The 72,089-nt window shown below is 44.1% G+C and overlaps 1 protein-coding gene across 1 annotated transcript; it reads left to right on the top strand.

Moving 5' to 3' along the window:
* The first annotated feature begins 35,227 nt into the window (after positions 1–35,227).
* Positions 35,228–53,528, top strand: LOC123154027 (glutamate receptor 2.8-like). The gene is made up of 5 exons (XM_044572840.1): positions 35,228–35,501; positions 41,436–41,947; positions 52,083–52,400; positions 52,521–52,928; positions 53,037–53,528. Exons 1-5 carry the CDS (start codon positions 35,228–35,230, stop codon positions 53,526–53,528), a joined length of 2,004 nt encoding a protein of 667 aa, XP_044428775.1.
* Positions 53,529–72,089: the final 18,561 nt, after the last annotated feature.

Raw genomic sequence — 72,089 nt, 5'->3', positions numbered from 1 at the left:
ATTAGTGAGGAAGCTAATGATGATGATCATGAAGCTTCAGATCAAGTTACTGCCGAACCTCGTAGGACAACCAGAGTATGTTCCGCACCAGAACAGTGCGGTAATCCTTTCTGGAAGTTACTGCCGAACCTCATAGGACACTTTATGTGCTACCAAACGTCACAACGTAACTGGGTGATTATAAAGGTGCTCTACAGGTGTCTCCGAAGGTAATTGTTGGGTTGGCGTATTTCGAGATTAGGATTTGTCACTCCGATTGTCGGAGAGGTATCTCTAGGCCCACTTAGTAATGCACATCACTATAAGCCTTGCAAGCATTGTAACTAATGAGTTAGTTGCGGGATGATGTATTATGGAACGAGTAAAGAGACTTGCCAGTAACAAGATTGAACTAGGTATTGAGATACCGACGATCGAATCTCGGGCAAGTAACATACCGATGACAAAAGGAACAACGTATGTTGTTATGCGGTTTGACCGATAAAGATCTTCGTAGAATATGTAGGAGCCAATATGAGCATCCAAGTTCCGCTATTGGTTATTGACCGGAGACGTGTCTCGGTCATGTCTACATAGTTCTCGAACCCGTAGGGTCCGCACGCTTAAAGTTTGATGACGATTATATTATGAGTTTATGGTTTTTGATGTACCGAAGGTAGTTCGGAGTCCCGGATGTGATCATGGACATGACTAGGAGTCTCGAAATGTTCAAGACGTAAAGATCGATATATTGGACGACTATATTTGGATACCGGAATGGTTCCGGGTGAGATCGGTATAATACCGGAGCACCAGAAGGTTATCGAAACCTCCCGGGAGGTATATGGGCCTTAATGGGCTTTAGTGGAAAGGAGCAAGGGAGGGGGTACCCCCCCAAGCCCAATCCGAATTGGGAGGGAGGCCGCCCCCCTTTCCTTCCTCTTCCTTCCCTCTCCCTCTCCAAATAGGAAAAGGAGGAGTCCTACTCCCGGTGGGAGTAGGACTCCCCCCTTGGGCGCGCCTCCTCCCCTTGGCCAGCCCTCTCCTCCCATCCTTTATATACGGAGGAGAGGGGCACCCCATAGACACAACAATTGATCTCTTGGATCTTTTAGCCGTGTGCGGTGCCCCTCTCCACCATAGTCCACCTCGATAATATCATAGCGGTGCTTATGCGAAGCCCTGCGACGGTAGAACATCAACATCGTCACCACGCCGTCGTGCTGATGGAACTCTCCCTCAAAGCTCGGCTGGACCGGAGTTTGAGGGACGTCATCAAGTTGAACGTGTGCAGAACTCGGAGGTGTCGTGCGTTCGGTACTTGATCGGTCGGATCGTGAAGACATGCGACTACATCAACCGCGTTGTGCTAACGCTTCCGCTTTCGGTCTACGAGGGTACGTGGACACACTCTCCCCTCTCGTTGCTATGCATCACCATGATCTTGCGTGTGTGTAGGAATTTTTTAAAATTACTACGTTCCCCAACAGTGGCATCCGAGCCAGGTTATTGCGTAGATGTTATATGCACGAGTAGAACACAAGTGAGTTGTGGGCGAGACAAGTCATACTGCTTACCAGCATGTCATACTTTGTTTCTGTGGTATTGTTGGATGAAGCGTCCCGGACCGACATTACACATACGCTTACACGAGACTGGTTCTACCGACGTGCTTCGCACACAGGTGGCTGGCGGGTATCAGTTTCTCCAACTTTAGTTGAACCGAGTGTGGCTACACCTAGTCCTTGAGAAGGTTAAAACAACACTAACTTGACGAACTATCGTTGTGGTTTTGATGCGTAGGTAAGAACGGTTCTTGCCCAGCTCGTAGCAGCCACGTAAAACTTGCAACAACAAAGTAGAGGACGTCTAACTTGTTTTTGCAGGGCATGTTGTGATGTGATATGGTCAAGATGTGATGAGATATAAGTTGTTGTATGAGATGATCATGTTTTGTTGAAGTTAACGGCAATTGGCAGAAGCCTTATGGTTGTCTCTTTATTGCATAAGATGCAAGTGCCAAATAATTGCTTTACTTTATCGCTATGCGATAGCAATAGTTGCAAGAGCAATAGTTGGCGAGACGACCATGTGATGACACATTGATATAGATCAAGATGATGGAGATCATGGTGTCATGCCGGTGACGTTGGAGATCATGACGATGCTTCGGAGATGGAGATCAAAGGCACAAGATGATGATGGCCATATCATGTCACATATTTTTGATTGCATGTGATGTTTATCTTTTATACATCTTACTTTGCTTAGTTATGACGGTAGCATTATAAGATGATCTCTCACTAAATTTCAAGATAAAAGTGTTCTCCCTGTGTATGCACCGTTGCCAAAATGGGAGTTCTTAAGTAATTTGATTAATTGAACTTTAATTTATCATGAACTTAGTCCTGGTAGTATTAGCATATCTATGTTGTAGATCAATAGCTCGCGTTTAGCTCCCCTGTTTTATTTTTGATATGTTCTTAGAGAAAACTAAGTTGAAAGATGTTAGTAGAAATGATGCGGATTGGATCCGTGATCTGAGGATTATCCTCATTGCTGCACAGAAGAATTATGTCCTTGATGCACCTCTAGGTGACAGACCTATTGCAGGAGCAGATGCAAACATTATGAACGTTTAGCTAGCTCAATATGATGACTACTTGATAGTTTAGTGCACCATGCTTAACAGCTTAGAATCGCGGGACTTCAAAGACGTTTTGAACATCTTCGATCATATGAGATGTTCCAAGAGTTGAACTTAATATTTCAAGAAAATACCCGAGTTGAGGGAGATGAAGTCTCCAACAAGTTCTATAGCTAAAAGATGGAGGAGAATAGCTCAAGCAGTGAGCATGTGCTCAGATTGTCTGGGTACTACAATCGCTTGAATCAAGTGGGAGTTAATCTTCCAGATAAAATAGTGATTGACAGAATTCTCTAGTCATCATCACCAAGTTAGTAGAACTTCGTGATGAACTATAGTATGCAAGGGATGACGTAAATGATTCCCGAGCTTTTCATAATGATGAAATCGATGAAGGTAGAAATCAAAGAGCATCAAGTGTTGATGATTAACAAGACCACTAGTTTCAAGAAACGGGCAAAGGGAAAGAAAGAGGAACTTCAAGAAGAATGGCAAGCAAGTTGCTTCTCAAGTGAAGAAACCCAAGTCTGGACCTAAGCCTGAGACTAAGTGCTTCTACTGCAAAGGGACTGGTCACTGGAAGCGGAAATGCCCTGAATATTTAGTGGATAAGAAGGATGGCAAAGTGAACAAGGGTATATTTGATATACAGGTTATTGATGTGTACAATACTAGTATTTATAGTAGCCCCTGGGTATTTGATACTTGTTCAGTTGCTAAAAATTAGTAACTCGAACAGGAGCTACAGAATAAATAGAGACTAGTTAAGGGTGAAGTGACGATGTGTGTTGGAAGTGGTTCCAAGATTGATATGATCATCATCGCACACTCCCTATACTTTCAGGATTAATGTAAAACCTAAATAAATGTTATGTGGTGTTTGCATTGAGCATGAATATGATTTGATCATGTTTATTGCAATACGGTTATTCATTTAAAATCAGAGAATAATTGTTGTTCTGTTTACATGAATAAATCCTTCTATGGTTATACACCCAATAAAATTGGTTTGTTGCATCTCGACCGTAGTGATACACATATTCATAATATTGAAGCCAAAAGATGCAAAGTTAATAATGATAGTGCAACTGCCGTTTGGGTCATATTGGTATAAAGCGCATGCATGAAGAAACTCCATGCTGATGGGCTTTTGGAATCACTTGATTATGAATCAGTTGATGCTTGCAAACCATGCCTCATGGGCAAGATGACTAAGACTCCGTTCTCCGGAACAATGGAGCGAGCAACAAATTTGTTGGAAATAATACATACTGATGTATGCAGTCCAATGAGTGTTGAGGCTCGCGGTGGGTATCATTATTTTCTGACCTTCACAGATGGTATGAGCAGATATGAGTATATCTAATTGATGAAACATAAGTCTGAAACATTTGAAAAGTTCAAATAATTTCAGAGTGAAGTGGAAAATCATCATAACAAGAAAATAAAGTTTTTACGATCTGATCGCGGAGGCGAATATTTGAGTTACGAGTTTGGCCTTCAATTAAAACAAGGTGGAATAGTTTCACAAACTCATGCCACCTGGAACACCACAGCGTAATGGTGTGTCCGGACGTCATAACCGTACTTTATTTGATATAGTGCAATCTATGATGTCTCTTACCGATTTACCACTATCGTTTTGGGGTTATGCATTAGAGACAACTGCATTCACATTAAAAAGGGCACCATCTAAATCCGTTGAGACGACACCATATGAACCGTGGTTTGGCTAGAAACCTAAGCTGTCGTTTCTTAAATTTTGGGGCTGCGATGCTTATGTGAAAAAGTTTCAACCTGATAAGCTCGAACCCAAATCGGAGAAATGTGTCTTCATAGAATACCCAAAGAAAGCTGTTGGGTACACCTTGTATCAAAGATCCAAAGGCAAGATCTTTGTTGCTAAAAGTGGATCCTTTGTAGAGAAGGAGTTTCCCTCGAAAGAAGTGAGTGGGAAGAATGTAGAACTTGATGAGGTAATTTTACCTTCTCCCGAATTGGAAAGTAGTTAATCACAGAAATCAGTTCTAGTGATCTCTACACCAATTAGTGAGGAAGCTAATGATGATGATCATGAAGCTTCAGATCAAGTTACTGCCGAACCTCGTAGGACAACCAGAGTATGTTCCGCACCAGAACGGTGTGGTAATCCTTTCTAGAAGTTATGTTACTAGACCATGATGAACCTACGAACTATGAGGAAGCAATGATGAGCCCATATTCTGTGAAATGGCTTGAGGCCATGAAATCTGAGATGCGATCCATGTATGAGAACAAAGTGTGGACTTTGGTTGACTTGCTCGATAATCGGCAAGCCATAGAAAATAAATGGATCTTCAAGAGGAAGACAGACGCTGATAGTAGTGTTACTATCTACAAATCTAGAATTGTCGCAAAAGGTTTTCGACAAGTTCAAGGTGTTGACTACAATGAGAGTTTCTCACTCGTATCTATGCTTAAATCTGTCCGAATCATGTTAGCAATTGCCGTATTTTATGAAATCTGGCAAATGAATAAACAAAACTACATTCCTTAATGGATTTATTAAAGAAGAGTTGTATATGATGAAACCAGAAGGTTTTGTCAATCCTAAAGGTGCTAAAAAAATATGCAAGCTCCAGCGATCCATCTATGGAATGGTGCAAGCATCTCGGAGTTGGAATATACGCCTTGATAAGTTGATCAAGGCATATAGTTTTATACAGACTTGCGGTGAAGCCTGTATTTACAAGAAAGTGAGTGGGAGCACTACATCATTTCTGATAAGTATATGTGAATGACATATTGTTGGTCGGAAATAATGTAGAATTATTCTGCAAAGCATAATGGAGTGTTTGAAAGGAGTTTTTCAAAGAAATACCTCGGTGAAGCTGCTTACATATTGAGCATCAAGATCTATAGAGATCGATCAAGACACTTGATAAGTTTTTTTAATGAGTACATACCTTGACAAGATTTTCAAGTAGTTCAAAATGGAACAGTCAAAGAAAGAGTTCTTGCCTGTGTTACAAGGTGTGAAATTGAGTAAGACTCAAAGCCCGACCACGGCAGAAGATAGAAAGAGAATGAAAGTCTTTCCCTATGCCTCAGCCATAGGTTCTATAAAGTATGTCATGCTGTGTACTAGATCTATTGTATACCCTACACTGATTTTGGCAAGGGAGTACAATAGTGATCTAGGAGTAGATCACTAGACATCGGTCAAAATTATCCTTAATGGAATAAGGATATGTTTCTCGATTATGGAGGTGACAAAAAAGGTTCCTCGTAAAGGGTTACGTTGATGCAAGTTTTGACACTGATCTAGATGACTCTAAATATCAATCTGGATACATATTGAAAGTGGGAGCAATTAGCTAGAGTAGCTCTGTGCAGAGCATTGTTGACATAGAAATTTGCAAAATACATACGAATCTGAATGTGGTAGACCCGTTGACTAAACTTCTCTCACAAGCAAAACATGATCACAGCTTAGTACTCTTTGGGTGTTAATCACATAGCGATGTGAACTAGATTATTGACTCTAGTAAACCCTTTGGGTGTTGGTCACATGATGATGTGAACTATAGGTGTTAATCACATGGTGATGTGAACTATTGGTGTTAATCACATGGTGATGTGAACTAGATTATTGACTCTAGTGCAAGTGGGAGACCGAAGGAAATATGTCCTAGAGGCAATAATAAAGTTATTATTTATTTCCTTATATCATGATAAATGTTTATTATTCATGCTAGAATTGTATTAACCGGAAACATGATACATGTGTGGATACATAGACAAACAGAGTGTCACCAGTATGCCTCTACTTGACTAGCTCGTTGATCAAAGATGGTTATGTTTCCTAGCCATAGACAAAGAGTTGTCATTTGATTAACGGGATCACATCATTAGGAGAATGATGTGATTGACTTGACCCATTCCGTTAGCTTAGCACTTGATCGTTTAGTTTGTTGCTATTGTTTTCTTCATGACTTATACATGTTCCTATGACTATGAGATTATGCAACTCCCATTTACCGGAGGAACACTTTGTGTGCTACCAAACGTCACAACGTAACTGGGTGATTATAAAGGTGCTCTAGAAGGTACTTGTTGGGTTGGCGTATTTCGAGATTAGGATTTGTCACTCTGATTGTCGGAGAGGTATCTTTGGGCCCACTCAGTAATGCACATCACTATAAGCCTTGCAAGCATTGTAACTAATGAGTGAGTTGCGGGATGATGTATTACGGAACGAGTAAAGAGACTTGCCGGTAACGAGATTGAACTAGGTATTGAGATACCGACGATCGAATCTCGGGCAAGTAACATACCAATGACAAAAGGAACAATGTATGCTGTTATGCGGTTTGACCGATAAAGATCTTCGTAGAATATGTAGGAGCCAATATGAGCATCTAGGTTCCACTATTGGTTATTGATCAGAGATGTGTCTTGGTCATGTCTACATAGTTCTCGAACCCGTAGGGTCCACACGCTTAAAGTTCGATGACGGTTATATTATGAGTTTATGGTTTTTGATGTACCGAAGGTAGTTCAGAGTCCCGGATGTGATCATGGACATGACAAGGAGTCTCGAAATGTTCGAGACGTAAAGATTGATATATTGGACGACTATATTTGGATACCGGAATGGTTCCGGGTGAAATCGGGATAATACCGGAGCACCGGGAGGTATATGGGCCTTAATGGGCTTTAGTGGAAAGGAGGGGAAAGGAGCAAGGGAGGGGGCGCCCCCCAAGCCCAATCCGAATTGGGAGGGGGGCCGGCCCCCCTTTCCTTCCTCCCTCCTTCCTCTTCCTTCCCTCTCCCTCTCCAAATAGGAAAAGGAGGAGTCCTACTCCCGGTGGGAGTAGGACTCCCCCCTTGGGCGCGCCTCCTCCCCTTGGCCGGCCCTCTCCTCCCCTCCTTTATATACGGAGGAGAGGGGCACCCCATAGACACAACAATTGATCTCTTGGATCTTTTAGCCGTTTGAGGTGCCCCTCTCCACCATAGTCCACCTCGATAATATCATAGCGGTGCTTAGGCGAAGCCCTGCGACGATAGAACATCAACAGTCACCACGCTCATGCTGATGGAACTCTCCCTCAAAGCTCGGCTGGATCGTAGTTCGAGGGACGTCATCGAGTTGAACGTGTGCAGAACTCGGAGGTGCCGTGCGTTCGATACTTGATCGGTCGGATTGTGAAGACGTACGACTACATCAACCGCGTTGTGCTAACACTTCCGCTTTCGGTCTACGAGGGTACGTGGACACACTCTCCCCTCTCGTTGCTATGCGTCACCATGATCTTGCGTGTGCGTAGGATTTTTTTGAAATTACTGCGTTCCCCAACACTGGAAGCTATGTGTTTGATCTCTCTCTCTCTCTCTCTCTCTGGTGTTCTTGATTCGACACGATCTTGATGTATCGCGAGCTTTGCTATTATAGTTGGATCTTGTGATGTTTCTCCCCCTCTACTCTCTTGTAATGGATTGAGTTTTCCCTTTGAAGTTATCTTATTGGATTGAGTCTTTAAGGATTTGAGAACACTTGATGTATGTCTTTCATGTGCTTATTTGTGGTGACAATGGGATATTCACGTGATCCACTTGATGTATGTTTTGGTGATCAACTTGCGAGTTTCGTGACCTTGTGAACTTATGCATAGGGGTTGACACACGTTTTCGTCTTGACTCTCTAGTAGAAACTTTGGGGCACTCTTTAAAGTTCTTTGTGTTGGTTGAATAGATGAATCTGAGATTGTGTGATGCATATCATATAATTATACCCATGGATACTTGAGGTGACATTGGAGTATCTTGGTGACATTAGGGTTTTGGTTGATTTGTGTCTTAAGGTGTTATTCTAGTACGAACTCTGGGATAGATCGAACGGAAAGAATAGCTTCGTGTTATTTTACTACGGACTCTTGAATAGATCGATCAGAAAGAATAACTTTGAGGTGGTTTCGTACCCTACAATAATCTCTTCGTTTGTTCTCCGCTATTAGTGACTTTGGAGTGACTCTTTGTTGCATGTTGAGGGATTGTTATATGTTCCAATTATGTTATTATTGTTGAGAGAACTTGCACTAGTGAAAGTATGAACCCTAGGCCTTATTTCAACGCATTGCAATACCGTTTGTTCTCACTTTTATCATTAGTTACCTTGCTATTTTTATATTTTTATATTACAAAAACCTAAATATACCATCCATATTGCACTTGGATCACCATCTCTTCGCCGAACTAGTGCACCTATATAATTTACCATTGTATTGGGTGTTTCGGGGACATAAGAGACTCTTTGCTATCTAGTTGCAGGGTTGTTTGAGAGATACCATCTTCATCCTACGCCTCCCACGGATTGATAAACCTTAGGTCATCCACTTGAGGGAAATTTGCTACTGTCCTACAAACCTCTGCACTTGGAGGCCCAACAACGTCTACAAGAAGAAGGTTGTGTAGTAGAGATCAAGCTCTTTTCTGGCGCCGTTGCCAGGGAGGTTAGCGCTTGAAGGTATATCTTTAGATCTTGCAATCGAATCTTTTAGTTTCTTGTTTTATCATTAGTTTTGGCTATAAAAGAAAACTAGAAAAAATGGAATTAAGGTTGCCTCATATGCTTCATCTTTTTAATATCTTTCGTGAAAATAAGGATTCCGATAATTGTGCCAAAGTGTTAGAAGAAGAATGTATTAAAATGTTTGGCACTAAATCTTTGGATGATGAGCATGATTGCAATGATGTTAGTATGAATTCTTTGAATATCCATGATGCTAATGATATGCAAAGCCAGAAGCTTGGGGATGCTATGTTTGATGAAGATGATACTTTTTGTCCCCCAAGTTTTGATGAGCAAATTTACTATGATGAAAGAATGCCTCCTATCTATGATGATTATTGTGATGACACGTATGCTATAGAGAATAATGATAACAATGAAACTTGTCATCTTGATTTCAATTTTCAACCCCATGATAGTTATTTTGTTGAATTTGCTCCCACTATTCCAAATGAGAAGAATTTTGCTTATGTGGAGAGTAGTAAATCTTCTATGCTTATGAATCATGAAAATAATGCTTTATGTGATGGTTATATTGTTGAATTCATTCACGATGCCACTGAAAATTATTATGAGAGAGGAACATATGCTTTTACATATTGCAATAATATCAAGTTTCCTCTTTATGTGTTGAAAATCTTGAAGTTATCATTGTTTTACCTTCCTGTGCAAGTTGATTCTTGTTCCCACAAGTTGTTTTCTCACAAAATCCCTATGCACAAGAAGTGGGTTAGACTTAAATGTGCTTGTCATATGCTTCATGATGTTCCTGTTATGTTTCAATTCTTATCTTTTATGTGAGCATCATTGAAACCATCATGCCTGGCGAAAAAGGCATTAAAGAAAAGAGCTTGTTGGGAGACAACCCAATATTTACCTTTACTATTTTTGTGTGTTCACATGATTAAACTACTGTAGTAATCATGTTTTATAGCTTTTTGTTTCAATAAAGTGTCAAGTAATACCTTTGGGATGATCTATGGTGATAGTTGTTTGATCTTGCTGATAAAAACAGAAAGTATGCGCTCACGAAAATAATTATCAATATACTTTTTATCCTGGTCGTCCTAATGTTTCAGAATTTTTGGAGTTACAGAAGTATTCGAAACCTCCAAATTACTACAGTCTGTCCTGTTTTTGACTGATTCTGTTCTCGATGCATAGTTTGCTTGTTTTCTAGTTTCTATGGCTTATATTGCTTAATATAAATTGTAGAAATGATAGGGAACATTAGGAATCATGTGAGAAAAATTATGAATCTTGTCTTGACAGTACCTAAGTGGTGATTTGCTTTCTTATACTAGCGGAGCTTATGAGTTTTCTGTTGTAAAGTTTTCAAGTTTTGGATAAAGATTCGATGGACTATGGAATAAGGAGTGGCAAGAGCCTAAGCTTGGGGATGCCCAAGGCACCCGAAGGTAATATTAAAGGACAACCAAGAGCCTAAGCTTGGGGATGCCCCGGATGGCATCCCCTCTTTCGTCTTCGTTCATCGGTAACTTTACTTGGAGCTATATTTTTATTCACCACATGATATGAGTTTTGCTTGGAGCGTCATTTTGTTTTATTAGGATTTTATTGATGTTATTTAGAGTAATGTTTTGCATCTTTTAGTTCAATAAAAAGGTCAAGTATAGCCTTTACCATGCTTATTTTTCAAGTCTATATGTTGCTGTTTTAAAAACAGAAAGTTTGCTCCTATGTTTTGAATATTTGTGAATAGTCAGAACATGATAAAATCTTGAAATTTTTACACAATGAGAAAAAAAAATTATCTACAGTGTGGTAATTTTTTAGAATTTTTGGAGTTAAATAAGTATGATTCCTCTTGCATTCTTTACAGACTATCCTGTTTAGACAGATTGCTGTTATGATTGCATTGTTTGCATATGTTTGCTTGTTTAATGATTCTATTTGAGGATATGAGTGTTAAATATGCAGAGGCAATTAGTAGGCAATGTTGAATAATAATGTTAGTGATTTGCTAAAGTAGAGAATGATAATGTTTAGCATGGATTTAGACTAACTTATCTCACGAGTTCTTGTTGAGTTTTGTGTGGATGAAGTTTTTAATATTTAGGAAAACTGCGATATGAAAGGAATTAAGGAGACACAAAAGCTCAAGCTTGGGGATGCCCAAGGCATCCCTAATTAATATTTCAAGAAGTCTCAAGCATCTAAGCTTGGGGATGCCCCGGTTGGCATCTCACCTTTCTTCTTCAACAACTATCAGTCAGTTTTGGTTGAGCCTAAGTTTTTGCTTCTTTACATGATATGTGATATCCTTGCAATGTCATTTTATTTTGTTTTGCTTGCTGTTTGAATAAAATACCAAGATCTGAAATTCTTAAATGTTAGAGAGTCTTCACATAGTTGCATAATTATTCGACTACTCGTTGATCTTCACTTATATCCTTTGGAGTAGTTTGTCATTTGCTATAGTACTTCACTTATATATTTTTTAGAGCATGGCGGTAGTTTTATTTTGAAGAAATTGTTGAACTCTCATGCTTCACTTATATTATTTTTAGAGTCTTTAACGGCATGGTAATTTGCTTTGGTTATGAATTTAGTCCTAATATGATAGGCATCCAAGAGGGATATAATAAAAACTTTCATATAAAGTGCATTGAATACTATGAGAAGTCTAATTCCATATGATTGTTTTGAGATATGAAGATGCTGATATTAGAGTCATGATAGTTGAGTAGTTGTGAATTTGAGAAATACTTGTGTTGAAGTTTGCAAGTCCCGTAGAATGCATGTATGGTAATCGTTGTGTAACAAATTTAAAGCATGAGGTATTTCTTTGATTGTCTTCCTTATGAGTGGCGGTCGGGGACGAGCGATGGTCTTTTCCTACCAATCTATCGCCCTAGGAGCATGCGCATAGTGCGTGGTTTTGATGACTTGTAGATTTTTGCAATAAGTATGTGAGTTCTTTATGACTAATGTTGAGTCCATGGATTATACACACTCTCACCCTTCCACCGTTGCTAGCCTCTCTAAAACCGCACAACTTTCACCGGTATCATAAACCCACCATTTACCTTCCTCAAAACAGCCACCATACCTACCTATTATGACATTTCCATAGCCATTGCGAGATATATTGCCATGCAACTTTTCACCGTTTCATTTATTATGACACGCTTCATCATTGTCATATTGCTTTGCATGATCATGTAGTTGACATTGTATTTGTGGCAAAGCCACCGATCATAATTCTTTCATACATGTCACTCTTGATTCATTACACATCCCGATACACCGCCGGAGGCATTCATATAGAGTCATATTTTGTTCTAAGTATCGAGTTGTAATCCTTGAGCTGTAAATAAATAGAAGTGTGATGATCATCATTATTAGAGCATTGTCCCGTGTGAGAAAATAAAAAAAGGAGAAAGGTCAAAAAAAGAGAAGGCCCAAAAAAACCAAAAAAAATGAGAGAAGGGGAAATGCTACTATTCTTTTACCACACGTGTGCTTCAAAGTAGCACTATGATCTTCATGATAGAGAGTCTCCTATGTTGTCACTTTCATATACTAGTGAGAATTTTTCATTATAGAACTTGGCTTGTATATTCCAACGATGGGCTTCCTCAAATGCCCTAGGTCTTCATGAACAAGCAAGTTGGATGCACACCCACTTAGTTTTCTTTTTGAGCTTTTATACATTTATAGCTCTAGTGCATCCATTGCATGGCAATCCCCACCCACTCACATTGATATCTATTGATGGGCATCTCCATAGCCCATTAATACGCCTAGTTGATGTGAGACCATCTTTCTCCTTTTTGTCTTCTCCACAACCATCAATTTATTCCACCTATAGTGCTATGTCCATGGCTCACGCTCATGTATTGCGTGAAAGTTGAAAAAGTTTGATAATACTAAAGTATGAAACAATTGCTTAGCTTGTCATCGGGGTTGTGCATGATCTGAATATTTTGTGTGACGAAGATGGAGCATAGCCAAACTATATGGTTTTGTAGGGATGAACTTTCTTTGGCCATGTTATTTTGAGAAGAGATGATTACTTTGTTAGTATGCTTGAAGTATTATTATTTTTATGTCAATATTAAACTTTTGTCTTGAATCTTATGGATCTGAATATTCTTGCCACAATAGAGAAGATTACATTGATAAAAATGTTCCGTAGCATTCCACATCAAAAATTCTGTTTTTATCATTTACCTACTCGAGGACGAGCAAGAATTAAGCTTGGGAATGCTTGATATGTCTCCAACGCATCTATAATTTTTGATTGATCCATGCTATTATATTATCCATCTAGGATGTTTTATATGCATTTATATGCTATTTTATATGATTTTTGGGACTAACCTATTAACCTAGAGCCCAGTGCCAGTTTCTATTTTTCCTTGTTTTTGAGTTTTACAGAAAAGGAATACCAAACGGAGTCCAATTGACGTGCCAATTTTTGATGATTTTTTATGGACCAAAAGAAGCCCCCGGAGTAAAAGAGTTGGTCCAGAAGAGTCCCAAGCCATCCATGGGGGTGGGGGGCGCGCCCTACCCCCCTGGGCGCGTCCCCCTATCTCGTGGACGACTCGGAGACCCCCCTGACGTGAGACCTACGCCAAAATTCCTATAAATACAGAAACCTCCAGAAAATAACCTAGATCGGGAGTTCCGCCGTCGCAAGCCTCCGTAGCCACCGAAAACCAATCTAGACCCATTTTGGCACCCTGTCGGAGGGGGGAATCCCTCACCGGTGGCCATCTTCATCATCCCGGTGCTCTCCATGAAGAGGAGGGAGTAGTTCACCCTCGGGGCTGAGGGTATGTACCAGTATCTATGTGTTTGATCTCTCTCTCTCTCTCGTGTTCTTGATTCGACACGATCTTGATGTATCGTGAGCTTTGCTATTATAGTTGGATCTTATGATGTTTCTGCCCTTCTACTCTCTTGTAATGGATTGAGTTTTCCCTTTGAAGTTATCTTATCGAATTGAGTCTTTAAGGATTTAAGAACACTTGATGTATGTCTTGCATGTGCTTATCTGTGGTGACAATGGGATATTCACGTGATCCACTTGATGTATGTTTTGGTGGTCAACTTGCGAGTTATGTGACCTTGTGAACTTATGCATAGGGGTTGGCACACGTTTTCGTCTTGACTCTACGGTAGAAACTTTGGGCCAATCTTTGAAGTTTTTTTTGTTGGTTGAATAGATGAATCTGAGATTGTGTGATGCATATCGTATAATCATACCCACAGATACTTGAGGTGACATTGGAGTATCTAGTGACATTAGGGTTTTGGTTGATTTGTGTCTTAAGGTGTTATTCTAGTACGAACTCTAGGATAGATCGAACGGAAAGAATAGCTTCATGTTATTTTACTACGGACTCTTGAATAGATCGATTAGAAAGAATAACTTTAAGGTGGTTTCCTACCCTACAATAATCTCTTTGTTTGTTCTCCTCTTTTAGTGACTTTGGAGTGACTCTTTGTTGCATGTTGAGTGATTGTTATATGATCCAATTATGTTATTATTGTTCAGAGAACTTGCACAAGTGAAAGTATGAACCCTAGGCCTTGTTTCAACGCATTGCAATACCGTTTGTGCTCACTTTTATCATTAGTTATCTTGCTATTTTTATATTTTCAGATTATGAAAACCTAAATCTACCATCCATATTGCACTTGTATCACCATCTCTTCGCCGAACTAGTGCACCCATACAATTTACCATTGTATTGGGTGTGTTGGGGACACAAGTGACTCTTTACTATTTGGTTGCAAGGTTGTTTGAGAGAGACCATCTTCATCCTACGCGTCCCACGGATTGATAAACCTTAGGTCATCCACTTGAGGGAAATTTGCTACTGTCCTACAAATCTCTGCACTTGGAGGCCCAACAACGTCTACAAGAAGAAGGTTGTGTAGTAGACATCAGCAGTGAGAGGTCGCGTCCGCCCTGAGCCGCCTTCATTGCGGAGCGGCACACCCTACAACGGCATGAATACGGGTAGCTGGCGCCGAGCGGAAGGCGCACGAGAGGAGGAGGGGTTATTGGTGGACCAGGGCGGTTAGAAGCGGGCTTGAGATCGGTCCGGACTCGCACAAACCTCCCCTATATTTCTCTCCGGTTTGCAGAAGAAATCGCATCCAGACCGCGCCATGAACCGATACATGACTGTGTTGGATGGCTTTCATGGTCCAGACAGTTTCGAAAGATTTGAGGGTCGGCATTAAAGATGTCCTTACTTCCTCCGTTTAAAAATAGATGAGAAGTATTAGTTAAACTTAGCTTTAGACTATGAAGCTTAGAAAACAAGTTCATTATATATACTGGAACCTGAAGAGGCATGTAAAATCCTAACAGTACCGTATAGCCGTTGTCTTCTTTCTCACCATCGAGGCACATTTCTTTTAAAGACACGTCTAACAAGAAAGAAAATGTACAATATTACTAACTAACTAACTAGAGCAACACAATTTTTTTTACAAGGGAACACATTAAAGTTAGTAATTAACCGGACAAGCTAAATACCCGTGCGTTGTGGAGACAACTTTACTCTAGTGGTTCACAACAACAACAACAACAACAACAACAACAACAACAACAACAACAACAACAACAACAACAACAACAACAACAACAACAACAACAACGACAACAACAACAACAACAACAACAACAACGACAACGACAACGACAACAACAACAACAACAACAACAACAACAACAACAACAACAACAACAACAACAACAACAACAACAACAACAACAACAACAACAACAACAACAACAACAACAACAACAACAACAACAACAACAACAACAACAAAGTTAGTAATTAACCAGACAAGCTAAATACCCGTGCGTTGTGGAGACAACTTTACTCTAGTGGTTCACAACAACAACAACAACAACAACAACAACAACAACAACAACGACAACGACAACAACAACAACAACAACAACAACAACAACAACAACAACAACAACAACAACAACAACAACAACAACAACAACAACAACAACAACAACAACAACAACAACAACAACAACAACAACAAAGCCTTTAGTCCCAAACAAATTAGGGTAGGCTAGAGGTGAAACATATAAGATCTCGCAACCAATGCATAGTTCTGGCACATAAATAACAAGCTTCCATTCACCCCCCGTCCATGGCTAGTTCTCTGGTGATACTCAAGTTCTCCAGATTTGTCTTGAAGGACTCCTTCCATTATCGTCACGCTTTAGCCGTCCGCTATGCACTGGCGCTTCTGGAGGCCTATGTTGAATATGTCCAAACCATCTCAAATGATGTTCGAGAAGCTTCTCTTCAATCGGCACTACCCCAAGTCTATCTTGTATATCATCGTCCCGGACTCGGTTTTTCCTTGTGTGGTCACGCATTCATCTCAAAATACGCATCTCTGCCACACCTAAAGGTTGAACATGTCGCATTTTAGTCGGCCAATACTCAGCGGCATACAACATAGCGGGTCGAACCATCGTCCTATAGAACTTGTCTTTTAACTTTTCTGGCACTCTCTAGCTTGTCACGGAGAGTACCAGAAACTTGACGTCACTTCATCTATCTGACTTTGATTTGACTAATTCACATCTTCATTGATATCCTCATTCTTCTACAGCATAGAACCCAAAGGCATGGAAAAAATTAATTGGGTTGAGATTGAGATATGCTCTGGTGGGTGAATCCATGAGTGAATTGCAAAAAACCACCACATTTGAAGTTGAAGCATCCAATTGCCACCACATTTGTTGCGCGTCCCAAAAATCCACCACTTGACTTGTAAATTTTCTCAATAAAAACAAATGACCGGTTTGTCGCAGTTAACACGATTTCTGACTAGGCTGGCCCACCCGTCAGGTGCCACATGGGCGAGGCCAGACGGCGAGTGGGTTGACGGCCGTTAGGGCACGCGCGTGGTCAAAGCGCTCGCGCCTCTGACTGCTTGGCCCATTCTCCCTTCTTTCCCCCGTCACTCTCTGTCCTACGATGGCGGCGGCGGCTAAACCTAGCGGCAGCAGCGGCGGCGAGTCAGCAGGCGGCGGAGGGACTGGAGGCGATGGTGATGGGTTCTCGGAGGTGGACAACTGGTTCGGAAGCAGTAGCTTGCCGATGTAGCGGGCTCCTTCATCGGAGCGATCCCCTTCGCCCCCTCGCCACCGGAGTGGGACATTGAGTGCCGTGCGGCGGCGGCCCTAGCACGCAAGATCAGGGCTTCAGGCGTTGGAGAAGGCCATCAGTGGGCTTCATGGTTCGGTGGCGTGTGGTAAGATTTCTTCCCCCTCCACCCCTCTCTTCATTGGATTCACTGGAAATTTTAGGGTTGTTAGATTGCATATAAACCTATCATGTTACAGTAGAGCTGTTAGATTTTAGGAAATTTTAGGGTTGTTAGATTTTAGGAGATTTTAGGGCAGTTTGATTTTAGGGCTTTGTTTACTGAAGATTATTGTTTGTTTACTCAAGTGTTGTAGCTGATATAGTTAATATATTTTCTGTATAACATGTTTCAGTAGGAAATATATCTCTGGGTTTATAGTTTTATGCATGAATGCTTTGTTTACTCCTTATTGACAGTGAAGATAGTGCTAATATCTTGTCTGAATAACATGTTACATTATAAAAACAGAATCAATCAAGCACTAATTCTCCTCGATTTTATGTAGTTTGGATGATGATATATGGGAAATAAGGTACCATTTTCAAGGGAGAGACAACTTGGAGAGGACCATTTCTTTGTCAGAAATTACTTTTATGAACATGTTAGCACTGTTAGAGACTGAAGAGGGATATACTGTAGCTGACTACATGTTCTATATGAAAGAAGAAGGAAAGGGGGCAGCAGGAATGCAGGTTATTGACAGTGAAGATAGTGTTGAAGAGATGCTAGACTATTATGCTGAGCAGAAGGTGCTCAACATAACTGTAGTTAAGGCTAATGAGCCTAATCCAGGAGAGTTTAACAGGTCAAATATTGTGGAGGAACAAGTGCCTATAAGTAATGTGGGGGATTCCAACATTATTTCTATAGATGAGGCAGGAGTATTGTTCCCTATTGCTGTTGAAGACACAGTTGAAGAGTTGTATGCTGTGCCTATTGCTGTTGTAGAGCCAGGTCAAGATTCTGCATATATTAACACACAACAGAGCATGAATTTCAAGAAAGCAAAGGGCAAAGAGAAAGTACAGGAAGATGTTGGCCCCTCTGATGATGAAGTGTTTTTTGATTTGAACTGCTGTGAGGAGGAAGATGAAATCATTGAGAAGGAAGATGAAATCATTGAGGAGGAAGAGCATGACATAGGTAATGAGGAGGAAGATGAAATCATTGAGAAGCTGAAGCAGAAAAGGAAACAAAGAGAGGATCCTATGCATCACTTTGAAGGAGACACAGAAGTGGAAGAGATGTGTCCAGAGGCAGAGGACTCAGACACAGAACCTAAGACACCTCTTCCTCAAACATTCAAGAAAGTAGGCAAAGCAGGCCCCACTGCAAGGTCACACCATGAAGCTGACATTGAGGTAATTCCTGATTTCATTCCATCTGATGATTCTGCTTGTTTCCCTGGGGACTATGGAATTAGTGATTCAGATGATGAATCAGGTCTACCACTCCCTTGTGGAAGGAAGAGTCAAGCCAAGAGGGCCAGGACTAGGATCTGGTATGATGAGAGCAAGCCAGATGCTCATGACCAACTTTGCTTGAGTATGTGCTTCACTGATGTGTATCAGTTTAGAAGAGCACTTAGGAATTTTCATATCAGAATCCTTAGAAATTTCCAGTACCATAGGAACTGCAAGGAAAGGATCATTGTGCATTGCACAGAAAGGGACAATGGGTGTCCTTTTTTCATGACTGCATCCACAATTGCTCATGAGAAGACATTCTGCATCAAGAAGATGCAGTTGTTGCAAACTTGTGGTGCACATGGAGAAAAAGCCAAAGTGACAGTTGACTGGATGGCCAGAACATGTGAGCAGCAACTGAGAGATAATCCAAGGGCTGGTGTTGATGCAATTTTAAAAAGAACAAAGACTAAGTATGGGCTGGAAGTGCCAAAGACCAAGGCCTACATGGCAAGGTCATTGGCCATTGAAGTGGTGGAAGGTGACATGAAGGGACAATACACAAGGTTTAGGGATTATCTTCAAGCTGTGCTTGATACCAACCCTGGGAGCAGATGCATTGTGACTACCAGAGAGCTTGAGCTCCATCCTAGCCTAAATCCTAGGTTCCACTACATGTTCTACTGTCTGAATGCTTCAAAAGAAGGTTTCTTGAATGGGTGTACTTAATAATGCACTGATTTCACTACCCAATGCTTTAATACAGGTTTAGATGGTTGTTTTATCAAGCTTTCTACTGGGTAACAGATACTTGCAGCCACTGGTAGGGATGGGAATAACAACATATTCCCTATTGCAATTGGTATTGTTGATAAGGAGGACAAGGAAAGTTGGACTTGGTTTCTTAGCCAATTAAGAGCTTGCATTGGAGAGGGGAACAAGTGGGGCACATACACAATCATATCTGACAGACAGAAGGTATATTTTTCATTTCACAATTGAATAAGCAATTTCTAGAAATAATAATTTGTTATACTTGCTGCAATTGTGAAGTAATATGATTAATAATTTGTAATACTTGCTGCAATTATGAAGTTATATGATTAATAATCTATATAATGACTTAAACAGGGGATGTTGAATGCAATTCAAGCTGTGTTCCCACACTCACCTCAAAGATATTGTCTTAGACATATCTATGCAAATTTCCAGTCAGCTGGCTTCAGAAGTGAGGAGTTGAAGAAGCATATGGACAATGCTGCATATTCATACACCAAGAATGGTTTTGAGGTTGCAATGAATGAACTGAGAAAGGAGGATAAAGATGCTTGGAAGTGGCTTTCTAATATCCCTAAAGAGACTTGGGCAAGGCATGCTATGGATCACACATGCAAGACAGACCTAGTAGTCAACAATCTTAGTGAAGTATTTAACAAGATGATACTAGATGTGAGGAACAAGCCAATAAGGAGCTGTGTAGATGGATTCAGAACTAAGTTGATGGTTAAGTACCAAGCAGTTAGAGAGAAGACAGAGAAGAGTAAGTGGGAGATAACACCCACTTATATGGAGAAGTTGGAGGAGTCAAAGAAGTACTCAAGGCAATGCACTACATACAGGGCAGGTCCTGGTATTTGGCAAGTCACTAGTGGGGAGTCTACCTACTGTGTGAACCTTGATAAGTGGACCTGTGACTGCAAGAAATGGGACCTATGTGGTTGGCCATGTAACCATGCAGTTTCTGCCATTACAAGAGTGAAGGGACAGCCAGAAGACTATGTGCATGAGTTCTTCAAAAAACCATTGTATAAGGAAACATACAAGCACATCATCTATCCTGTACCAGGGCCAGACTGTTGGCCTAGGACACCAACTGTTGACATAGATCCACCAGTGTTCAAAGAGAAGAAGGGCAGGAAGCAAACAACTAGAAGGAAGGGGCAATTTGAGGTCCCAACACAGAAGGATACATCAAGGATGACAACTATCACCTGCAGCAACTGCAATATGCAGAAACATAGGTACACCTACTGCCCTCAGCCCGTGAAGCCTCATCTTCAGGCAAGAAAGGACAAGCACAAGGTATGGAATATGCACACTATTGTCATTGTTTTAATCATTTGATTCATCCTAATTGTTGGGCTATGATGTGTGCTTTCTTAGACAACCAGAACTCACTACCATGGAGCTGGGGGAAGTTCTACTGCTACTGCACAGCCTGCAACCAGTGCACCACCTGCTGCATCTACTAGGGTTAGAAGAACAACTGCTACTGTTCATTCTCAGCCTGCTACATCTACCAGGGGAAGAAAATCAAATGCTACTGGTCATTCCCAGCCTGCTACATCTACAAGGGGAAGAAAATCAACTACTGCTTCTACTGGTCCTGCCCAGCCTGCTGCTTCTACTGGTCCTGCCCAGCCTGCTGCTTCTACAAGGCCAAGAAGAACAACTGCTGCTTCTAGAAGGGCAAGCATCACTAGTGATGCTTCTACTACTCCTTCCCAGGCTGCCACAAGAGCTTCAGGTTCAAGCAATGCAGCCAGCAGGAGAGGTGGAAGGCCCTACATGGCACCTAGGGCTGCAACTACAATAGAGGGAGCAACAGTAGGGTCTAAAAGGAAGAGGTTCCAGAGCACCAGGATGAGGGGTTACTTTTATGCCAGTGGCAACTAGTCAGTGCACAATTTGGCTGTTGTCTTCTAAATCGCCTGCCTTAAGTATTTCTAAATTTTAGAAACTATGCCTGAGAACTGCTATGTGTGAACTGCTATGTGTAATCAGTATTTAGCCTGAGAACTGCTATGTGTGAACTATGCTTGAGAACTTGTTTGTGTTACCATGCTAAGTTTGAGAACTTGTATGGATGATGAATCTTATGGTTGAGAACATGTTTGTTTCATCAACAATTTACTTGTTTGATTTTATGCTTTTTGCTATTTTATGATATTTTGGCATTTGATGGTTAGTTTGGTGTGGTGGTTTTGTCGAGCCCGAGCCACCCTAAAGCCTAAATGATAGGTTGAGTGGCTTTGTCGAGCCCGAGCCACCCTAAAGCCTGAATGATAGGTTTGGTTGGTTTTGTCGAGCCCAAGCCACCATACAACCTAAATGATAGGTTTAGGGTGGCTTTGTCGAGCCCAAGCCACCCTAAAGCCTAAATGAGCCTAAATGATAGGTTTAGGGTGTTTTTGTCGAGCCCAAGCCACCTTGAAGATTTAATGGTGGTTTCGGTGGTTTAGTCGAGCCCAAGCCACCATACAACCTAAATGAGAGGTTTAGGGTGGCTTTGTCGAGCCCAAGCCACCCTAAAGCCTAAATGATTGTTTTAGTTGGCTTGGGTTAAAATTCAGTTTAGTTAAAATTCAAAGCCAATTAAGGAGGACAACGAAAGTTGGACTTGGTTTCTTAGCCAATTAAAAGCCTACCTAACACCATTAATCTATTTCCTACCTACCAGCCACCATTTCTACTATATAAGGCACCCCCCAATTGCCACACACAACATTCAAACCCAAACACAATCACTTCTCCTCCCCCAACCGCCAGAGCAAACCCTTTGAGAGATGGATCTTGGAGAGGTTGTCGATGAAGAAGAACAGGTGCCCAGGGCCAGGCGTAGAGAGGCAAGAAGGAGGGAGAGAAGGAAACTAGCTCAGCGGATCCTTGCAGCACACAACCGCAAAGACATGGAGCAGTTCGTGGAGGCATTCCCAGTTGGCTCCAACCCTACTGATGATGATATCATCTACTGGGCAAGGAGGAGGGCCAATTTCCATCCTTTTCAGGTTACTAGGATGAGGTGGAGTAGGATTCTGTACCCAGATGAATGATATGTTAAGTTTCACTGGTCCTAGATCTACCTTGCTATCTATCTATGTATCAAATCAGTTGATGAGTGCAATGTAATAAATCCTAGATGGTGAGTGCACTATGCATATTTTTGGATTATTAGGATTCTGTACCCTATAGGTTAAATGCATATCTTTGTGCTTTATGTGATCAACAATTTACATCATGTAAGCATTTGCCCAATTTGGCCATGCCCAGTTGGTCTTAACCATTCACCATGTAGTCCAAAGAAGCAGATTCATAATAGCATAGCTCTTACTATAGAAAGCTAACAACATTACATAACTGGGGTAGTTTTGCAGCTAGTCATTACATACATTACATAAATTAACTGGAGGTAGTTTTGCAGATAAACATCACAGTCATTACATAACTAGGGGATTCCCAAAATATACAACCCCAAGGCCAGCTATATTGTTCCAAGGCCACATATTAGCTTAACATAACTGAGGTGATGAACAACATTGTTCGCTCATCAAGGATTGACTTGATCTTGGCAAGCTTGTCCTTGTTGCCATGACCAGCTTTCATAAGATCACCCACCAGAAACTCCAGCTTCTTCTTCTCCTCTATCAGCCAGTCCCTCTCTTTCCTCATCTCATCCCTCTCCTTCCTTGTGTTCCTAATGATCTCCCCCTGAGACCTAAGAATGCACTTCATCTCCTTCAGCTCCTGAGCCTGCTTCTCCATCTGCTTCATCTTGCCAAAGTCAGCAATATCCTTCTCCTTGCTGATAGCTAGCTTCTCCATGTCCTTGTCCACATCCATCTGCTTCTGCTTGAACTCTTCATCACTCATGACCCTGTTGTTCTGATCTTCCCAATCAAACATCTTGGTGACTTCCTCAACCAACTAACTGTACTGATCCCCAAGTGTATCCAACTGCTTGTTCACCTTGTCCAACTCTTTCTTATACTTAGCATGGTCAATCACTCTGCCACAATTCTCCTCATGAAACATCTCCCATATCTTCTCCAAACATCTTTGCAGAATAGAAGGCCATGGGGCATCAACCCACTGAGCAACTCCACAGTCAATACCATCCTGCATCAAGTATTAGAAAATAAAGATGCTAACTTCAAAAATAAAATAGATGAGATATCCAGTGATTAAGTCATACTTGCAGATACAATAGACATTCAGGAAACTTCAAGTTCAAATCAATGTCCTAAACATGTTTCATTTACTCAATTTACTGACACAAACTGATGCTTGCAAAATCACTGTTAAAAACATGTTTCATCAACTACAGACAGTCCAAAATGACTGATTTACTGAATTTACTACAGACTAACTACCACTAACACAATTAATTGAATTTACTGACAGCAACTACAGACAGTCCAAATTTACTACATACTAACTACCAAATTTACTGCAAACAGTGCAAATTTACTGCATACAAACTAACATTTCATTGTTGCAACTGCAGATAGCCCAAATTAACCGAATTTACTGCAGACTAACTACCATTAACACAATTAACTGAATCTGCAGACTAACTACCACTGAATTTACTGACCTGAGGAACAGCACATCCATAGAACCTCCTCCCAGTGTCCCTTCCTTCAAATGCAACATATTTCATGCATGGGGCCAAGTGCAGTCTACATGTGATGCTTGCATCTGCAACTCTACCACAGAAGGATGCATCTATAGTGGTGCCAAGGTTCGCCTGCATTGTAGCACACTATTGAACCGCAGAAAAGATAGGAACTTCTCCAAACATGGTCTCAGATGAAAGATAGGAACAGCGCCTGCTCCAAACATGGTCTCAAATCGAAGAACACTTTAACCCTAACCCTAACCCTAGGTGCAAAGTAGATATCTTACCCCACTACAAGAAATATGTCAACTTATGACCTTCTGTCAGTGACCCTCGAAGAATTGGTCATAAATTTATGACCATTTTAGACCAATTGGTCAAAAGCTGTTCAGGGGGCTCCAAACCCTAAACCATTGCGACCATTTTGGTCAAAAAGGTCGTAATTTCCTTACACGAAATGGTCACAAAGCAAACAGTGCTAGTCCGCTGCCTTATTTCTAGTTGTTAATGACCAATATAGATGGTCATAGCCTTGTAGATTGTGGTGGGTTGTGATGACTAGGCGCCATCTCATCAGTTTTTCCTATGTGTCATGTCCATGTGGCAGTTTTTGCCCTAGGTTGTGAAGCAACCTATATTTCTATCATTCCCAAAATTCCCAAAAAAATCTCATAAATTCTTTGGGGCATATCTTCATCAAATATGTAAAAATCCTTCCTTGCCTAGTTCAAAACTAATTCAACAATATTCATTTTCCTATTCTGTTCACAACAACACTTTATGAAGGAAGTGCTATTTATATATATTCTTGATTGCCCTCGGAATTTTTGGGCACTCTTTCCTATCCAAATCATTACCGCATGACAAAATTCAGTTCCATTTGCCTAGCAAATCTTCTTCGGCAAATTTCCAAAGTTTTTGTCCACCTAGAAGCATTGTGAAGGAAGTACCTTTTTTATATCTCTAAATGACATGAAATTTATACAGTTCCTTCATATGCCCAAATTATCACCCTCCTCCAAATTGCAGCTCATTCAAATCATCTATGTGAGCCCAGTTTCAATTTATATTTATGGCCAAATTGGCACGTTGCAAAGCAAGTGTTATATAGACCCCTCCTATTACCCTCAAACTTTTCGGGCACTCTTCCATACCCAAATCATTGCCACATGATAATATTCAGCTCAATTTTCCTAGTAAATCTTTCTCGGGAAATTTCCAAAGTTTCTACCTTGAGAGAAGCTTTGTGAAGTAAGTACTAGCTAGGCTTACCGAAATGATCTGAAAATTTACCAGTGCATGACCATACCTAAGTAACTTACCTACACCAATTTTGAGCTCATTTCATTCATCCAATCTCTCTCACTGTTTTCCCAAGTTTCTGTCCATAGAAGAGCATTGTGAAGGAAGTACTACTTTGGCATGTCCAAATAGTATCCATTTTCTACAGTGCTTTCCTATGCCCAAATAACCATCCTCCACCAAATGCCAGCTCAATCCATTTATTATTTTGAGCCGAGCTTCAACATTCGTAGTCATGTCCAGCGTGGTAGTTTGCAAAGCAAGTACCACCTAGGCTCCTCCTTTTGAGCTGAAAATTTGTGAAGACGGTCTCCTTAGTAACTGATCATCCTCAGCCAAAACTCACGCCCATTAGCCATGTACATTTCCCGTACCACTAATCAAACACTTGGCTGCTAATTCATGTTTGAGCATTGATCGGTCTCCTCGTGAGAATCTTATGTTGTAATTTTCTTCCTAGCACCTACCTGGGGAGTGCCCAACCCACTAGACATGCCTAGGCCGCCCAGAACACATGGCAACACCACGGTCACGCGGTGACCACGCGGCGGGCATGCGAGTTTACGCGCTCTAGAGTTGGGGCCCTCGGCCACCACCCAAACCTCGACGTATCGCCACCAAACCATGTATTTGTGATTAAATAGGTACTTATGTAACTAGAAATGATTTTTGGAAAAAATAAATAGCAAACTATGAGGCAGCTGTAGTTCAAATTTGACCCGCTTCCATCTGAATCGGCGGAAATTTGTCTTTTTCACGAGAGGTGGATAAAAACATTTTACACCCAACCATTTTGTCAGTTGTGCATTAAATATGGCCTAGTATTTCATAAAAATGATTTGGTCCAATTTTGCAACAATTATTTGGTAGTCCCTTCACAAAAAAACCTCCTTTTGGGCACTCAAAAATGGAAAATGGTTTTTTCGTCCAAAGAAAATGAAAACTTACTTAGGCAACATTGTTTGCCATTCCAATATGCACCCTTTGTGCACAATATGAGATCATTTGAACAAACTATGCCATGGATGTGGCCATAAGATTGATCATTTGGCTTGAAAGCCATTGATCTCCACACATGATAGCTCGTTTCTGAGAACACTTTTTTAAAATAATTGCCGTATTACAAGTTTGTTATTTTTCCTAGGAACTTGGCCACATATGATGACACAATGCGAAGGTTTCCCAATTTTTTGATTTTTTTGAATTTTATATGCCCGTTTCAAAATGCGGTCAAAAACGGCGGGAATGACCGTTCCTAGCTAGTGGTTGAATCTTGGAATTTTGTTGGTGTTTCTCTGATAAAAAAGATACTTATGTACCTAGAAATGATTTTTGGAAAAAATAAAGAGCAAACTACGAGGCAGCTACAGTTCAAATTTGACCCACTTCCAGCTGAATCGGCGGGAATTTGTCTTTTTCACGAGAGGTGGATAAAACTTTTTACACCCAACCATTTGGTCAATTGTGCATTAAATATGGACTAGTATTTTATAAAAATGATTTGGTCCAATTTTGCAACAATTATTTGGTAGTTCCTTCACAAAAAAACCTCCTTTCGGGCACTCGAAAAATGGAAAATGGTTTTTTCGTCCAACGAGAATGAAAACTTCCTTAGGCAACATTGTTTGCCATTCCAATATGCACCCTTGTGCACAATATGAGATCATTTGAACAAACTATGCCATGAATGTGGCCATAAGATTGATCATTTGGCTTGAAAGCCATTGATCTCCACACATGATAGCTTGTTTCTGAGAACACTTTTTTAAAATAATTGCCGTATTACAAGTTTGTTATTTTTAGGAACTTGGCCACATATGATGACACAATGTGAAGGTTTCCCAATTTTTTGAATTTTTTTGAATTTTTTATGCCCGTTTCAAAATGCGGTCAAAACGGCGGGAATGACCGTTCCTAGCTAGTGGTTGAATCTTGGAATTTTGTTGGTGTTTCTCTGATTAAAAAGATACTTATGTACCTAGAAATGATTTTTGGAAAAAATAAAGAGCAAACTACGAGGCAGCTACAGTTCAAATTTGACCCGCTTCCAACTGAATCGGCAGGAATTTGTCTTTTTCACCAGAGGTGGATCAAAACTTTTTACACCCAACCATTTTGTAAATTGTGCATTAAATATGGCCTAGTATTTTAGAAAAATGATTTGGTCCAATTTTGCAACAATTATTTGGTAGTTCCTTCACAAAAAAACCTCCTTTCGGGCACTCGAAAAATGGAAAATGGTTTTTTCGTCCAACAAAAATGAAAACTTCCTTAGGCAACATTGTTTTCCATTCCAATATGCACCCTTGTGCACAATATGAGATCATTTGAACAAACTATGCCATGAATGTGACCATAAGATTGATCATTTGGCTTGAAAGCCATTGATCTCCACACATGATAGCTCATTTCTGAGAACACTTTTTTTAAAATAATTGCCGTATTACAAGTTTGTTATTTTTCCTAGAAACTTGGCCACATATGATGACACAATGCGAAGGTTTCCCAATTTTTTATTTGTTTTGAATTTTTTATGCCCGTTTCAAAATGCGGTCAAAATGGTGGGAATGACCCTTCCTAGCTAGTGGTTGAATCTTGGAATTTTGTTGGTGTTTATCTGATTAAAAAGATACTTATGTACCTAGAAATGATTTTTGGAAAAAATAAAGAGCAAACTACGAGGCAGCTACAGTTCAAATTTGACCCGCTTCCAACTGAATCGGCGGGAAATTGTCTTTTTCACCAGAGGTGGATAAAAACTTTTTACACCCAACCATTTTGTCAATTGTGCATTAAATATGGCCTAGTATTTTAGAAAAATGATTTGGTCCAATTTTGCAACAATTATTTGGTAGTTCCTTCACAAAAAAACCTCCTTTCGGGCACTCAAAAAATGGAAAATGGTTTTTTCGTCCAACGAAAATGAAAACTTCCTTAGGCAACATTGTTTGCCATTCCAATATGCACCCTTGTGCACAATATGAGATCATTTGAACAAACTATGCCATGAATGTGGCCATAAGATTGATCATTTCGCTTGAAAGCCCTTGATCTCCACACATGATAGCTCGTTTCTGAGAACACTTTTTTAAAATAATTGCCGTATTACAAGTTTGTTATTTTTCCTAGGAACTTGGCCACATATGATGACACAATGCGAAGGTTTCCCAATTTTTTGAATTTTTTTGAATTTTTTATGCCCGTTTCAAAATGCGGTCAAAACGGCGGGAATGACCGTTCCTAGCTAGTGGTTGAATCTTGGAATTTTGTTGGTGTTTCTCTGATTAAAAAGATACTTATGTACCTAGAAATGATTTTTGGAAAAAATAAAGAGCAAACTACGAGGCAGCTACAGTTCAAATTTGACCCGCTTCCAACTGAATCGGCGGGAATTTGTCTTTTTCACCAGAGGTGGATCAAAACTTTTTACACCCAACCATTTGGTCAATTGTGCATTAAATATGGCCTAGTATTTTACAAAAATGATTTGGTCCAATTTTGCAACAATTATTTTGGAGGTCCTTCAAAAAAACCTCCTTTTGGGCACTCAGAAAATGGAAAATGGTTCTTTCCTCCAAAGAAAACGAAAACTTCCTTAGGCAATATTGTTTGCCATTCCAAGATGCAAACTTGTGCGAAATATGGAATCATTTGAGCAAACTATGAGGCAGCTGTAATTAAAATTTGACCCGCTTCGTAGTGAATCGTCGAAAATCCCACCTAGTATGAAACTACCTCTAGTTATTTGAGGGAACCGTACTTAAACATTGTCATAAAAAGAGAAGGGAACTTACCGCCGGGTGTCGTGGTGCTGCGTTGGATCTCCTCGATGCTGCAATGGAGCTTTTTCATGCTCGGTGCTGTCGTGACATATTGATGTGATCGAATGATAGCCAATGCGCAGATTGGGCGGCTAGCTAGGCGGATGATTTATAGACAAAATCATCTGGCTGACTCATAGTTCTTTGCTTATTGTTAATCGATTAAGACCAATTTACATGGTCATAACATCATCAAAGCCTATACTTCCTTCTGATTGGTCCTGGACATGTTCACGCGGATGAAGCATCAGAGACCGTCAGATACTCACAGATCCAACGGCCCACACCCACCTCACCCTCTCATCCCTCGTCCCACCCGCAGTCCAACCACCCAAACCCTAACTCAGATCCCCGCCCACTCCAGCCGCCGCTGCCCCCTTCTCCCTCCCAGATCCAATCCAAGTCAGAACCACTCGCCCTCCCGCCCCCGACCTCCGTCTCCATTCTTGCGTGCATCGGCCACCTCCCTCCGGCGGAGCTCAAGCCCCACCCCCAAGCGCCGCTGCTCCACCCTCTCCCGCGCCCATCCACTGCGCGCGTCGTCGGACTCACCATCCTTTGCTGCACCGTGGAGATGGGCGCGTGTGTGTCCGCCCTCTCGGTGGAGGCAGAGGGGCGCCACGACGGTGATGGGGAACAAGATCGCGTCGCCAAATACATCCACCGAATCCTCGAAACCCTAGCAGCAAAATCGACTCGATCAAAAAAGTTCTTCGTCTTCCTTGATTTGGTGCTGATTGTGGTTTGTTGGCGCGCGCGTAGGAGGATGTGACGGTGGAGAGGACGCCCAAGGAGGAGGAGGCCAGGCTGAGGTAGCTCGAGTTCGTGCAGCAGGCGGCCGCGCAGGCTGTCTTGCTAGTCGCCGCGGCCTATGCGTATGCCAAGTAGGGCGCCGGTCCACTCCGCCCCGACGTCGACTACGTCAGGGGACCTTCAAGGCCATCGTCGGCCCCGTCTACGACCGCTACCACGCCGTGCCACTCGATCTCCTCAAGTTCCTCGACCACAATGTGAGAACCTCAACTTTATTTCTTAGCTGTATGCAAGGATCTATTATCCGATTCTGTTCCTGGCCGTTGCTTTTCGCCACTGGAGCACCTAGGTGTTCTCTGTTTCTTAATTTCCCGTCGCATCTGCATAGTGTTATCAGTTGTTCCCGTCGCGCGGATTTGAGTCCTGTGTAGCTCAATTCCACTGAGCTATGTGTAAACGCGTCTCGTTCGGAATCAGAAGTTTACTGCTCCCAAATTCGGATCGAAGCCTCGTTTGGGCCTTACTTAGTCGTGCCATTAGTTCAGCAGTTCGTAGAATTAGTTGAGGTGTACGTGTGGAGAAGGTGGAGCCTATGACAATCACTGGTTCCATTTACAGATAATTTTTAGGGGTTTCCAGTTTATTCAACTTGGTTGCACGATTGCCACTGATTGCTACTGTGGTATAGAGTATATGCTACAGTCATATTTGCGCCAAGGTTTATTGGTGCGAGTGTGGTTGGCATGTAAGGGAGCCACTATGAAGATGGATAAGACAAATTCCACCTGCACAGGGGATGTGGATATGTGATGGTGAAATGAGGAAATGTGGTTGTAGTATTTTCTGCACATTTTCCTCGTGACTCCATCACGGCCTCTTTGCAGGTTTAATTTCCTTGAGACTCCATGTAGCTTCCTTCTGAAGGATGGCAATGTTGCACACATCTTAGAATGAAAGCTGAACCATTCTTATACACTTTTAAGTCCTGTTAATAACTATTCAGGGGGGCATATTCGTTTCATGAATCATCTATAAATATCATTCACATGGTACTGGGTCAGTTTCTAGCTACCATTTCTATACACATTATCTGTGTGTGGGCGCCAGTAGCTTCATGACTTGCTATTCTTATTCAAGTGGACAAACTAAGTCATTTTTATTCAGTTTGCATTCTGCTATGCCAAAGCCGGCAATATGAGCATCACTGTACACTTTTCACCACTCCACTCCCTCCCATGCAAAATCATCCTCTCAACTCTCACCCGTCGATGGGGAATTTTCCAATCGACACTTCATTTCGTTGCTAGTACGTATTACACACACATGCTCCACAGCAAATCCAACTGCATGCTCCCAAACTTTCTTCTATTCTTGTGTTTGAAATGAGTTTTTTTAGTAATAGGGGTCATGTATCTTAATGGCTGAGCATGGAGCATAACATCAGTTATCAAATTGTGTACATTCTCACATGTGAAGCATGTACCATTTGCTAGTACTACGTAGTTGCTAGCGATGGCTAGCCTGTGTCTGGTCTTTTTGACTGGATCACATCCATATGCTCCGGTCCAATGCGCCCAGCTATAGGCTCATTTTTAAATACGTTATTTTTATTTTCCAGCATTTGTTTTTTAGCTACCTCAACATTTCTTGAAATGATTTTTATTCTAAGCATTTTTGTCATACTCAATAAGCTAGTTCCTGAATCAAATTTGTTAATGAAATGTTTTTGTAGCATGCTATAGTTAATTAGTTGGCAAGTCTGATGTCCATTCGCCTGATTCCGTCGCCTGATTCCAGACACCTCCTCTGTTTTTTGCAGGTCTGGCAGCACCGCCGCGTCGACGAAGAAGGTGGTGACCGCGGCGGCCAGCGGCGCGAGTTGGTGGCTGCGGGACTCGACGGCACGGCTCATATATGTGCTTTCGACTAATCCAGCTTTTGGTCTAGCCGGGCATTACTTTCGGTTAATTAGCTTTCGGCTCATATATGTGCTCTCTATGATACTGATGGTTCCCTAGCTAATAATATGATGATTTAATCCCCTAAGCATTGATGCATCCCATATCACCATGGCTGTTGTTTGCTGTCAAGATTTGCTTAGCCTGAATACATGGTTATGTTTTTGTGTACTGCTATCCTGTTGTCTCTGTTGGATGGACAGCATCCCAGTACAAGTACTTGCTAGGTTTTACCTGTTCCTGCAAATCTTGTTGTGTGTTGCAAGTCGTTTTAGTACTACCTAATTAAGTCATCTACTGTCATGTGCCTGCGCAATGTTTCCTCCTTATATCACCTTTAATCCAAGGCAAAATCTGGACCAACGAGTACCAATTGCACTAATGGGTGATTAGTACGCTGACAGAGATATTTGGAAATAGGAATTCTAAAGCGCATACTATTCAGAGCAGAACGGTAATTTCCTTAATGAAGTAGGTGACTGTAATTTGTATAATAACCACACATGCTACTTTAATTAATGTTTCCACTTTTCTTTGATGAAATGGTTTAGTTTTGATTAATAACTCATTGGATTTTAAATATGGTAGTAAGAAGTTGCAACAGCGCTATGTGGCGTTTGCACAAATTCCTTGATTTTCTAGCATAGCAGGTGCTGGGACTTGTCAAACAAGAGCTTAGTTTCCATAGAAGTATACTCAGTTATATGAGATACTTGGTTGGCATAGTAAACCAAACCATGTTACTGATAATTTTTTTGTTCCTTCTCAGGACTACTCCCGTGTGGTGGCCTCCTTGAGACTTGGCACTTAGCAGCAGAATCTAATTAATTATACTGATTTTTTTGTTCTTCCAGAATCTTGGCACTTTGCTTGTCTATGGATCATCTTCCACTTGAGAGCTGGCAGGAGGTCATTATTCCGTTTCCGCCTCATCACTTACCTCCAGTTCTGAATTTGTGTGATAAATGCTTCTGAATTCCAATGACAAGTGCTACTGAAAATTTTCTGTTCTTGTTCCTTTAATACGCATGTTCATGAATAATCACTTCAGTTATTTGTTCTTCTGAAAACTTCAGTATGCAAGTACCTATTCCTGGTACAGCAAGTACCAGTTCTTGAGCATTTGCACAATTTTCATTATTTGTTCTGAAAATTTGCTCTAGTGTGAATCATAAGAGTATGCACTAGCAGCAATCTGTCAATGTTTGATTCAAGCCTACTCTCGTTATAATGTATTGTGTAGTTGTTGTTTCAAACTGTTTTGCTACAAGTACCATAATTTGCATTGAAGATATTGTATTCTGTTGCTGTATCATTGTTTAATAAAACCACAGCATGATGCTCACATGAGATATCCACATGTTTCTGTGCTATTTCTTTCCAGCATGATGCTCTCGTTATAATGTATTCTGTTACTGTTTCGCTACAAGTTGTGTGTTGATTTGATAACAGGAGTTTCCTTGTCCTGGTCCTATACTGCATTTTGACTCCTATGTTTCTGTGCGTGTGTGTTTAATTGATGTTGTTTCAACTTTGAACTGCTTCTGCATATGGCCTATACTGCAATTGAGATTTAAATTTGTGGTTGTTCCTCTTTTACAGATGCTCAAGTGTGAAGTGTGAAGCAAGTGTGAAGCCGTGAAGTGTGAAGCCGTCAAGTTCTACTTAGTGAAGAGTAGCATATTGTTAGCATATATGTGTTGTAAAGATTGTAATAGATTTATTTAGTGGTATATTTGATGAAATTTATGTGTTCTTTTTGATTATGTATGTGATCTGAAAACTTGTGAAATGGAAACTTGACCAATGGGTCCACTTATGAAAATAATCTGTCAAATTTGTACATTTCTGACATGTGGGACTAATTTGAGAGATGATCATGACAAGTGGGACCCATCTGACTAGTGGGACCAGCTTGAATATATAATGACTGAAATAGAAAAGCAATAAATAATAAAAGGTCACGGGCCAACAATAAAAAGGCTACAACGTTGGGCTTGGCCCATGAAGCCGACCAGAATTACCAAGGAAAAAAATAATAAAGGCTGAATTAATGGGCTCGGCCCATGTAAAACACCTAATCGGACCGGGCTGAATCTTGTGCCACATCAGCTTGCCACGCTGGATGCCTACATGGCCTGGGGAGGTTGCTAGTGACCAAAACGCCACAGTAGACATATTTTTGTCATAAACGTCTACAACCATTCCAGAAGAAAGGTCGCTATAGTCAGTTTACGACGGCCAGCTTTTGACCTTATGTTTTTGGTCACAAAAAGGTCACAAATGGAAATTTGTGACCATTCAGTGACCAATAGTGGTGGTCACAAGTTGACATATTTCTTGTAGTGCCCAGTGCTGCTCCAGATCCATGCCGAGCAGCTCCTCTCCATCCTTCCACGACGGCATCTTCTACGGCGGGGAGGGAACCGTGCCTCCGGCGGCGGCGAAGAACTCCGGCAGCGGCAACAGGGGACAGAGCAGAGGAGTGAGAGTGAGAGAGTGTGCGAGTGGAGTGGAGTGTGAGCGGCGGGGAGTGGGGGCTCTGTTTTGTACCGCGTGCCCTAGCGGTCGTCAACCCACTCGCCGTCTGGCCTCGCCCACGTGGCACCTGACGGGTGGGCCAACCTAGTCAGAAATCGTGTTAACTGCGGCAAACCGGTCATTTATTTTTATTGAGAAAATTTACAAGTCAAGTGGTGGATTTTTGGGACGCGCAACAAATGTGGTGGCAATTGGATGCTTCAACTTCAAATGTGGTGATTTTTGCAATTCACTCGTGAATCCATAGGCAAAGATTGAGATTGAGATGTCACAGACGGCATCCAATTCCAGCATACCAGCCAAAGACTCGGTCATGCACCATGCATGCAAATGGCAATATTTAACGTCATGTGGCCGTTGGAATATCATTTGGGCGGTCGACGCTACAACTTAAGCATTTTTTTCTTTTGCGGGTAACAACTTAAGCATTGACACTGATCATGTTGTTGCGTCTAGCGATGGAGGAAGAACGGATCAACAGCCGGAAGGTTTTGTACGCCCAGGAAATTTCGCCATCGCGTGGCTAGCGATGTAGCTACCCCTCTGCCACGGCTATGTTTCACCTCGCTCGCCACGCGGCACGCATCAACATATATACACGACGGACCGGTACATGCACGCCACACCAACTCGATCAGCAAGCACGTTACACCGAATCAGTACGCAGCGAGAACTCAACCGCGGGCGCGCTCTCATGGAGGGGCCGGCAGCTGTGCTCGTGCTCCTCTCTTTGCTCGCGCTCTGGAGCAGCGCCGGCGCCGTCGCATCGTTGCCTGGGGCGGTGGTGCCGGCGCCGGTGAGGGTGGGCGTGGTGCTGGACCTGAGGAGCGACGTGGGAAGGGAGAGGCGCGCCTGCATTTCCATGGCGCTGGACGACTTCCACGCCGCTCACGCCGGCTCCGGCGATGCGCGGGTCGAGCTGCGTGTGCGGGACTCGCGCGGGGATCTCGCCACGGCCGCACATGCTGGTAAGTTTAAATCTTTATACCATGAGCTGAATAAAAGCATGACATACAAGTTCATTCTCAATACACAACTTGTTTCCTGCGATAATTGCACTTCCGGACAAGGGCCTTAAATTAGCTGAAATGATAAAATCTGAATGTCAGGTTTTTTTACCACGGCAAATCAAACTTCTTTATGGCAATTTTAGTTGACACGAAGATGACAAGTTTAGTTGGCAGGCACACTAATTTTCTAGCAAGAAACAAACTGAGGACACTTTTTATCATGCTTACTAACTAAACTTGTCATGGTCAATAAATATAAATTACCATAAAAATTGTTAGATTTGTCATGGTCAAATCCCGTTCCGGACCCAACGGCATCCTAAATTTGTGGTATCACTAAGATAGAATTTCTTAATGCCGTACTTGTATCAGCATGTATCAATAAGGGCATCTCTACCCGATCCTCTAAAACCGATTAGAGAATGTTTACTCTTCTAAACTCGACCTAGTCAATCATCTAAAATCGTTAGAATAGTAAAATATTTACTCTGAGTGGCATCCAAGGAGAAAAAGTACTCCGTTTCTCGGCCACAGAGTAAACATTTTCCCTCCCACACGCCACGCAAACCATCGCCCCTACAGCCCAATCCACACACCCGCTCCACCTTGCTGCCCATCCACCCACCCCCGCAGGCGACATGGCTGGATCCGGGGGCCGCCGCTCCCCACCGCCCATCCGCAGCGCGCGGCCGGTGGATCTACGTTGTGGCGCCTCAGCCTCCTCCTCCCGTGTCGGCAGCTCACCCGTCATCCCCGACCTCCCACCGCTTCTGCCACCGGTGCCAAAATACCTCGGTGTGCGGCAGTGCCAATAGAGGACTTGGGGCGGAAATAATGACTGCGACACTCGGAAGACCCACTAGGAACATCAGGTTGGGAACATCAATTCTAGATGTCGACCCAACATGTAGTTGATTGTTCGGTTGCCCTTTATCAAAAGTATTAGTGTTGGGAGTAGCGGGGGAAGTAGGGTGCGGGGAGGAGGCGGGGGGATGGTCATAGGGAGGGTTGTCTGACCTTGGTGGCAACTGACACCAGTGAGTAACACAAGAACTCCAAGATTAGAGGGATTCACTAGGGCACTGACCAAATAGATCCAGTGGAATAGGGAATATGGAGCGTCGCGATGGTGGAGCTAGTGAGAGGAGGTGAAGTAAGGGAGGAGAAAGAATGAATGGATGTGGTCTTGGAGAGAAGGAATGAAGGATAGCATGAGGAAGAAGCAATCAGACGAGGAGAGGAAGGAAGGTCGGACTCTGGTGCTTGATCTCTTAGGACCTCTTTATACAGATTGCGGAGCGCTTCATTCTTTGGGAATTTTTCCCGTGGAGCATGTTTTGGTTTCTAAAGTCAGAAGATTCATGTTTTATGGCTACTTTGCACTCCCCTCGTCCAGAATTACTTGTTTCAGAAATAAATGCACCTACATGTATTTTAGTTCTAAATACATTTATTTTTATTCATTTCTGCGACAAGTAATTCGGGACGGAGGAAATATGTAATATCATAGGAGAATTTCCATTGAATACAACGTCAAGATTATTATTATTTGTTTCTATGACAACCATGGCATGCACCTACCTATACAAAAAATTCCTGCATTTTCCCTTCAACCAAATAATTTCTTAAATTTTACAAAGGGATATAATTGAGTCATGATGTTGATTCCTCCACACAACAATTTGTTAACGTGTAGCAAGCAGCAAGAGGAAGAAAAAACCGACTAGAACCATTGGGAGTCAATCTGAAATCCGTAACCGGTTTTTTTGGGTTAATCCAAAATCCTTAAACAGTTCGGCCAGTGCAAAGCCGGCCCGTGCAACGCACCAATCTAGGGCCCAGGCCCAAACACCCACTCGCTTCCGCAGCCGCTCTCTCTGCTCCTCGCAAAGCAACGCACTCCGTCCGTCCAGCCGCCATAACCCCAGCACCGGCAGCCGTCGCCGGCCTCCGGTGGGCGGCGTACACGGCACGACATCGCCTCAGTGTCCGTCGCGCTGTTCCCGCCCAGCGCCGATATGCGGAGTCCTTCCTCCGTCTGCGGCCCTACCACCACTCGGATGGCCATGGGCGATGTCTGTACCAACCTACTACCGCTCTGATCTATGTTGATCCAGTGCGCTGCCATGACCTCCATCTTCGCTGCAGCTAGCACCCATGCCCCCTTCGCTCTCACCCAGTAGACCTGAGAACGGTTTGAAGATCCCCACCTTCAGCCATGGATTGACTCAATGCAGCCAGCGTTTCAAATCAAGGGTCGTCACACAATTCGTGATGATGCAGTGAAGATGTATAAGGGAATGAAGAAAGATATCGAATTAGAGCTACAAAATTTGGATTCTCGCATTTGCTTAACATCTGACATGTGGACATCATCACAGGACTTGGACTACATGTGCATCACCGCCCATTATATCAATGCAGAATTCAACTACAAGAAGAAGACCATAAGTTTCGCAGAAGTGAAGTATCCCCACACAGGCTATGCGATAGAGGAAGAAATAGTTCGCTGCTTAACAGAATGGGGAATAAGAGGCAAATTATTCACTTTGACACTAGATAATGCCAGCAATAATACTAATGCATGTGAGGAGTTAATAAAATATCACAAACATGAGCGGCTCCTTGACGGTCAACATTTGCATGTCAGGTGTTGTGCGCACATTCTTAATATCTTGGTTCAGAATGGAATGAAAATAATCCATGAAGCTATTGACATGATACGTGAGTTGATGAAGTATATTGACTCTTCTCCTTCAAGACTTCAAGATTTCAATACAATTGCAAGTGGGATGGGTCTACGTGCAAAGAAAGGCATCTCTGTTGATACACCAACCAGATGGAATTCAACCTGGAAAATGCTTGTAGAAGCATTGACGTACAAATCTGTTCTCACTAGTTATGCCAACAGAAAGATGATAGATTCTCCAAGTGAGGAGGAATGGGAGAAGGCAAAAGCTATTTGTGAGTTTCTAAAAGCTTTCGAAGAGCTTACTTTGATTGTTTCAGCTCATAGGAAGCCAACTTCACATAAGTTTCTACCAGTTGTGCTTTCTATTCGCCATGCATTGAAAGATCCGGGTTGGCAGACCTCTGATGTGTTGAAGGAATTGGCGGCAGTGATGCAAACGAAGCTTGATAAATATTGGGATCCCGAGGAGAAGGAGAATGCAGATCCTAACCGTCATAGAAAAAGCAAGGGCATTGAGTTTAACCATGCACTTGTCATTGCTACATTCCTGGATCCAAGGAGGAAAGAAGATTACTTGGATTTCTTCTATTGCAAGTTGTCTACCGACGGGGAGCAAATTACAAAACAAGTGGAGATTGCTTTAGAATGGGTGAGAAAGTATGTCAAGGAATATGAGCTACTTGCAGCGGCAAGCACTGCACACTCGACACCTTCTAGTCAAGGCAATACCATTATTGGATCACCTGTTGCAGGGAAAAGGAAGTTGGAAGAAGAGTTTGCCCAGCACAAGTCTCGTCGGAGGTCACGTGTACACAAATCCGAGCTTGATGCATACTTGGAAGAAGCATCCGAGAAGGTCGGTGATGACTTTGATGTCTTGGGTTGGTGGAAGAGGCATGGCGAAAAGTTTCCTATATTGGCATCTATGGCCCGTGACTTTCTTGCAATTCCTTTGAGCACAGTGGCATCTGAATCAGCCTTCAGTTGTGGTAAGAGGATACTAGGTGACAAGAGAAGCTCTTTGAACCCTGATATGCTGGAAGTTCTTGTTTGTGCTAAAGATTGGTTGTTCAAACCAAAGGAGGGTGAGTTAACCGCTTACATTTTGGTTCTAGTACTTGTGTAGAATGGGATATATAAAACTTGCAGTATAGAAGTGTTCATATGCCTTTAAATTAATCCTTTGTTTCATTTGCAGGAGATGGACAGTAAGCACACGGCTAAAAACATGAAACCAAGAAAAGGTAAAAATATGATCCTGATCATCGATTTACCTTTGCCTTGCTCCTTTTTTTCCGTTATAGTGATTGGACAAGCAAAACCACTGTCGCTAAGTGAGTAACCATTGCCAAGACTAGTCTGTAGAACTATTGGACTTTGGTTTGATATGACACTCTTGACAAGAAGTGAGTGATGAATAAAGGAGTGATGAATCAGCTAGTCCATAGGCATGTCATAAGTTCATTGAATTTGTTGGCTGGAACACAGCCGGGTCTTGTTGCCCTATTTCTTCCTCTGTTCTTGGAATGAGTGTTCATTTCGTCTAGCACGTAATAAATCCACCAAAACCTGTAATAGGAGTTTCCAGCACTATTTTTTGTTGATATATATATATATATATATATATATATATATATATATTCTAGGCTTCCAGTGATAAGCAAGTGTTTTTGAAGTGAAATGATGTCCATGTTATTTTGCAGGTCATGGCCATTCTCATGTTCTCGGGTGCTTGTGTCGGGGCCAGCGTGATGATCTTTTTCATGAAGGATGTGAACTTCTGCGCCGAGTACTAGCGGCTGCCGTAGCCATGGCCAAGCTTGTTACATAGATTGTCTATTTGATAGCCCATCTTTGTTTAGATGATGTGGATTCCTGATGCTCTGGTTACTTGTGTTGTTTCTTTGTTAATTTCATTTCTTTAGAGGTCCGAGGAGTACAACTAGAACCCCGTCTCCGGATGCCCGGTCTGCCTGCATGTCTGGTTTAAACCACACACTAACTGAAATCCACTACCCCCTAGAGTTGAACTGTCAGTCTTAAGTGCAGGACACAGTCATTGCGCTATGTTATGTGAACGTTCTGAATTTCTGCTCACTCTTTTATAATCTGCAACTCTTTTTTCTCTTCCTTTTTCCTGCTAGTTCTGTTACAATCTGTATTTCTCTTTGCCTTTCAGTATGCCTGTCTGTCTATAAACATTCTGAATTTCTTCTCGTTCTTTCTATGATCTGTGGCCCATGCTTTTCTTCTTCTGCTCATTCTGCTATAATCTGAATTTCCTTTGGTCTGTCTCTCTTAGTCTGTACTCCCTCCGTTCCATAATCCGTGTCCGTGGTTTTAGATCAAACTGAACTAAAACCACGAATAACAGAGCTTCTATCTGTGCCTCTTCATCTCTTCTTCACATCATTGAGGGGATGATCCTGTTTGGGGCTACATCTGCAATCTGTGAGGCTAAACCCTTACGTTGCTCTTTCCGCATTCTGCAATTTTCTTCTTCTGTTCAGGCTTCAGGCTGGAGAGGGTCTGAACCTTTCCATAGTTCACTGAATCTGCTAACCTTTACGAGATCAAGGGCATCCATTGACAACCTGCCCGAGGTCAGCATCACCGAGGGCAGTAAGTTGGTTCAGTGTGCTTGTTGTTTTTTGGTTGACTGTTAATATAGTGCTTAACCCATTTACAAACGGTTCTGAACCCATTTATGCAAACAGTTTCAACCCATGGTTGAAGGCTTGGTTTAGTTTGGTTTGGTTAAAATTCCCAACAAGTTTGGTTTTAGTTGGGTGGCAAGAGAGCTATCGTGGGTTTAGTTTAGGTTCAAGTGTCAAGCTAGCTCACGTGAGTTTGGTTGAGTTATGGTTCAGGTATCAAACTTTTCTCAGATTTATCGCCCACAAGGTATTTTTTCTTGCTTCTCCACTGGCTGGTACAGAGCGGCTGGCCCAAATTTTCTCTTCCGTTATTTTTGTAGGGGCCGAAGTTAGGAAATCATACCAGGATCCCTGACTGATGCGGAGGCATGACACCTAGTGCCTCACGTTGCATACGGATATTCAATGAATGATGCAAAAAACTTTGATGAATATTGCGAAAACTTTGATGAATAAGAATAATGCATCAATAGACCTATAGTATTGTTTTTAGATTATATGTTATTTGCCTGTCTAATTTTGTGACCTGTATGTGTTTCGCAGCCGAGGACCTGATCAAGAATGGGCAAGTGCAGGCCATCATATGGGGCCTTGGGACACTGAGCAAATCAGATCACGCCGCACACCTAGGCCACCGCTACAACCATGTTCCGGTTCTCTCCTTCTCTGGTGTTTCTCCAGCATTGTGTGCCTTCTGGACAGAAGATCTTGTAGCAGCCTCAGGAGGCCATGCCATGTTCGGATTTACACTTGGAAGTGACACTATAACCTTTCCTAGTCCGAGAACAGGTAGAAGAATTAGCAGAAAACTAGCTACAAGGAAATCAAGGAAGAAATGCAGAGGCAAGACGGGGCTTAAGATTGCCGTGCCGCTGAAACTGGGCTTTCAAGTTTTTGTGAATGTTATTGATCCTGTTTCCAAGAAACAAAACGTCACTGGCTACAGCATTGATATCTTCGAAGCTGCTATGAGGAATTTGCGTCCTCGTCCATGCTACATTTTTTTTGTCTTCGGTGGTACTTATGATGAGCTAGTAGGCAATGTGTCTTTCGGGGTAAGTGTCGGTGTCAAAACCGGCGGATCTCGGGTAGGGGGTCCCGAACTGTGCGTCTAGGCCGGATGGTAACAGGAGGCAGGGAACACGATGTTTTACCTAGGTTCGGGCCCTCTCGATGGAGGTAAAACCCTACGTTCTGCTTGATTAATATTGATGATATGGATAGTACAAGAGTTGATCTACCACGAGATCAAGGAGGCTAAACCCTAGAAGCTAGCCTATGGTATGATTGTTGTCTATGGAGTTGATGAAGTTGTCCTATGGACTAAAACCCTCCGGTTTATATAGACACCGGATAGGGTTAGGGTTACATAGAGTCGGTTACAATGGTAGGAGATCTTGAATATCCGCATCGCCAAGCTTGCCTTCCACGCCAAGGAAAGTCCCATCCGGACACGGGACGTAGTCTTCCATCTTGTATCTTCATAGTCCTGGAGTCCGGCTGAAGGTATAGTCCGGCTACCCGAACACCCCCTAATCCAGGACTCCCTCAGTAGCCCCCGAACCAGGCTTCAATGACGACGAGTACGGCGCGCAGATTGTTCGGCATTGCAAGGCGGGTTCTTCTCCAAATCCTGTGTACCTGTAGGAATAATGTCCGATTTTTGTAATGCAGTGCTCCTCGGCTTCTATGCCCAATAATGGCCGTCTTCCACGTGTCAAACAAATGCGAAAAGCTGGGGCGTTTTTACATCCACACCCCTAGCCGTATAAACGAGTCGCCTATTTAACGGGATGGGGATTTAGGTCCAAACCACATCTTCTCCTCTCCGCGAGTTATCATCAGAGCGCTTTCAGCAAAGGTCCATTCCAACATGTCCAGCCGTCCGGCACCAAACCCGGGGACTGGGAGAGTTGCACCATCCCGCATAGCGAGTTAGTGTCGCTTTAGGCCAAGGGATTTCTCCCTCAGGCATACATGGTTCCGGTCCGAGCCGGTCTCGCCACCTACAATGGCGGAAAACAAGCGGAGAGCACCCCCAATCCTTCTAAAGGAGAGCGGGTGTGCCTCGTCCCCTATCTAATAAGGGGACTGGGATTTCCAATTCATCCATTTCTCCGCGGGCTTCTGGAGTTCTACGGCCTCCAGCTGCACAATCTCACGCCCGCCTCCGTATTACATATTGCAGGTTTCATCGCCCTTTGCGAGCTATTTTTAGGCGTTGAGGCTCATTTCGCGCTGTGGAAGAGGTTATTCTGCCTGGTGCCCCGTTCTCAAGAGGGGTCTATATACCAAGTGGACGGAGCCGAAGTATGGCGCATCGCCGGGACCGGATACCTATCCGGAACCCCAAAGAAGGCGACCGAAGACTGGCCTTCGGAATGGTTTTACATAGATGACGTTCCGCTACCGGACCCTATCCGGGTCGGTCTCCCTGAGTTCAACAGTGCTCCATTGAAGAAACGCTTGAGCTGGCGTCCGCGGAGCTGTCAGAGAGAAAGTGACAGAGACGTCCTTTACCTGATGGGCCGGATAAGACTGTTGTCTCATTCCGGACTAACCATGATCGGAGTCATGGCCACATGCATTATGCGGGGGGTGCAGCTGCTTCAATATAGAGGCCACCCCATGTGGGATTTCAACGGGGAGGATGATGCCACCCGTTGCGGTCATAAGGGGCCGGCCTCAGCCGCCGCCTTAGTAAAGATCTTATCCTCTTTGTACAAGGGAGAAAAGGAGGAATTCCTCCGCGTCAACCCGTGGGCCGGATTTAGTATGTACGATCCTCCAAGTTGGGTAAGTGAACAATTGCGCTTGCCCGTTTGTTTTATACTCCCACGGTTAGGTAGTCTAACGACTTCAATGCAGGAACTGCGACAGGAGGTAAAGGATATAAATAGCCGTCCTCCACAACCCGAGGACCCAGAACGGTCCCTCGATCCGGACTCCGAAGAGGATCCGGACATATCGATGGAGCTTATCGACGGGGTGTTCCATCAGCTAAGCAAGGACAATACCTTGGTGGCCATTACGGCGGATTACCCAGGATTAATCCTGGCCTCCCAGGTGACAGAAACCGGAGTCCCATTCCCTTGAAAGAGATTCCACTCTTACGTATTCCGGTGTTTCTGACGACAACCGCGTTTTGCAGGGGAGATTTCCGAGGCAGGAGGCCGAACCTGCGGCGGCTAGCCAACGAGGGGCCGCAGGGCCCCGTGGGGCAAAAAGGAACGCAGTCCGGACTGAGATGCCGGCGCAAAGGTATAGCTCACCCTCTGTTTCCCTGGAGTTATTTTGTTAGGGCATATTAACGTTCGTGCTATCTTCAGAACGAAGAGACCTCGCCGGACTACATCCGGAGAGGCTGCCAATCGCGCCTCCACCAGCCAGGCTCCAACGTCTGGCCAGGAAGCGGATGCAAGCACAAGGCGCGCACCGAACGCTCCTCTGACAGAGGATGCGGACAGGCTGTCTGCCACAAATTCTGAAGTGGAGAGTGCCATGAACCACAGGCGTCGCCGGACAGTTCTACGCGACGCTTGTTTCTCCCAAGAGGCTTTAGATGCCTTTAATACGGGATATGCGTACCTCTGTGCCGCTCAAAATGGTTTAGCCAGAGCCACGGAGCAGTATGTAAAAGACATACGGGTAAGAAAATTTTGGTTAAATATATATATATGCTAGTAGCCCCCGAGACTTGAAGCAGTTAGAGCAACTGATTTAAGGATCATTTAACATGCATGTTCTTACAGAGAAGAATACCGTACTGTCCCAGGAGCTGGAAAAGTGCAAAGCCCAACTAGAGGTCGCACTAGCCGCAGTAGGGGAGCCCAAAGAGACCCCCTCAGGTAAGATACACTTCAAAAGATTAGTATTATGCGGCGTGGGTGCAAATCTGACAGATCATATTGCAGATGACGCCGGACTCGATCCCGACAAGCAACAACTCTTACGCCGGCTAAAGGCCGGTGAGAGTGTGTTGACAAAGGTGAGGCGGGAGAAGAATGATCTTCAGGATGCCAACACCAAGCTGGACGTTGAACTTAAAGATGTTCGTGGCCAGCTGCCGGACTCCACGAAGGAGAATCAGCGGCTTCGACACGGCATATTTAGTAAGTGCTTGAACGAACTTTGAAAAAAAAGTTCGGCGAGGAAGTCGACTAACAGAGTAATGTCTGTAGGTATGCTCACAGGTCGTCCTGCAGAGGAGATTCCCGGTTCAACGGGTGACCTTCTTCCCGAACTCTTGCAACTGCACGAGCGAATTCGGTAGGCGATGCGAGGTATTGCCCAAGCCTTATGGCCTGCCCACTCTGTGCCCGAGGGCCTTGGAGAGCTTGCGGAGAACTGAAGGGAGCTCGGCGGCGCTTCCGGTTGTGGATGATATCGACCTGCCGACAAGGCGCTAGGGAGGCCTGGGCCATGGTGAAGACCCATTTTACGAAGTCTGACCCAAACCACATGGCCGAGGTCAGACCAGTGGGGCCTGACGGGAAGGAGATCCCTGTAAGCTTAGTATACGGCCAAGTAGAGTTGGCCACAAAGTATTCCCAGCAGGACTGTAAATTAGACAGCCTGTTAGATGGTATAGAAGAGGAATACAATCAGTCAGAATGACTGTGTAATTTTAAATTAACATGTGTAATGCCTTCTAGCCGGATTGTAGATCGTTTGTCGTTGCCGACCTTTTCGCTTCAACCTCAGGACCTGACGGTCCGGAGTGTGTCTGAATACCCTAGCGGTTATATAAGAACCGGGGTATGCGTGGAGACCAGGCGTAGGGGTCATCAGTGCTTTATCAGACAAGTGCCCAACTAGTTATGTTATATTACATGGTTAGTAAGAAACATCTTCCAGAGAGAATAGTTCCGTTAAGGGTTCCTTTCGCTGGGAGGCATGCCCTAAGGTGCATGTCCGGACTGCGTGAAGAGACGCAGAAAAAAGCATCTGGGGGGTGCATAAAATGAGTAAAAATATCATCTTTTATTTCACCGACCGAATATTCCCTTAAGAACGCTAGCTTTCGGCTTCACCCAGTCTGAGGTACACATCCGGCTGACCTGGCAGTAACAATCTCAGAGGTGCTCCCTTTACCGCCTAGCCGAACAATCGGGAACGTAGGGGGAAGCACAGGAGCCAGGCAACCCAGCTTGGCCAAAACTTAAGTCATATCGATGCATATAATGGTGAAGAAAAAGGTACATGCGGAAGTTTAACGCATGTGTTGGGCGTGAAGCCCTTATAAATAAGCTTCTATTAAAGAAGCCCCCAGGTTTAATGAGCGCGGGTTGCGCGTCACTAGATGAGCCTTTAAGGGCTATAGAAGAAAAAATGGGAAGGAGAGAAATGTAAGACAGAAAAATTCAAAAAAGAATGGACAGAGGAAGGAGACGAACACAGAGTCCGGCGCTAGGCATAGAATCTTCAGAGACGGGCGGTGTTCCACGGGTTCGGCTCGATTCGGTTGTTCGACGCATCTCGCAGGCGGTACGCCCCACCAGTCAGGACTTGGTCGATTATGAATGGACCTTCCCACTTGGGCTTGAGTTTGTCCTTTTTCTTATCCGGCAGGCGTAGAACTAGTTCGCCAACATTGTAATTTTTGGCCTGTACTTCTCTGCTTTGATATCTTCGGGCCTGCTATTGATAAAATGCGGAACGGGTTTTTGCCACGTCACGCGCCTCCTCCAAGGCGTCCAAGTTGTCCTGCCGATCGAGCTCGGCTTCTCTTTCTTCGTACATGCGCACTCTAGGTGAGTCATGAATTATGTCGCAGGGCAGAACTGCTTCTGCGCCGTACACCATAAAAAATGGTGTGTATCCGGTGGTGCGATTTGGCGTGGTCCGCAGCCCCCATAGCACGGAGTCGAGCTCCTCTACCCAGTGCGTGTTAGATTCCTTGAGGGACCGCACTAGTCTGGGTTTAATGCCGCTCATGATAAGACCATTTGCACGTTCGACCTGGCCGTTGGTTTGTGGGTGATAGACGGAAGCATAATCGAGCTTGATGCCCATGTTTTTGCACCAGAGTTTTACCTCGTCAGCGGTAAAGTTTGTGTCGTTATCGGTTATGATGCTGTGGGGGATGCCATAATGGTGTACAACCCCGGATATGAAGTCTATCACAGGTCCGGATTCGGCCGTTTTAACAGGCTTGGCTTCTATCCATTTGGTGAACCTATCCACCATGACCAGTAAGTATTTATTCTTATGGGTTCCACCTTTGAGGGGTCCGACCATGTCAAGCCCCTAGACCGCAAAAGGCCAGGTGATGGGTATAGTTTGGAGTGCGGTGGGTGGCATATGGATTTGGTTGGCAAAAAGTTGGCAACCAACGCATCGTTGGACTAGGTCCTGAGCGTCTGCCCGGGCCGTCGGCCAATAAAAGCCTGTACGGAAAGCCTTGCTAACAAGGGACTGAGCAGCGGCGTGGTGACCACCGAGTCCGGCATGAATTTGAGCCAGAAGGTTCCGCCCTTCCTCTTCGGAGATGCACCTTTGAAGGACTCCGGTAGTGCTTTTCTTATAAAGCTCTCCCTCATGGACTGGGTAGGCTTTAGATCGCCGCACTATGCAACGGGCCTCGTTTTGGTCCTCCGGGAGTTCCTGCCTAATGAGGTAGGCTAGGAATGGTTCTGTCCACGGGGCGATAACCGCCATTATTATGTGGGCTGAAGGTGTAATTTCGTTGGCAGAGCCTCCGATTGTGTCAGATTGTTTGGCGTCGAGTGGTGCGGCTGGCTTCGGGCTGTTGTTTGCAGGTTCCCCCTCCCATGCTACGGATGGCTTGAACAATCTTTCCAAAAAGATGTTGGGGGGGACTGCATCGCGTTTTGCTCCGATGCGTGCTAGGACGTCCGCCGCTTGATTGTTTTCTCGGGCTATATGGTGAAACTCCAGCCCTTCGAACCGAGCTGACATTTTTAGGACGGCGTTGCGGTAAGCTGCCATTTTTGGGTCCTTGGCGTCGAAGTCTCCATTTATTTGGGATATCGCGAGGTTTGAATCCCCGCGTACCTCTAGGCGCTGGATACCCATGGATACTGCTATCCGGAGGCCATGTAGGAGGGCCTCATATTCGGCTGCATTGTTGGAATCCGTGTACGTGATCTGGAGCACATATTGGACTGTGTCTCCCATGGGGGATGTCAGGACGACGCCGGCCCCCAGTCCGGCCAACATTTTGGAGCCATCGAAATGCATGATCCAGTTTGAATATGTGTCGTACTCTTTAGGGAGCTCGACCTCCGTCCATTCTGCGATGAAGTCGGCCAAACTTGCGATTTAATAGCTCGCCGTGGCTTATAGGTTATATCGAACGGGAGAAGCTCGATGGCCCATTTTGCAATCCGGCCCATTGCATCGTGGTTGTTGATAATATCGTTGTGTGGTACTTCCGAGGCTACTGTTATGGAGCACTCTTGAAAGTAGTGTCGTAGTTTCCGGGATGTCATGAATACTGCGTATGCACTCTTTTGATAATGCGGGTACCGTGATTCGCATGGAGTGAGGACAGTGGACATGTACTAGACCGGCCTTTGAAGGGGGAATTTGTGTCCGTCCGTTTCCCGCTCGACAACGAGCACTGCGCTGACAACTTGGTGTGTTGCTGCAATGTACAATAACATTGGTTCGCCGGTGTTTGGCGCGGCCAGGACTGGGTTTGTTGCCAATATGGCTTTTATTTCATCAAGTCCTGCCGTCGCGGCATCCGTCCACTCGAAGTGTTCGATGCGCCGAAGGAGGCGATAGAGGGGTAGTGCCTTTTCTCCCAAGCGGGAGATGAAGCGGCTTAAAGCCGCCACACATCTGGTTAATTTTTGTATTTGTTTAAGGTCCTTTGGGACATCCAATTGTGACAAAGCTCGGATCATGGCTGAATTTGCTTCAATTCCTCTACCGGATACAATGAAGCCCAAGAGCTTTCCGGCTGGAACGCCGAAGACGCATTTTTCTGGATTGAGCTTGATGTCGTATATTCGGAGGTTATCGAATGTAAGCCTCAAGTCGTCTACTAGAGATTCGACATGTCTTGATTTGACGACCACATCATCCACGTACGCCTCCACTGTTTTGCCGATTTGGTTTGCCAGACATGTCTGGATCATGCGCTGATATGTTGCGCCGGCATTTTTCAGCCCGAAGGGCATTGTGTTGAAGCAGAATGGGCCGTATGGTGTGATGAATGCTATTGCAGCTTGGTCTGATTCTGCCATCTTGATTTGATGGTAACCGGAGTATGCATCGAGGAAACACAACGAATCGTGTCCTGCGGTGGCATCGATAATTTGATCGATACGGGGGAGGGGGAAGGGATCCTTTGGGCAAGCCTTGTTAAGGTCTTTAAAATCGACACACAGGCGCCAGGATTTGTCCTTCTTTGGTACCATCACTAGGTTTGCTAGCCAGTCTGGATGTTTTATGTCTCTGATGAATCCGGCCTCCAATAGCTTGGCTAGCTCCTCTCCCATAGCCTGTCTCTTGGGTTCGTAAAAATGCCGAAGGGCTTGTTTGACAGGTTTAAATCCTTTTTGGATATTTAAGCTGTGTTCGGCTAGCCTACGTGGGATCCCTGGCATGTCTGAAGGGTGCCAGGCGAAGATTTCCCAGTTCTCTCATAGGAACTCTCGCAGTGCGGCATCTACATCAGGGTTCAGTCGTGCCCCGATGGAAGCTGTTTTATTGGGGTCCGTTGGATGGACCTGGAATTTGACTATTTCGTCAGCTGGCTTGAAGGATGTGGATTTGGATCTCTTGTCGAGTATCATGTCATCCCTGTTAACTGTGGAGCACAGCGCAGTCAGTTCCTCGGCAGCTAAGGCATCGGATAGTGCCTCAAGGGCTAATGCGGCTGTCTTGTTTTCGGCGCAGAGTGCTATGTCCGGATCACTAGCTAGAGTGATAATTCCGTTCGGCCCGGGCATCTTAAGCTTCATGTACCCGTAATGGGGTATTGCTTGGAAGATTGTGAATGCTTCCCGCCCTAGTAAAGCGTGATATCCGCTCTTAAACGGGGCCACCTGAAACGTAACTTCTTTGGACCTGTAATTATCCGGCGTGCCGAACACCACATCTAGTGTGATTTTTCCTATGCAGCGCGCTTCCCGACTGGGGATTATTCCTCTAAAGCTTGTGCTGCTTCGCTCGACGCGGTTCTAGTCTATTTCCATTTTTTGAAGGGTTTCCTCATAAATGAGGTTCAGTCCGCTGCCTCCATCCATGAGCACCTTGGTGAGGCGAAAGCCGTCCACTATGGGACTGAGGACCAATGCGGCTGGTGCTCGGGCTGTTCGGAATCTAGGTTCATCACTTGCGTTGAAGGTAATGGCAGTGTCGCTCCATGGATTTATTGTTGCAACTTGATAGACTTCGGCGAGGCTGCGGAGTGTTCTTTTTCGCACATTTTTTGATGCGAAAGTCTCGAAGACTATGAGAACGGTACTGGTGTCCTTGGGCTGGCTTTCTGCAGCCTCCGGAATTAAGAGGTCCTCGCCGATCTTGGCCACTTGCCGGAGTATCCAACATGCTTTAAGGCTGTGAGTTGGTGTGGCATCCTCTGTACTGTGAATTCTACAGGGTCCATTGAGCCATCTTTCCAGTACGGTTCCATGCCCTGTAGAGGGTTTTGGCTTTTTGGTGTTTATCCCGGGTGTCCTATGATGATGCACCCTCTTAGTTCGGACGGGGTTACTATTCAAGGCCGGATTATCCCATTTTTTTTTTTCAGTTTTCCAGGCGCTTTCCATCGCACAGTATTTTTGTACTATGGACGCCAAGTCAGCGAAGCGTGTAATATCACGATGACTTACGGCGTTAAGGATTCCCTTGTCCGTGCAATTACTGCAGAAAATTGAGATTGCGTCTTCCTCGTGGCAATCCTTTGTCCTGTTCATAACCAGGAGGAATCTGGTCCAGTAATGATGTACTGTTTCGTCGAGCCTCTGCCTGATTTGGGAGAGATCGCTTATGATCGGGTGGGCGGGTGTCATTAAATCTAAAACCTTACCCAATCCAAGATTCAGAGGCCGAAGAGTTTCCGAACTCTGAAGTTCGGATTCTTGGATGTTGTCCAATGAATCTGGCCCGTTGCTTGATCCTAAGCTCAGGTCTTGAGTTACATCTCCCCCTCCACGGGTATCCGGCTTGGAGGGGTCGGGAATTTGGACGTAGCTAGTCCTTAAAATAGATGAAGGGTCGCCGCACTGCATCTCTACCACGACAACATGGTGGGTGACCTGGGGAGAGTTAATTTCTCTTAGATCGGGTTTAAGCCCAACCTGGTCGTAATCCGTAGCGACCCCCATGGCGGCGATGCGATCCAAGAGCTCGTTTATGGAAGAGAGCTCCATTGGATCTAGCTGCTCGACGAGCTCCGAGCTAACGTGTAGGTTGCTTTTGATGACCCGAGAGGTCACCGTCGATGCAACAGCCGAACATGCGGTCATGAGGAAACCACCTAGCCGGAGAGTCTGGCCGACAGCCAAGGCTCCCTTAGTAACGGCGCCGTCTTTAAAGACGGGAGGAGGCATCCTTCCTGATTGCGACGGCACAGAGGAACTCTCAATGAAAGCACCAATGTCGGTGTCAAAACCGGCGGATCTCGGGTAGGGGGTCCCGAACTGTGCGTCTAGGCCGGATGGTAACAGGAGGCAGGGAACACGATGTTTTACCTAGGTTCGGGCCCTCTCGATGGAGGTAAAACCCTACGTCCTGCTTGATTAATATTGATGATATGGGTAGTACAAGAGTTGATCTACCACGAGATCAAGGAGGCTAAACCCTAGAAGCTAGCCTATGGTATGATTGTTGTCTATGGAGTTGATGAAGTTGTCCTATGGTCTAAAACCCTCCGGTTTATATAGACACCGGATAGGGTTAGGGTTACATAGAGTCGGTTACAATGGTAGGAGATCTTGAATATCCGCATCGCCAAGCTTGCCTTCCACGCCAAGGAAAGTCCCATCCGGACACAGGACGTAGTCTTCCATCTTGTATCTTCATAGTCCCGGAGTCCGGCTGAAGGTATAGTCCGGCTACCCGAACACCCCCTAATCCAGGACTCCCTCAGTAAGGCTTATCCTACACCACTTTCATCTCATCCTTATACGAGTACTATTTTGTCAACATTGTAATTTCTTGTAGTACCTAAATACCTTCTCATCTCTGCTAATTTTCATCTATCCTAAACAGATGTATGACGGTGCAGTAGGCGATGTGACCATAACCGCGGAACGAGTCACTACCACAGACTTTACAATGCCATACACACAGTCAGGTGTGTCTATGCTTGTGCTTGCCGAGGATGAACTGGATACAATCCGTTGGACATTTGTAAAGCCACTAAATGGGAGGCTTTGGTTTGCAACAATTGTCTTCTTCTTCTATACTAGCTTTGTTGTGTGGATGATTGAACTGCCCAAAAATCAGGAGTACCAAGGATCAAGATCGAGACAATGTAGCACTACCCTCTACTTCATTTTCTCAACTTTGACATTTTCTCATGGTGAGTACTTTAAGCTTAAACTTCCTGACAGAATTAATTTGAGGCTTTATAATAAGTATTTTAATTAGTTTCTCATCATAGTTCTAAGATTATATAATCTTTTGGTTATTCCATGCACATGTCCTATTATTAAAAGCCCCTTGTCAAAAATTGTTGTGGTGGTATGGTGCTTTGTGGTGCTGATTCTTGTACAAAGCTACACAGCAAGCCTGTCATCCATACTGACCGCAAAGAGGCTCCGTCCTTTGATGACAGATCTAGACCAGCTCAGGAGCAGTGGTGACTTTGTAGGATACCAAGATGATTCATTTGTGCGGTCCTTCTTGGTCAATCATAATTTCAGTGAAAGCAGGTTAAGGAACTACACAACGAAAGAAGAATATGCTACTGCTTTGAAGATGGGGTCCAAGAATGGAGGGGTGTCAGCTATCACAGATGAGATCCCTTATTTAACTTCTTTCCTCTCTGACCGTCGGTACGAAAATGATTTTAGGATGCTTGGATCCATATACAAGACTTCGGGATTTGGCTTTGTAAGCTACTCAACCTTAATGCCTTGGTATATTCCTGATTTGTTCTTGCAGTGCTATGCTGCAATCTAGATACAAAATAAGTTGCTGACATCGTGTTCTTATCTCCAGGCATTCCATCTAGGTTCTCCGCTAGTGCACAATCTTTCGACTGCTATCCTGCACCTAGCAGGAGGGGATGAGGGCTCACGAATCAAAAGAAAATGGTTCGGCTCAGCTTCACCTCCAATGGGTCCTAGCATGGTCCCTGACATGGGCTCCATGCCTCTGACTTTCCAAAGCTTCTCCGGTCTCTTCGTCATCACAGTATCCATTTCAACTCTAATGTTGTTGATAAGCATTATGAGGTCAATTCATGCCAAATGCACTGGGTTGACAAAGGCCGAAGATGAGTCTCGTCCGTTGCAGAATACCATGGGTGGCGACCCCAGCCCTGTTCCACAACCCTTCCCTGTAGATGGCAGTGATAATTCCGGGGGTGTCGAAGGAAGCGGCAAAAATGTTGGGGGCATAGAGCCTGACCCGGTGCAGCAGAATGGCATCCAGGATGCATCTGTGCATGCAGGACACATTCAGATTCAAATTGAGTTGAGCAGTGTGTGAGGTGAAGGGGAGTGCCAGATGCTCGCGAGTATGTCTCTCGTCATTGAAGTGATGCTGCATTCCAAACGTTGGACTAGGTAGATTAGTTATTTCTCTCGTTCCCTCTATTTTGGAAAAGAAGAGACAGATGTTCAGTGTGCATATTCTCTTTAGACTGATAATTCTTATGCTTTTGAAGTAGTACATTCTTTAACCCCATTTGTAAATTGATGGTGATTTAGACATAGGTATAGTCCTCAACATGCAAAGGTAGTATTTTTATTGCACAACTGACCCGAATGTTTGAAGTTGGAGTAGTTCATGATTTCTCTACTGTCTCCTGTAATCCGAACAGAAACAGTATTTGCATATGCAGTGTATCAAAAGGTTTTTTTGTTCATGTCCATATTTTACCGAGCCTACATGGTCACAAACTTAAGGTAATCACGATCTGCTAAGTGTTACAAGGATGAGAATAATAAGTATATATTTGTGAAATAGTTTCAGTGATATTCAGAATAGTTTCGAAAGGAATCGAAAGCGTTTCAGGGTCATCGGAAGGGTTCAGAGTTTACCGGGCAAAACCGGTTATTACTGATAAATAATATATAGGTGGAAAATGTTTTCAGAGATGTTAAATTAGTAATAAAAGGCTCTAATAATATTTAGGACGCTTTTAGACTTAATTAAATATCAACGGGCCTTAAAAATCCAAGTGGTGGAAGGAGAATTGGACCACAAGGGCCCAGCAGGGGGAGCCCCCCCCCCCCCTTTCCCACTTGGGAGGCTGAATTGGAGTGGGACAGGACTCCTCCTCCCTAGACCGGCGCAAGGAGGGGAACTCCTTCCCTCTTTGTGGCGCCCCCCGTTGGAAATATGCCCTAGAGGCAATAATAAATTGGTTATTGTCATATTTTTCTATTCATGATAAATATTTTTTTGCGGGAATTGTATTGACCGGAAACTTAAATACATGTGTGAATACATAAACAAATACTATGACCCTAGTGAGCCTCTACTAGACTACCTCGTTGATCAAAGATGGTTAAGGTTTCCTAACCATAGACATGAGTTGTCATTTGATAACAGGATCACATCATTAGGAGAATTATGTGATGGACAAGACCCAACCATAAGCTTAGCATTCGATCACATCAATTGAGTTTATTGCTATAGCTTTCTTAATGTCAAGTATCTATTCTTAAGACCATGAGATCATGCAAATCGCAGATACCGGAGGAATACCTTGTGTGCTATCAAACGTCGCTTCATAACTAGATGATCATAAAGATGCTCTACAGGTATATTCGAAGGTGTCTATTGGGTTGCACGGATCGAGACTAGAATTTGTTGCTCCGTGTGACGGAGAGATATCTCTGGGCCCTCTCGGTAATACAACATCGTAAAGAGCTTGCAAGCAATGCGGCTAATGAGTTAGTAACCAGACATTGTATTACGGAACAACTAAATAGACTTGTCAGTAACGAGATTGAACTAGGTATGAAGATACCGACGTTCGAATCTCGAGCAAGTAACATATCGCCGGACAAAGGGAATTGCATACGGGATTAACACAATCCTTGGCATCGTGGTTCAACCGATTAAAGATCTTCGTGGAATATGTAAAAACCAATATGGACATCTAGGTTCTGCTATTGATTATTGACCGGAGAGGTGTCTCGGTCATGTCTACATGATTCTTGAACCCGTAGGGTCCGCACGCTTAATGTTCGGTGACGCTAGAGTAATATTGGGATATGCATGTTGGTGACCGAATGTTGTTCGGAGTCCCGGATGGGATCCAGGACGTCATGAGGAGCTCCGGAATGGTCAGAAGGTAATGATTTATATATGGAAAGTTGTTTTCAGGGTTCTGGAAAAAGTTACAGTTCTTTCGGGATTGTACCGGGAAGCTTCCAAAAGGTTCCAGAAACTTCCGAAGGAGTCCGGAAGTCCACCAAGGGTTCCACCACGTTCCAAGGGTCAGCATGGGCTAAAGGGAGGCGCACAAGTCTCTCACGGCCCTGTGGCTTGGGAGAGGTGGAAAGTCCACAGGTGTATGGAAAAGGATGGAATTGGACTAGGAGTCCAACTCCCCCCTTGGTGTGCCCCTAGGGCTTGGAGGGCTGGCTAACATACCCCTCCACCTATATATAGAGGAGAGGGGGCGCCCCCAAGAGCACACACAAGCCCTTGGCCCCCTCTCCCTCCCGTTACTTTATAACTCCTCCGTCTTCGTTGTTTCGGTAGCGCTCGGTGTAGCCCTGCCGGAATCACTCCACCGCCATCACCGTCCCACCCTCATGTTGCCGGCAATCCCATCTACTTCTCCTCCCTTGCTTGCTGGATCAGGGAGGAGGAGACATCATCGAGCCGTACGTGTGCTAAACGCGGAGGTGTCACCCGTTCGGTACTTCATCGACTTGGATCGCGATTGGATCATGACAAGTACGACTACATCAACCGCATGATATACACTTAGCTTAACGGTCTACGAGGGTACGTATACACACTCTCCCCTCTCTTTGTTATGCTTCTCCTAGATAGATCTTGGGTGTTCATAGGAATTTTTTTTGATTTCATGCAACGTTACCCAATAGTGGCATCATGAGCTAGGTTTATGCGTAGATGTATATGCACGAGTAGAACACAAAGAGTTGTGGGCATTGAAGCTCAAATTGTTTACCTCTCTTGTATTATTTGGATTCGGCGGTATTGTGGGATAAATAGGCTCGGACCAAATTTACATGTCCTCGCACATGAGACCGGTTCCATCGACTGACATGCAACTTGTTTTGCATAAGGTGGCTAGCGGATGTCTATCTCCCCTACTTTAGTTTAATCTAATTTGACAAAGGCGGTCCTTGTAGAAGGTTTAAAGGCAAATTTATTATCACCATTGTGGCTTTGCATAGGTGAGAATAGTTCTTGCTAGTTGCCCATAGCAGCCACATAAAATTAGCAACAACAAAGTAGAGGACATCTAACTTATTTTTGCAGAGCATGTTGTGATGTGGTATGGCCAAAAACGTGATGTGATATATGTTGATGTGTGAGATGATCATGTTTTGTAATAGGTTAACGACTTGCATGTCGATGAGTTCTACAACCGGCAGGAGCCATAGGGTTGTCTTTAATTTATTAATTGTCATGTAATTGCTTTACTTTATCGCTACGCGTTAGCAATAGTTGTAGAAGCAATAGTTGGTGAGACGACCACGTGACGACACGATGATGGAGATCATGGTGTCATGCTGGTGATGATGGAGATCATGTCGGTGCTTTGGAGATGGAGATCAAAGGCATCAGATGATAATGGCCATATCATGTCACATATTGATTGCATGTGATATTTATCTTTTTATACATCTTATTTTGCTTAGGACGACGGTAACATTATGATATGACCCCTTCACTTAATTTCAAGAAATCGTGTTCTCCGTAAGTATGCATTTTTGCAGAAGTTCGTCGTTCTGTAGCACTTCATGATGATCGAGTGTGATAGACTCTACGTTCGCATACAACGGGTGTAAGCCAGTTTTACACATACAGAATACTTGGGTTCAACTTGATGAGCCTAGCATGTACAGACATGACCTCAGAACACAGGAGACCGAAAGGTCGAACATGATTCATATAGTAGATATGATCAACATGGAGATGTTCACCATTGATGAGTACCCCATCTCACGTGATGACCAGACATGGATTAGTTGATTTGGATCATGTATCACTTAAACGACTCGAGGGATGTTGATTTAAGTGGGAGTTCATCAGTAATTTGATTAACTCAACTAATTATCATTGGACTTAGTCTTAACTATCTTTGTAATTGTGTTGTAGATCAACGGCCCGTGCTGTAATTCCCCTGAACTTTAATGCATTCCTAGAGAAAGCTAAGTTGAAAGATGATGGAAGCAACTATGCGTATTGGATCCGTAACTTGAGGATTATCCTCATTTTTGCACAGAAGGCTTATGTCCTTGATGCACCGCTAGGTGCCGCACCCCCTTCAGCATCGTCTGTGGATGTTGTGAACATCTGGCAGGCACGTTTTGACGACTACTCGATAGTTCAGTGCGCCATGCTTTATGGCTTAGAACCGGGGCCCCGAGGACATTTTTAGCACCATGGAGCATATGAGACGTTCCAGGAGCTTTAATTGGTATTTCAAGCTCACGCCCGGGTTGAGAGGTATGACACCTCCGACAAGTTCTTTAGCTGCAAGATGGAGGAGAACAGTTCTATTAGTGAGCATATACTCAGAATGTCTGGATTTCACAATCTCTTGACTCAGTTGGGAGTTAATCTTCCAGATGACACGGTCATTGACAGAGTTCTCCAGTCACCGCCACCAAGTTATAAGGGCTTTGTGATGAATTATAATATGCAAGGGATGGAGAAAATGATTCCCGAGCTCGCGATGCTTAAGGCCGCGAAGGTAGAATTCAAAAAGGAGCATCAAGTGTTGATGGTTAGAAAGACCACTAGTTTGAAGAAAGGCAAGGGAAACTTCAAGAAGAATGGCAAGACAGTTTCCACTCCCGTGAAGAAACTCAAGGCTGGAACCAAACCTGAGACTGAGTGCTTCTACTGCAAGGGGAATGGTCACTGGAAGCGAAACTGCCCCAAGTACTTAGCAGATAAGAAGGCTGGCAACGTCAACAAAGGTGTATTTGATATACATGTTATTGATGTGTACCTTACTAGTGCTCGTAGTAGTGCCTGGGTATTTGATACTGGTTCAATTGCTAATATTTGTAACTCTAAACAGGGGCTATGGAATAAACAAAGACTGGCTAAGGACGAGGTGACGATGCGCGTCGGAAATGGTTCCAAGGTTGATGTGATCACCATCGGCACATTACCTCTACATCTACCTTCGAGATTAGTTTTAAACCTAAATAATAATTATTTGGTGCCTTCATTGAGCATGAACATTATATCTGGATCTTGTTTATTGTGAGACGGTTATTCATCTAAGTCAGAGAACAATGGTTGTTCTATTCATATGAGTAATATCTTTTATGGTCATGCACCCCTTGTGAATGGTTTATTCTTGTTAAATCTCGATCGTAGTGATACACATATTCATAATACTGATGCTGAAAGATGCAAAGTTAATAATGATAGTATCACATATTTGTGGCACTGCCGCTTAGGTAGTGTAAAGTGCATGAATAAACTCCATGCCGATGGACTTTTGGAATATATTGATTATGAATCATTTGAGACATGTGAACCATGCCTCATGGACAAGATGACTAAAACTGCGTTCTCTGGAACAATGGAGCGAGCTAGTGACTTATTGGAAATAATACATACCGCTATATGCAGTCCGATGAGTGTTGAAGCACGCGGTGGATATCGTTATTTTCTTACCTTCACAAATGCTTTGATTATATACGGGTATATTTACTTAATGAAACACAAGTCTAAAACATTTGAAAATTTCAAGGAATTTTAGAGTGAAGTGGAGAACCATTGTAACAAGGAAATAAAGTTTCTATGATCTGATCGTGGAGCTGAATATTTGAGTTACGAGTTTGGTATGCATTTAAGACAATGTGGAATTGTTTCACAGCTCACGCCACCTGGAACACCAAAGCATAATGGTGTATCTGAACGTCGTAATCGTACTCTATTGGATATGGTGCATTCTATGATGTCTCTTGCCAATTTGCCACTATCGTTTTGGGGTTATGCATTAGAGACAACCGCATTCACTTTAAATAGGACACCTTCTAAATCCGTCGAGATGACACCGTATGAGTTGTGGTTTGGCAAGAAACCTAAGCTATCATTTCTTAAAGTTTGGGGATACGACACTTATGTCAAGAGACTTCAGCCTGATAAGCTCGAACCCGAAGCGGAGAAGTGCTTCTTCATAGGATACCCTAAAGAGACCATTGGGTATACCTTCTACCACAGATTTGAGGGCAAGATCTTTGTTACCAAGAATGGGTCCTTTCTAGAGAAGGAATTTCTCTTGAAAGATGTGAGTGGGAGGAAAGTAGAACTTGATGTGGTAATTGTACCTTCTTTCGATTTGGAAGGTAGGACATCACAGAGAGCAGTTCTCGTGATGCCTACACCAACCAAAGAGGAAGCTAATGATGATGATCATGAAACTTCGGATCAAGTTACTACTAAAATTCGTAGGTCGACCAAGGTAGGTTCCGCACCAGAGTGGTATGGTAGTCTAGTCCTGAAAATCATGTTGTTAGACAACAGCGAACCTATGAACTATGTAGAAGCTATGATGAGCCCGGATTCCGACAAATGGCTTCAGGCCATGAAATCCGAGATATGATCCATGTATGAGAACAAAGTATGGACTTTGGTGGACTTGTCCGATGATCGACAAGTCACTGAGAATAAATGGATCTTTAAGAAGAAGACAGACGGTGATGGTAATGTCACCGTCTATAAAACTCGACTTGTCGCAAAGGGTTTTCGACAAGTTCAAGGTGTTGACTACGATGAGACTTTCTCACCCATAGCAATGCTTAAGTCTGTTAGAATTATGTTAGCTAGTGCCACATTTTATGATTATGAGATCTGGCAAATGGACATCAAAGCAACATTCCTTAACGGGTTTCTTAAGGAAGAGTTGTATACGATGCAATCAAAAGGTCTTGTTGATCGTAAGGATGCTAACAAAGTATGCAAGCTCCAACGATCCATCTATGGACTGGTGCAAGCATCTCAGAGTTGGAATATTCGCTTTGATGAGGCGATCAAAGCTTTTGGTTTTATACAAACTTACAGAGACACTTGTATTTACAAGAAAGTGAGTGGGAGCGATGTAGCATTTCTAATATTATATGTGGGTAACATATTGTTGATTGGAAATGATATAGAATTTCTAGAAAGCATAGAAGGATATTTGAACAAGAGTTTCTCATTGAAAGACCTCGGTGAGCTACTTGCATATTGGGCATCAAAATCTATAGAGATAGATCAAGATGCTTAATAGGACTTTCACAAAGCAATACCTTGATAAAGTTTTGAAGAAGTTCAAAATGGATCAGTCAAAGAAAGGGTTCTTGCCTGTATTGCAAGGTGTGAAGTTGAGTAAGACTCAAAGCCCGACCACGACATAAGAACGAGAAAGGATGAAAGTCATTTCCCATGCCTTAGCCATAGGATCTATAATATATGCCATGCCGTGTACCAAACCTGATGTGTGCCTTTCCATAAGTCTCCATGGAGGTAACAAAGTGATCTAGGAGTAGATCACTAGACAAAACATCCTGAAGTTCCTGAAAAGGACTAAGGACATGTTTCTCGTTTACGGAGGTGACGAAGAGCTCGTTGTAAAGGGTTACGTCGATGCTAGCTTTGACACAGATCTGGATGACTCTAAGTCTCAAACCAGATACGTATTTATATTGAATGGTGGAGCGGTCTGTTGGTGCAGTTCTAAGCAGAGTGTTGTGGAGGGATCTACATGTGAAGCGGAGTATATACCTGCTTCGAAAGTAGTGCAAGGAGTCTGGATGAAGGAGTTCATATCTGATCTGGGTGTAATAACTAGTGCATCGGATCCAATGACTATCTTTTGTGACAACATTGGAGCTATTGCTGTTGGGTAACGTAGTAATTTCAAAGAAATTCCTACGCACACGCAAGATCATGGTGATGCATAGCAACGATAGGGAAGAGTGTTGTCCACGTACCCTCTGATACGTCTCCAACGTATCAATAATTTTTGATTGCTCCATGCTATATTATCTACTGTTTTGGACATTATTGGGCTTTATTATCCACTTTTATATTATTTTGGGACTAACCTATTAACCGGAGGCCCAACCAAGAATTGTAGTTTTTTTTGCCTATTTTAGGGTTTCAAAGAAAAGGAATATCAAACGGAGTCCAAACGGAATGAAACCTTCGGGAACGTGATTTTCTCACCGAACATGATCCAGGAGACTTGGATCCTACGTCAAGAAACAAAGGAGGAGGCCACGAGGTAGGGGGGCGCGCCTACCCCCCCAGGCGCGCCCTCCACCCTTGTGGGCCCCTGTTGCTCCACAGATGTACTCCTTCCTCCTATATATAACTACGTACCCCCAAACGATCAGATACGGAGGCAAAAACCTAATTCCACCGCCGCAACTTTCTGTATCCACGAGATCCCATCTTGGGGCCTATTCCGGAGCTCCGCCGGAGGGGGTATCCCTCACGGAGGGCTTCTACATCAACACCATAGCCTCTCCGATGAAGCGTGAGTAGTTTACCTCAGACCTTCGGGTCCATAGTTATTAGCTAGATGGCTTCTTCTCTCTTTTTGGATCTCCATACAATGTTCTCCCCCTCTCTTATGGAGATCTATTCGATGTAATCTTCTTTTTGCGATGTGTTTGTTGAGACCGATGAGTTGTGGGTTTATGATCAAGTTTATCTATGAACAATATTTGAATCTTCTCTGAATTCTTTTATGTATGATTGGTTATCTTTGCAAGTCTCTTAGAATTATCAGTTTGGTTTGGCCTACTAGGTTGATCTTTCTTGCAATGGAAGAAGTGCTTAGCTTTGGGTTCAATCTTGCGGTGTCCTTTCCCAGTGACAGTAGGGGCAGCAAGGCACGTATTGTATTGTTTCCATCGAGGATAACAAGATGGGGTTTTATCATATTGCATGAATTTATCCCTCTACATCATGTCATCTTGCTTAAGGCGTTACTCTATTTTCATGAAGACTTCGATGCCAAGGATCCAAAAATGGAAGCTTACCGCAACGCCGTCCTAAAAATGTCAGCTCGGTTCGAGGGGCTTTAATTTCACCATATAGCCCGGGAAAATAATCAGGCGGCAGATGTCCTGGCACGCATCGGTGCAAAACGTGATGTAGTCCCCCCCAACATCTTCTTGGAGAGGCTGTTCAAGCCATCCGTAGTATGGGAAGGGGAGCCGAACAATAACAGCCTTGACCCAACCGCACTGCCCGACACCGAGCATTCTGACACAATTGGAGGCTCTGCCAATGAAATAACACCCTCAGCCCATGTAATAATGGCCCTCATCGCCCCGTGGACAGAACCATTCCTCTCCTACCTTACTAGGCAGGAACTCCCCGAGGACCAAAATGAGGCACGCTGCATAGTGCGGCGATCCAAAGCCTACAGAGTCCACGAGGGAGAGCTTTATAAGAAAAGCACTACCGGAGTCCTTCAAAGGTGCATCTCCGAAGGGGAGGGGCGGAACCTCCTGGCTGAAATTCACGCCGGACTCGGCGGTCATCACGCTGCAGCCTGGTCCCTTATAAGCAAGGCCTTCCATACGGGCTTTTATTGGCTGACGGCCCGGGCTGATGCTCAGGACTTAGTCCAAGGATGCACTGATTGCCAGCTCTTTGCAAACCAAAGCCATATGCCACCCACCGCCCTCCAAACTATCCCCATTACTTGGCCCTTCGTGGTCTGGGTGCATGACATGGTCGGACCCCTTAAAGTCGGACCCCTTAAAGGCGGAACCCACAAGCAAAAATACTTAGTGGTCATCGTGGATAAGTTCACCAAATGGATAGAAGCCAAGCCTGTTAAGACGGCCGAATCCGGACCGGTGATAGACTTTATATCCGGGGTTGTACACTGTTACGGCGTCCCCCACAACATCATCACTGATAACGGCACGAACTTCACGGCCGACGAGGTAAAACTCTGGTGCAAAACCATGGGCATCAAGCTCGATTATGCTTCCGTCTATCACCCACAAACTAACGGCCAGGTCGAACGTGCAAATGGTCTTATCATGAGCGGCATCAAACCCAGATTAGTGCGGCCCCTCAAGGAATCTAACACGCACTGGGTAGAGGAGCTCGACTCTGTACTCTGGGGGCTGCGGACCACGCCGAATTGCACCACCGGGTACACACCATTCTTTATGGTGTACGGCGCAGAGGCAGTTTTGCCTTGTGACATAATTCATGACTCACCTCGAGTGCGCATGTACAAAGAAGGAGAAGCCGAGCTCGATCGGCAGGGCAGCTTGGACGCATTGGAGGAGGAGCGTGACGTGGCAAAAGTCCGTTCCGCATTCTATCAACAGCAGGCTTGAAGATACCAAAGCAGAGAAGTACGGGCCAAAAATTACAACGTTGGCAAATTAGTTCTACGACTACCGGAAAAGAAAAAGGACAAACTCAAGCCCAAGTGGGAAGGTCCCTTCATAATTGACCAAGTCCTGACTGGTGGAGCGTACCGCCTGCGGGATGCATCGGATAACCGACTCGAGCCAAACCCATGGAACGCAGCCCGTCTCCGAAGATTCTATGCCTAGCGCCGGACTCTGTGTTCGTCTCCTTCCTCTGTCCATTTTTATATTTTCTGTCTTACATTTCTCTTCTTCTCTCTCTCTCTCTCTCTCTCTCTCTCTCTCTCTCTCTCTCTCTCTTATAGCCTCTAAAGGCTCATAAAGTGACGCGCTATCTGCGCTCATTAAACCTGGGGGCTTCTTTAAACAGAAGCTTATTCATGCGGGCTTCATGCCCAACACATGTGTCACACTTCCGCATGTACCTTTTATTCACCATTATATGCATCGATATGACTTAAGTTTTGGCCAAGCTGGGTTGCCTGGCTCCTGTGCTTACCCCTACGTTCCCGATTGTTCGGCTAGCTGGTAAAGGGAGCACCTCTACGATTGTTACTGCCGGGTCAGTCGGACGTGTACCTCAGACTGGGTGAAGCCGAAAGCTAGCGTTCTTAAGGGAATATTCGGTCGGTGAACTAAAGATGATCTTTTTTTATCTATACGCCCCTAGATGTTTTTCCTACGTTTCTTTTCGCAGCATGGACATGCACCTTAGGGCATGCCTCCCAGGGAAAGGAACCCCTAACGGAACTATTCTCCCTGGAAGATGTTTCTTACTAACCATGTAATATAACATACCTAGTTGGGCACTTGTCTGTTCACGCCCTAATGGCCCCTACGCCTGGTCTCCATGCATTCCCCGGTTCCTATATAACCGCATGGGAATTCGGACACACTCCAGACCGTCAGGTCCCGAGGCTGAAGCGAAAAGGTCGGCCATGACAAATGATCTACAATCCGGCTAGAAGGCATTATAAATGTCAATTAAATTACATAGTCATTTTGACTAGGTGTATTCCTCTTCAATACTATCTAACAGGTTGTCTAATTTATAGTCCTGCTGCAAATACTTTGCGGCCAACTCCACTTGGCCGTATACTAAGCTTACAAGGATCTTCTTCCCATCGGGCCCTACAGGACCGACCTCGGCCATGTGGTTGGGGTCAGCCTTTGTGTACCGCATCTTTACCATGGCCCAGGCCCCCCTAGCGCCTTGACGGCAGGCTGATATCTTCCACAATCTGAACCGCCACCGTGCTCCCTTTAGCTTCTCCGCAAGCTCTCCAAGACCTTCGGGCATGGAGACGGATGGCCACAGGGCCTGGGCGATGCCTCGCATCGCCTGCCGAACTCGATCGAGCAGTTGTGAGAGCTCGGGAAGAAGGTCACCTGTAGAACCGGGCATCTTCTCTGCAGGACGACCTGTTAGCATATCTACAGACATTGCTTTGTTAGTCAACTTCCCCGCTGAACCTTCTTTCAAAAGGTTCGCTCAAGCACTTACTAAATATGCCGCGCCGAAGCCGCTGATTCTCCTTCACGGAGTCTGACAGCTGGGCACGAACATCTTTCAGCTCGACGTCCAGCTTGGTGTTGGCATCTTGGAGATTGTTCTTCTCCCCCATCACCTTTAGTAGCACCCTCTCACCAGCCTTTAGCTGGCGTAGGAGGTGTTTCCTTTCCGGATTCAATCCGGCGCCATCTGCAATTTATTTGTCAGATTCGCACCAAAGTCGTGCTTCGCAAAATACTTATCTTTCGAAGTGTATATTACCATAGGGGGTCTCCTTAGGCTCCCCTGCCGTGGCTAGTGCGGCCTCAAGTTGGGCTTTGCACTCTTCTAGCTCCTTGGACAGTAGGGAATTCTTTTCCGTAAGAACCTGCATCACAAATGATCCTTAAATCAGTTATTCTAACTGTTTCAAGTCTCGGGGGCTACTGGTATATATATATAATTACCAAAATTTTCTTACCCGTATGTCTTTTACATATTGCTCCGTGGCTCTGGCTAGACCATCTTGAGCGGCACGGAGGTACGCATCTCCCGACTTGAAGGCATCTAATGCCTCTTGGGAGAAACAAGCGTCGCGAAGAATTATCCGGCGATGCCTGTGGTTCATGGCACTCTCCACCTCAGAGTTGGTGGAAGACAACACGTCAACATCCTCCATCGGAGGAGCGTCCGGTGTGCGCCTTGTGTTCGGCCCCGTTTCTGGGCCAGGCTTTGGAGCCTGGCTGGTGGAGGCGCGATTGGCGGTCTCTCCGAATATAGTTCGGCGAGGTCTCTTTGTCCTAAAGAGAGCACAAGTGTTAATATGCCTTGAAGGTATAACACCTGGAATAAGAGGGTGCGCCATACCTTTGCGCTGACGCCCCGGTCCGGACTGCACCTCTTTTCTGCCCACAGGGCCCTGCGGCCCCTCGTTGGCTTGTCGCCGTAGGTTCGGCCTCCCGTTTCTAGGAGGCCGGAATTAGCCCTGGATAATCATCCGTAATGGCCACCAGGGCGTTGTCCTTGCTCAATTGATGGAACACTCCATCAATCAGATCCACCGAAAGGTCCGGATCCTCTTGAGAGTCTGGGTCAAGGGACCGTTCTGGGTCCTCGGGTTGTGGAGGAGGGCTGTCTATGTCTTTGACGGCCTGGCGCAGTTCCTGCATCGAAATCACTAAGATGGAATATTTAACAATGGGGATATAAAACGGATGGGCAGGATGTGACCACTCACCCAGCTTAGAGGATTGTACATGGAAAATCCACCCTTTGGGTCGACGCGGAGAAAATCCTCCTCTTCTCCTTTGTACAAAGCAAACAAGGTCTTTATTAGAGCCGCAGCCGAATCCGGCCCCTTACGGCGGTAGCGGGTGGTGTCGTCCTCCCCGTTGAAATCCCACATGGGGTGGCTTCTATAATGTAGCGGCTGCACCCCTCGCATGATGCATGCGGCCATGACCCCGATCATGGTTAGTCCGGATTGAGCTAACAATCTTATTCGGCCCATCAGGTAAATGATGTCCCTGTCACTTTCCCTCTGAGGGCTTCGTGGGCGCCAGCTTAGGCGCTTCTTTAAGGGAGCACTGTTGAATTCAGGGAGGCCGATCCAGACAGAATCCGGCAGCGGGATGTCTTCTATATAGAACCATTCCGAGGGCCAGTCTTCGGACGCCTTCTTTGGGGTTCCGAAAAAATATCCGGTCCTGGCGATGCGCCACACTTCGGCTCCGCCCACTTGATACATTGACCCCTTATTGGAACGGGGCACGAGGCAAAACAACTCCTTCCATAGTCCGAAATGAGCTTCAACACCCAAGAACAGCTCGCAGAGGGCCACAAAGCCCGCGATGTGCAATATTGAGGCAGGCGTGAGATGATGTAGCTGGAGGCCGTAGAACTCCAGCAGCCCCCGGAGAAACGGGTGGATTGGAAATCCGAGCCCCCTTATTAAGTAAGGGACAAGGCACACCCGCTCTCCTTTGGAGGGATTAGGGGCATTCTCTGCTTGCTCTCTGCCGTTGTAGACGGCAAAACCGGCTCGAACCAGGACCATATAGGCCAGGGGGAGAAATCCCTTGGTCTGGAGCGTCACTAGCTCACTATGCGGGGTGGAACATCTCTCCCAATATCCAGGCTTAGGGCTGGAAGGGCGAGGGGAGGAGTTGCGACGGTGGGCCATGGTGGAATGGACCTTTGTCGGATGCGCTTTGATGAACACTCGCGGAAGGGAGGAGGTGTGGATTGGATCTAAATCCTCGCCCCCTTAAATAGGGCGGCTCCTTCTCGCGGCTAGGGGTGTGAATGTAAAAAGACTCAGACTTTTCATATTCGTTTGACACGTGGGAAGCGGTCATTATTGGGCGTAGAAGCCAAGGAGCGCAACATCTACAAGAAACTGGACTTTATTCAGACAGGTGCACGGAATTTGGAGGAGAACCCGCCTTGCAATGCCGAAGACAATCTGCGCGCCAGACTCATCGTCATTGAAGCCTGGTTCGGGGGCTACTGAGGGAGTCCTGTATTAGGGGGTGTTCGGATAGCCGAACTATACCTTCAGCCGGACTCCTGGACTACGAAGATACAAGATTGAAGACTCTGTCCCGCGTCCGGAAGGGACTTTCCTTGGCGTGGAAGGCAAGCTTGGCGATACGGATATGAAGATCTCCTACCATTGTAACCGACTTTATGTAACCCTAACCCTATCCGGTATCTATATAAACCGGAGGGTTTTAGTCCGTAGGACAACATACACATCAACAATCATACCATAGGCTAGCTTCTAGGGTTTAGCCTCCTCGATCTCGTGGTAGATCTACTCTTGTACTACCCATATCATCAATATTAATCAAGCAGGACGTAGGGTTTTACCTCCATCGAGAGGGCCCGAACCTGGGTAAAACTTCGTGTCCCTTGTCTCCTGTTACCATCCGGCCTAGACGCACAGTTCGGGACCCCCTACGCGAGATCCGCCGGTTTTGACACCGACACTGGGTGCTACAATCACTTAAATCAAGTGGGAGTTAAACTTCCATATAAGATAGTGATTGATAGAGTTCTCTAGCCACTATCACTAAGCTACTAGATCTTCGTGATGAACTATGACATGCAAGGGATGGAGTTGATCCCGGAGCTGTTCGCGGTGCTTAAGACCGCAAAAGGTAGAAATTAAGAAGGAGCATCAAGTGTTGATGGTTTAACAAGACCACTGGTTTCAAGAAGGGCAAGGGCTAAAAGGGAAACTTCATATGATGGCAAACCAGTTGCCGCTCCAGTGAAGGAATCCAAGGTCGAACCCAAACCCGAGACTAAGTGCTTCTATTGTAAGGGGAACCGTCACTGGTAGTGGAATTACCCCAAATGCATGGTAGATAAGAAGGTTGGCAACTTCAACAAAGTATATACGTGTTATTAATGTGTACCTCACTAGTACTCCTGGTAGCACCTGGGTATTGGATACCGGTTCAGTTTCTATTATTGGTGACTTGAAGCAAAAGCTACGGACTAAACGGAGACTGGCTAAGGGCGAGGTGACGATGTGTGTTGGAAGTGTTTCCAAAGTTGATCAGATCACCATCGCACGCTCCATCTGCCTTCGGGATTAGTATTGAACCTAGATAAATGTTATCAGGTGTCTACGTTGAGCATGAATATGATTAGATCATGCTCATTGCAATACATTTATTCATTTAAGTTAGAGAATAATGGTTATTCTGTTTACATGAATAATAAGTTTCATGGTCATGCACCCTATGTGAATGGTTCAGTAAATCTCGGTCGTGGTAATACACATGTTCACGCCAAAAGATGTAGATAGTACCACTTTCTTGTGGCACTGCCTCTTAGGTCATATTGGCGTAAGATGCATGAAGAAACTCCGTGTCGATGGATGTTTGGAGTCACTTGATTTTGAATCGCTTGACACATGCGAGCCATGCCTCATGGGTAGGATGACTAAGACCCCGTTTTCAGGTACAATGAAACGGGCAAGTGACTTGTTGGAAATCATACATGCTGATGCGTGTGATCCAATGAGAATTGAAGCGTGCGGTGGATATCGCTATTTTCTCATCTTCACTGACGATTTGAGTAGATATAGGTATATTTACTTAATGAAGCACAAGCCTGAAACATTTGAAAAGTTCAAGCGGTTTCAGAGTGAAGTTAAGAATCATCATAACAAGAAGATCAAATTCCTACGATCTGATCGATGAGAATTTCTGAGTTATGAGTTTGGCAATCACTTAAGACATTATGGAATTGTTTCACAGTTGAAGCCACCTGGAACACCACAGGGTAATGGTGTGTCCGGACATCGTAATCGAACCTTATGAGATATGGTGCGATCTATGATGTCTCTTACCGATCTACCATTTTCATTTTGAGGATATGCGTTAGAGACAGCTGCATTCACTTTAGATAGGACACCATCTAAGTCCGTTGAGACGACGTCGTATGAATATGGTTTGGCAAGAAACCAAAGTTGTCATTTCTTAATGTTTGGGGCTGCGGTGCTTAAGGCTTTAGCCGGAGAAGCTCGAACCCAACAGCGAACAAACACATCTTCATAGGATACCCAAAGGTGACTGTTGGGTATACCTTCTATCTCAGATCCGAGGGCAAATTGTTTGTCGCTAAGAACGGGTCCTTTCTCGAGAAGGAGTTTCTCTCGAAAGAATTGAGTGGGCGGAAGATAGAACTTGATGAGGTTGTCGAACCTTTACTTCAACCAAAGAGTGATGCAACACAGAAAGATGTTTTCTGTGGCGCCTACATCTGTTGAATAGGAAGTTAATTATAGTGATCATGAAGCTTCGAATCAAGTTGCTATCGAACCTCGTAGGTCGACAAGGATATGTACTACTCCTGAGTGGTACGGTAATCTTGTCTTAGATATCATGTTGTTAGACAACAATGAACCTACGAGCTATGGAGAAGCGATGGTGGGCCCGTATTCCGACAAATGGTTAGAAGCCATGAAATCCGAGATAGGATCCATGTATCAGAGCAAAGTATGGACTTTGGTGGACTTGCCCGATGATCGGCAAGCCATTGAGATAAATGGATCTTTAAGAAGAAGACGGACGTGGGCGGTAATGTTACTGTCTATGAAGCTCGACTTGTGGGAAAGAGTCTTTTCACAAGTTCAAGGAGTTGATTACGATGAGAATTTCTCACCCGTAGCAATGCTTAAGTCCGTCGGAATAATGTTAGCATTAGCCGGAATATATGCTTTGATGGAGTGATCAAAGCTTTTAGGTTTATACAATGTTTGCTAGAAACTTGTATTTACAAGAAAGTGAGTGGGAGCACTACAACATTTCTGATAAGTATATGTTGATGACATATTGTTGATTCGAAATAATGTAGAATTTCTGGAAAGCATAAACGGTTGTTTGAAGAGTGATTTTCAAAGGAAGACCTGGATAAAGCTGCTTACATATTGGGCATCAAGATCTATAGAAATAGATCAAGACGCCTGATGATACTTTCAAAGAACGCACACCTTGACATGTTTTTGAAGGAGTTCAAAATAGATCAGTCAAATAAGGGGTTCTTACCTGAGTTGTAAGGTGTGAAGTTGAGTAAGACTCAAAGCTTGACCACGGCAGAAGAAAGAGGAAGGACGAAGGTCGTCCCCTATGCTTTTGTCATAGGCTCTATACGGTATGCCATGCTGAGTACCGCAGCTGATGTGTGCCTTGCCACATGTCTAGCAAGAGGGTACAAAGGTGATCTAGGAGTGGATCACCAGATAGCAGTCAAAATTATCCTTAGAGGAATAAGGAAATGTTTCTCGATTATGGAGGTGATAAAGAGTTCAACGTAAAGAGTTACGTCGATGCAAGCTTAACACCTATCCGGATAGCTCTGAGTAGAGATACCGGGTACATATAATGGAGCAACAATTTGGAATAGCTCCAAGTGGAACGTGGTAGCAGCATCTACGATATGACATAAAGTTTTGCGAGTTACATAGGGATCTGAATATTGCAGACCCGTTTACTACAACCTCTCTCACAAGCATAACATGATCAAACCCAGAACTCATTGAGTGTTAATCACATAGTGATGTGAACTAGATTATTGACTCTAGTAAACTCTTTGGATGTTTGTCACATGGTGATGTGACCTGTGAGTGTTAATCACATGGCGATGTGAACTAGATTATTGACTCTAGTGCAAGTGGGAAACTGTTGGAAATATGCCCTAGAGGCAATAATAAATTAGTTATTATTATATTATATTTCATTGTTCATGATAATCGTTTATTATCCATGCTAGAATTGTATTGATAGGAAACTCACATACATGTGTTGATACATAGACAACACCATGTCCCTAGTAAGCCTCTAGTTGACTAGCTCGTTGATCAATAGATGGTTACGGTTTCCTGACCATGGACATTGGATGTCGTTGATAGCGGGATCACATCATTAGGAGAATGATGTGATGGACAAGACCCAATCCTAAGCCTAGCACAAGATCGTGTAGTTCGTATGCTAAAGCTTTTCTAATGTCAAGTATCATTTCCTTAGACCATGAGATTGTGCAACTCCCGGATACCGTAGGAGTGCTTTGGGTATGCCAAACGTCATAACGTAACTAGGTGGCTATAAAGGTGCACTACGGGTATCTCTGAAAGTGTCTGTTGGGTTGGCACGAATCGAGGCTGGGATTTGTTACTCCGTGTAAACGGAGAGGTATCTCTGGGCCCACTCGGTAGGACATCATCATAATGTGCACAATGTGACCAAGGAGTTGATCACGGGATGATGTATTACGGAACGAGTAAAGAGAGTTGCCAGTAACGAGATTGAACAAGGTATCGGGATACCGACGAACGAATCTCGGGCAAGTATCGTACCGATAGACAAAGGGAATTGTATACGAGATTGATTGAATCCTTGACATCGTGGTTCATCCGATGAGATCATCGTGGAGCATGTGGGAGCCAACATGGGTATCCAGATCCCGCTGTTGGTTATTGAC

Source organism: Triticum aestivum, chromosome 7A (assembly GCF_018294505.1).
Source record: "Triticum aestivum cultivar Chinese Spring chromosome 7A, IWGSC CS RefSeq v2.1, whole genome shotgun sequence".
NCBI lineage: Eukaryota > Viridiplantae > Streptophyta > Magnoliopsida > Poales > Poaceae > Triticum > Triticum aestivum.
This window is presented reverse-complemented; position numbering and strand designations above follow the sequence as displayed.

Coding starts and splice junctions, on each gene's coding strand:
- LOC123154027 (XM_044572840.1), top strand. CDS start 35,228: ATGGAGGGGCCGGCAGCTGTGCTCGTGCTCCTCTCTTTGCTCGCGCTC. Junction 35,502..41,435: donor CGCCACGGCCGCACATGCTG/GTAAGTTTAAAT, acceptor TGTGTTTCGCAG/CCGAGGACCTGATCAAGAAT. Junction 52,401..52,520: donor TGACATTTTCTCATGGTGAG/TACTTTAAGCTT, acceptor TGCACATGTCCT/ATTATTAAAAGCCCCTTGTC.